This window comes from Phocoena phocoena, chromosome 3, assembly GCF_963924675.1.
Source record: "Phocoena phocoena chromosome 3, mPhoPho1.1, whole genome shotgun sequence".
NCBI classification, from domain to species: Eukaryota; Metazoa; Chordata; class Mammalia; order Artiodactyla; family Phocoenidae; genus Phocoena; species Phocoena phocoena.
The window spans coordinates 140,659,275-140,731,363 of record NC_089221.1 but is presented as its reverse complement, the minus strand read 5'-3'; the positions used below and the strand labels follow the sequence as shown (position 1 = coordinate 140,731,363).

Here is a 72,089-nt window from a genome sequence, read left to right as displayed (position 1 = left end):
ACCAGGCCAAGCACCAAGACCCTGTCAGCCACACGGCTCAGAAGAAAAGGGGAAAAAAAGAAAGAAAAAATAAACAAAATAAAATATTAAACTAAAAAGATTGAGTAATTTAAAAAAACAGAGAGCAGCCAAACTAATAAACAAATCCAACAATAACAAATGCTAAAAATATACTAAGATAAACATAAAAATCAGAAGCAAGTCAGTTGCGGACATCAAACCCCTCGTCTCAAAGTCCACCACCTCAATTTTGAGTTGATGCATTGTCTATTCAGGTATTCCACAGATGCAGGGTGCCTCAAGTTGATTGTGGGGATTTAATTCGCTGCTCCTGAGGCTGCTGGGAGAAATCTCCCTTTGTCTTCTTTGTTCGCACAGCTCCTGGGGTTCAGCTTTGGATTGGCTGCACCTCTGCTTGTAGGGTGCCCTCAGGCTTCTGTTCCAACCCAGAGAGGAGAGGGTTAAAGCAGCGGCTCATTACGGAGCTCTGGCTCACTCAGGCGGTGGGGGTTACAGTAGTCATAATTGGAATGCGGGAAAAGCCTGTGGCGGCAGAGGCCAGTGTGACGTTGCAACAGCCTGAGGCGCGCTGTGTGTTCTCCCAGGGAAATTTTCCTGGGATCACGGGATCCTGGCAGTGGCGGGCTGCACAGGCTCCCAGGAGGGGAGGTATGGGAGTGACCTGTGCTTGCACACAGGATTCTTGGTGGCTGCAGCAGCAGCGTTAGCATTTCACACCCAATTCTGCTGTCCAAGCTGATAGCCGTGGCTCGCACCTGTCTCTGGAGCTCGTTTAGGTGGTGCTCTTGCTTGCAGGCCCTTTTTTTTTTTTTTTTGGCTCTTATATATTTGGACCAAGGATAATCAAGCTCAGGGGTAGAAATGAAATCCACAGCTTCTAATCTCCCACTCCACTATGTTCACACATCAGACCTAGACTTTTTTTCTCTCTTGTTGTACATTTATTTGTTTTGTTTGAATTGGGGGTAGGCATGTGTTTATTTAATAGAGGAAAGTCTCTCAGGAAGAAGGAAGAAATACTACAGTACTTGCTCGTGTAGGAAATAAACCCAGATGTGAGAATTTGCTATCATTCCCCCCATTTTTATTAGAAAAAAAGAGTCTCTCTCTTGCCTTTCTCAGTATGGACAATGAGGCATTCAGGCCAGCCCATGGGTTCCCCCATCCTCTGTGCACACCAACCAGGCAAGGCTACTGTCCAACTGCCCTTCTGATACTTCTCTCGCTGTCTGCATGAAAGAAAAGCTTGAAATAAAATTTACTCTTTGCTCTCAGCAAGAACTAATACTCATCAAATGCCCTGGTCAAACACAATAAAATCATACTGTGTAAGGAAATTGCTTTTGTAATTGATTTACTAGTTTTCATACAGGAAAAAGCATTTCAGTAGCATTTTCATTAAATTGCTTGTCTACAACAACCAAAAAATATCTAGTTTTCAGTTTTTAAAGACCCAGTCCCTCTGTCATTTGGATTTTTTAAGTAATAGAATAAGGAAAAATACTAAACCTCACGGTGTGCTGTACGGTGAATAAAAGATCTAGACATGTCCTTCATGGTAGCAAAGTTTAGAATTAGAGATTATTTCTAGGGAAGACAGTGCTTTTGTTTTTGTTGTCTTAGGTTGGAAGATAGAAAAAAAAAGTGACAAAGGAGTAGTCTGGCTTTGTTTATTTTTTTAAAATGCCATAACCCAGTCCCCAGAGGAGGGTCCAGTAGTCAAAAACCGAATTCAACTGCTCAGATTCTGCTCCACAAGACTCTGTATGTCACCCAAGGCACCATGATGAGCCCATAAGCACCAATAAAAAGCTTTTAAAATACACTTGATTCAATAGAGATCAAGGTAATGAACTGAATCCAAGTTTCCTATTGGTGAAATTACTTGACATAAAACCAAACCACAGAGCCTTTGGCTAAAAATCTGTATATAGTCATTTCCATATTAAATTGTAAGCACCCTAAGGACAAGGTCTGTATGTATGTGCAGCTGTGTCTCCAGGGCCAAGCACAGAATGTGATTCGCAATTAATATACACCTTTTGAGTAAATAAACAAATTTTCATTTCCCATTGAATCAAATAAAAAGTGTCTTTGAATGGATGTCAAAACAATGCCTTTCAGGCTTCCCTGGTGGTGCAGTGGTTGAGAGTCCGCCTGCCGATGCAGGGGATATGGGTTCGTGCCCCGGTCCGGGAAGATCCCACATGCTGCGGAGCGGCTGGGCCCGTGAGCCATGGCCGCTGAGCCTGCGTGTCCGGAGCCTGTGTTCCGCAATGGGAAAGGCCACAACAGTGAGAGGCCCGCGTACCACAAAAAAAAACGAACAACAACAATGCCTTTCACCATTAACCTTTCAGGGGGAAATCTTCCCAAGATTCCACTTGAATCTACCATTTTAGGGTGCATCAAAGGAAAGGAAAGAGATTTGGGAGCCAGGGCAGAAAAATAAAATAGCAATAGTAGAAAGAAAAGCTATAGGAAATGGAAAGATGTCACTTGGCATGATCGGATCAAAAGCTTGAGCTCCACATCCCAAATGGCAATCTTACCTTACCTTTAAATATAAATACTGTGGGTGACTACATTTGGTAGGCACTACAAGAAACCAGGCAAAGTAAAAAATGTTTCCTTTGGACAAACTAGAGTATTGCAGGAAACGCACTTGACATGTTGACACAACTTGAGAGCATTCATTTACCCAACAAATATTTAGAGACCTGCTTTTTGCTAAGTACTGTGCTAAGTGCTGTGGATTGAACAGTGAACACACAGTGTGCATCTAAGATTTTTTTTAAGGTCCTAAATTAATTTAAGAATCTGATATACAGACCCTCTCCCTGGGGAAAAGAAACAGAACAAAATCATACATGTACATGTTTTACATACAGTTTCAAGGAAGTTGTAGAACAACCAAAGCCAATTCACATACCCAGAGTATATACAGGTATAGCAACCTACTGATTCCACTGCCCTCTGCCCTACCAATGATCTAACATGCTGCTGTATTTTGTCTTTGTGCATTTAAATTAAATTCAGGTTATGTACTGGACAGAAGCCTCTTGATTAGAACAGAGGCTCAAAAAGGCAGGGCAACATGGCAGGTGATCTCAGCCCCTTCCCAATCTTAGAAAGCTTCCTGAAGTTGTAGCTTGTAGAAATTAAGTACATCATTTAAATATATTTTTTAGAAACCTCCCCTAACTTGATTTATCAACTTAGAGCACTTTCTATTTGAAAGGTCTTACTCATTTAAAACACTTGCATTTTCAATATGTGGATAACAAGCCAGATATGATACAGAGAAAAATCAAGCCGAGGTGTCCCATTCCACATAGAAAGAGAATGTCAGGTGGACATTTAAAATACTTATTTGCAGAAACGAATCTTTGGCTTTTTTAAAATTAATTATCCTGGTCTCTTTCTTTATGTATTTTAATTCATGGATTACAGGAATTAAAAACTGAATAATATGTAGATGTCACCTAGAGGTGCTAAACCAATTCTCCTCCTTAGAATTGCCTGTCTAAATAAGAATGACACTAACTTTAAAAGCATTTTCTCTCTGATTAGAGACACTATAGATCTGCAGTCTGCTCCACGCAATATAAATCAATAAAGAATAATTTTCCAGGCAGTAAGTCAATTGTCAGTTCACAGACCCTAATACCCCTGTGCAGGATTTATTGAAAAAATGAATGGCAGTCTTGTTACGAGATGTACAGCATGCTTTATAGGGACATAATAGTGTAAGCCCCAGACTATTACATTCACTACCGTGAGGAATCCAACAGACCTAACCCTTTCCTTTCCATGGAACACACACTTAAATGGATTTTCTAATGACAATATGAAAAAACTTAAAAGACAATTAAAAGAAAACACATCTCTGGAGTGGGAAGGTACGTCAATCTTGGGGACACCATAACACCTTGGCTGGGACTTCCTGCACTTTGGGTGTGGTAGACCGGAAAAGTTAATATTCCAAATCTCTGCCATCCAACAGATTATTCACTAGCCACATGGGGGTTTGGAGTTCTTATGATATGGCTAGTCCAAGCTGAGATGTGCTTTAAGTAGAAAACAAACATTAGATTTCAAGGACTTAGTACAAAACAAAAAACATTAAATATCTCATTAATCATTTTTATACTGATACGTTGAAATGGTAAATATTTGGTTATATTAGGTTAAATAAAATACATCATTAAATTAATTCAACTGTGTATCTTTTTTATGGGGCAACAAGAAAACGTAAAAGTAAATATGTGAGTCACATACTATTTCTATCTCACAACACTCTTCCACACAGTAACTGATTGAAAAATTGTAGCACTATAGGTCAACGATGAACTAGCAAATCCTCAGAGGATCAAATAGTTAAGTAAGGGAATGACAAAATGAGACTCCACTTTGAGGAGGAGAACAATACATGGGTTTTCTGAAGAGGTGGGGAGAAGACAATAGCCAGAAGTTCACGGGTGGGAGGGGGGAGGTCCCCACAGGTCATTTGGTAACTAACATTATTATTTAAAGTGCTTGGCCAATGAAACTAGAGAACATGAAAGAAGAGAAATGTCAGACCTACCAATGGCTACAAAACCAGATTTCAGCTAATGAGAAGTACAGGAAAGAGTTAAGCCAGGAAAAGTTTGATTAATGCCCTATTAAGATATTTTAAGTCTGTTTGTACCAAAAGTTATCTTTGGTTCAACAGTGACAAGCACCCTCATTCATTACTAGATGCCCAGAACCTTGCACAGGGCCTTACTCTAGAAAACACTCAACAAATACTTGGCAAATGAATGAATGAAATGATTAAATAGAAAAAAAAAAAAGACCCAATGAACCTAAAGCATCATTCAAGTGCAAGAAAAAAAAGTATATTAATTTGTCTACTGCACTAAACTAGAAACGTGGAGCAGAGTGGAGAGACTGGAACGCTAGACAATGACAAAGAATTACTGAAAAAATGGTGGATAAAGATGGAAAGATTTTTAGACCTAAGAGTAAGGAGAAATTAAAATGTATACTAGCATTAGTAATCATAAAACAGGGGAAGGTAAACAAGGATTAGAAGATGTAAAGAGTTATAGGATCTAAGACAATTTCTACCATTCTGTGGCTGGGTGAGGCAAGTCATAGCTGTTTGAGTCTTGAATTTTGAATGTATATAATGAAGCTTCAGAATTAATTCTAAAATTCTGGTAGTCTGTAATATGAACGATATGGGGAAAAATCAAAGAATGCAACTAACCATTCCCAAACCCTCAGGAAGTTCTTTGACAGGTTTAACGTCAAGGAGAAAAATGCATGTAAACGTCAGTGCTTCTCAACTAGGGATGATCTTGCTCCCCAGGGATGTTTGGCAATGTCTGGAGATGTTTTGGGTTGTCACTACTTAGGGAGTACTACTGGCATCTAGCGGGTAAAACCAGAAATGCTGCTAAATATCCTATAATACACAAGACAGCACCCCCAAACAAACAATTACCTGGTGCAAATCATCAATAGTGCAATGTATTGAAACCCCAATCTACAGTAATACAGAAATAGTATTTACAGAGCCAATGAAGTGAGCCAAGAAAATACCAGAAATTTCAAAGCACTGCAGTGATAGGACAAAAGAGCTGTGTAAGTCTTAGGCTTAAAAACATGGAATAACACCTAAGTTCATCATTCACCCTTGCTTCTCCTCTCTCAACATCACTTCAGAAGTTCTGCTAGAATTTCTCTTAAGAAATCATCATCTCTAAAACAAATACCATATGCTAACACATATATATGGAATCTAAAAAAAAAAAAATGGTTCTGATGAACCTAGGGGCAGGACAGCAATAAAGATGCTGATGTAGAGAAAGGACTTGAGGACCCGGGGAGGGGGAAGGGTAAGCTGGGACCAAGTGAGAGAGCGGCATGGACATGTATACACTACCAAATGTAAAATAGATAGCTAGTGGGAAGCAATCGCATAGCACAGGGAGATCAGCTAGGTGCTTTGTGACCACCTAGAGGGGTGGGATAGGGAGGGTGGGAGGGAGACGCAAGAGGGAGGAGGTATGGGGATATATGTATACGTATAGCTGATTCACTTTGTTATACAGCAGACACTAACACAACATTGTAAAGCAATTATACTTCCATAAAGATGCTAACAAAAAAAAAAGCAATCATATCTCTAAGAAAATGAGAAAAATAATTCAAATTTGTAGGGGAGATGTATGTGCATTTTATGTAGAGGAAGTAAAAATTATGCTTTATTCTATTATGAATAAAAAGACGTCATAAATTTAGACTTGGTTTATTTCTTTATGCTTAATAAAGCCTTCATGTGAGTACCTGAACAGAAAGGAGACAGAAAGTGTAACCATTAAAATATTTACCCTTCCAAGTAACCTAAAGCAGTAAGCAATACAGGCCTAATTATCTTCTCAGATTTTCAGCTATCACATGAATTTGTAGTCCTACTACACTTGAAAAATAAAGAACGCGTTCAATACCAAATTTAAATCTACTGCTTTAAAAATACCTTCCTTTGGGCTGCAAACTATAATCAAGTATTCTGTATCACCATGAGTTTTAGTACATTAATATGATATAAAGTATGCTTTAAGATATAGTCATGATTTTTAATAATTGCAACTCTCAGAAACTAAAAGCCAGAAGCATTTGACTTTTACCTTCAAATATCCTCACTCAAATCAGTTAAAATACTGTCTGAACCAGCATAAGGGGGTCTACAGTAAGATATCAGAAACAATCATCATTTTTTAAAAGAATTCTGCTATTAAGGTTTGATATGTTACTCTTCCCAGGTAAGATATTTTTATTTTGATAGGAATTTATTAATAATATACTTAAAAAGAACTCTAGTGATGTTATATTTCCAGGGACCCAGGGACCCAGAGCTGGAAAGCACATATGTTTATGTGTGCGTGGGAGTGGGCATTGAGGGACAGGAAGACTTTTTGGAGTATATTACCATTTTCATTTCCTGAGGCTGCTATAACCAACTGCCACAAATTTTGTGGCTTAAAACAACAGAAATTTGTTATTTGCAGTTATGGAGTCTAGAAGTCTGAAATCAAGATGACAGCAGGGTTGGTTCCTGCCAGGCGCTCTAAGGAACAGTCTGCCCCAGGCCGCTATCCCAGATTCTGGTGGTTGCTGGCATTCCTCGGTACTCCTTGGTTTGTAGCATCATTTAACCCTAGTATCTGCCTCCACCATGGCTTTCTTCTCTATGTCTCTGCTTCCTCTGTGCCTGAGTGTCTCTCTACGTGTCCTCTGCTCTTATAAGGGCAACAGTCACTGGGTTTCCGTCCACTCTAACTGCAAGATGATTTCACCTCTAGATCCTTAACTAATTATAACTGCAAAGACCCTATTTCCAAACCCATTCTGAGGTCCTGAGTGGACATCAACTTAGGGAGGACACTATTCAACCCATTACACTCACCATACCTTACCTACGGTCAACTATTTTATTTAAATAGTTAAATAAATGCTTCTGTCTGTGTCACCCTCTCTCATTTTCCTTAGGGTGCCAAGCCTGAAATTATATACAGATAACCCTTCCCAAGTACCTACTGTGTCATCATCTAAAAAACAGCACAGCCATCAACAGATGTCAATGAAAGAATCCAAACTGACTTGGAATAAAATGGACCATGTACCAGTTTGGGCTTTTTCAGAAAATACCTGGGAATGTGAGAGAAGCAGTTTAACTTCTTAAGGTCTGTGTCATCAGGAAGACAAAATGAATTAACCACGATACCATGATTCTAGTTCTTCCACTGAATAGCTATTTGAGCACAGCCAAATTACCCAGTCTCAGGTCCTGTATTTGTAAAATCAGAATAATGCAGTGTTGAATTTAATGATAAAATAAAACTCCTGTCTATGAATAAGCCTATCACAGTAAATGCAGTAGGTTAGTTAGATCTTTTGTTTGGCCAGCACAGTGGACTTTATTTTTTATTTGAATTTAAGTGACTTTAAGCAGAGAAGGCATTCTCCAATTTGCCCCAGACACCACACTCCACGGCCTTAACCTGGGTTTACCTGTCCTAGGAAGCCTTTGAGTTTATTACTACAATGTAGACACATAGCAAATATTCAATAAATGAGACTGATATCAGAAGCTACCTGTCCCAATACTGACCATCCAATTTAGCGACAGGGAATTCACTACCTAGAGAGAGAGCTAATTCCATTTTTTTAAAATAACTCAATTTTCTGGTAAATTCTTCCATCTATTATTTCTGTAAGTTTTATTTACTGACCTTTGTTTTCACTCCTAAAACAATATTAAATAAATCTAATCAACTGTCTTTCATTTATGAACACGTCTAGTGTGACTCCCCAATACATGAGATCATTTCTATGACAGCATTCAAAGGCATAATTGTAAATTACAATTAGTATACACCATTGAACCATTCATCTCACTGCTGTCAAATATTGCCCAAGGAAATTTTCACGCCACGAGATGATTACACTTCAAGCTAATAAATAATCAGCCCTCCTTTAGTTTTTTGACTTTGTAAGATATTATGGGAAAACCCCAATTAATTATTCCCAATGTTTATATGCAAAAGGACAGAAATATACCCTTGTGTGTATTTAACAAAGGCTCTCCTTCTTCTAATTTTCTTGGGCCCAAGGATCATAGAATAAGATTAATGGGCAATTTTCCTTCTTACAAAAATAATATTTAAAGCAAACTTAACCTTCAAATTTAGCAGTTGGTTGTGGTAAGCTTCCCCCAACCCCTCCCCTCCAGGCCACCTTTCCAGCTCCAGAAGCCCTACAGAAAAGCTTGATGTTTGGAAGTACACTGAAAATGCTAGCTTGAAACTACTGACAAATGGTCATATATCAGGAGTCTGGAGAATTTGACAGGGACTTTGCATCAGCCCTGGTATTGCTGGTATTTAGAATGCATGAGAAAGAAATCACCTTGGACAGCAACTTCTCATGCAAAGGCTATAATTGCCAAGTGACCAGATGTCAATACAGTCAGCTCTCTGCAATGGCTATGGGAATTCTATGACATCTGGAATGCTGAGATTTACTTATCTTGCTGATGGTAAAATAAACTACTGTCACCAAGCCCTTGATATTTAGGCCCTGTAGGAGCTAATTCTCATTAAAGATATGGCAATCTGAAGTGCCCAAAACATTAACTATTGGTAATGGGAGAGACAAGAATGCCATTGCCGGTAATTTCCAAAGTATGTCACGTTTACATTTCTTTTCTATTCCTCTACTCTAACCCAATGCTAAACTTACCCAAATAATTCTCTGATTAAGGAAATGGTTGCATTTAAAAGCTTTTAAAACACAAGTCTTTGAAGTTAGTTGGAGTATATTAATCTATCAATCATAAATCAAGAAAATATTTTCTGTATGCAAAAGGGTTTTTTTTTTAGAAACCTACACATAAACTACACATACATTGTATATAAATTCAGCAAAGCGGCAGAAAAAAAGAATTTGAAAAATCACTCATAATCAATCTTGACCATCAGAGATTTAAGAGGTGATAAAATTTTGGATTTTGCATAGTACCTTTCAGACAACCAAAGACTTACAGTGATGGAAAATAAGATGGTTATCAACCTCATATGGCATGGGTACAGTTCTATTCAAGGCAGCATTTTCAACAATCATTCTATCCAACTGGACACTCTGCCATCAGGTCAGCTTTAAGAATTTCTCCTACACTGGTGAAATGAATATACTCTCAAAACTTCCTGAATCTTGTTTTCATGTAATTCCTCATTTATTTAGAATGGTTAATAAAATTAGCCTACACCGTGACCACATTTTATTACATGGCAATAATTAAACCCATATAACTCATATTTTAAACTCCTCATGTTTAAAAAATCCAGTTCAATAATGTGAGTTTGCTCCAACTTAACATTTGATACTCAAAACACTTACTTAGTTTTTTAGAACAAGAGACCCTTATTAGGCAAATATAGGTGAATATAATCAAATATATTTTATGAGATTTTAAAGACATTAAAACAATAAATGCATTGTCATAGTAGCATTTCTCAAAGAAGAAAAAGAGAAAGATATATTTAACCAAAATTATTCCTCACTTCCAGTGTGCTGATGAGCTGTGAAAATGCCAAAGGGTGAAATTAAAGGATTAAAACAAGTGACTAAAAGAAAGTTGGTAATTGTAGTTAAGAAGTTATAGGCTTTCAGAAAATTATATATCTTACAGTTCAAAACTTCCAGTCAGTAAGTCAAAGAGAAGATGAATCAACCCTAAAATGGTATTAAATAGTATTTAATAAATATCAACATTGGATAAGAGATAGAATAATCAAGGGCCCCAGCAGCAAGAATAGCAGGCTAGGACTGGAAAAGGAGGATCAAAGGTGAAACATGGGGTATCTCCTATAATGCGTACAGTCTCTGAATATGAAGAATATCATACTCAAAGGAGTCAAAAACTTATGTCCACACAAAAAACTGCATACAAATATTTAGAGCAGCTTTATTCAAAATTGGAAAGCAACCAATATGTCTTTCAGTAGATGAACAGATGAACTATGGTACATCCAGACAACAGAATATTATTCTGCTAAAAAGAAGTGAGCCATCAAGCAATGGAAAGACATGGAGGACCTTCCATGCATATTACTAGGTGAAAGAAGCAGTCTATAAAAGCTACATACTGTACGATTCCAATATATGACGTAGGGAAAAGGCAAAGCTATGGAGACTGTAAAAAAAACTGGTTTTGGTGGTTGCCAGGGATTGGGGGAGGGAAGGATGAATAGGCAAGAGACACAGAAGGTTTTTCCTAAAAAAAAACTGAAACTTTTGCTTTCCGGATCAAGTACGAGATTGGAGAGGTTGTCCTCCGTGGTTCTGTGTGCCACGGTCGAGGGAGGAACCAGGCCCGGAGGGGCTGGGGACGTGGCCCAAACCCACCAGCCAACCTAGCGCCTGAGCGCCCAGATCCAGCCTCCGCCTGAGCCCCATCTTGGTCCTCAGCCTTCGACACGTTTCTGTTTCCCCCTCCCCCCAGTTCCATCAGGAAGTCGGAACCTCCAGATCTGCTTCTCTGTACAGGGCTGTCGGTGATCCGGCTGGAGACCCTGAGGTAAACCAGCATCAGTCTAGGGGCCTTGGTGCCCTGACTCGGATCCCTGGATTCAAGGAACCTGAAGACACACATCCCAGCTATTCCCGTGAACCTGCCCAAGATCTCAAATACCTCTTCAAGAAGGTGATCCCCAAGCCAAGTGACAACTGCATTAATAAGTAATTCATCTTGTTGCTCCTGCCAGAAGCCTGGAACTAAAATCTGCAATGCACCGGCTGTTGGCATCACCGCCATTACCCCGAATTCTAACTGCGAAGACGAAATAGGCAATGCCACCTATTGGTGCCCCCAAGATCAGCCGGCCAGTGGGATGTGTGTCTCCTGGACAGGCCTGGAGCCAAGCATCTGACACACATCTTCCCCGCGTGTAATACATGTTTTTTGCCTCTCAAAAGCCTTCAAAAAGACTCATACACCCTTATTCAATGGTGGGATCCTGTCCTCCAACTGCACCAGAACCCCCTTGGGCAGACCCTCTACTGAAGTGGTTTAATTCCACAACAGTATGTCAGGCATGTGCCCCTCCCGGACATCTACTTCTTTGTGGTCCAGATATAAACTGAATGTCCTCTTCAAAAAACCCCAATCCCTCTTCCCCTTTCCTGGGATTAGCTGTGGCCTTTCCCTGTATAGACAATGCTCTGTGTAAAGGACAATGTAACGCTAGGCCAACTGAGTAACCAAACACACACAGGTATTACCATCTATAACATCACCCACCGCTGGGGCAAAAGGGCAACTGGCCTCCTTTCAGCAGGAAATGGAGCTGCTGTTGGTTGGTTTGGTGGCCCCTTGGGGAGGCTTTGTTTATCAGGAAGCGTTGTTCCACAATCTTTCAGATGCCCTGTCTGTCCTGAGTGAATCCACAGGGAACGCACTCATCAGACTCTCATTGTCTCTAAGTTCCTTGGCTAATAAAGTGATGGCTAATAGACTGGCCTTCGACTTCCTCCTAGCCAAACAAGGAGTATGTGCAGTTATCAATAAGACACGTTGCACCTACATCAATAACACTGGGGTAGTAGAAAAGGACATCAAGAACATGTGACCACGCCAAATGGCTTCATTCCTTCGAACAGGGTAACCCAAGCACTGACTATCTAGACTGCAATTAAGGAGATGTTACCAAGTGTGACCTGGTTCTTACCCCCTGCTTGAGCCTCTAGTTGCCATAATCCTTTTACTGAACTTTGGTCCCTGCCTTTTTAATTTGCTTGTTAATTTTGTTTCTTCCCAGCTGCAACAATTCCACATCAAGATGATGGTGATGCAGGGATTCCAGCCACTCCCTGACATAGATCCTACCAGAATAACAGCAGAAGTCACCCTGGGGCCCCTGGATAAGACAGGGCAAGAGTTCCGTGGCCCCAATTAGGTAGGGTCCACGAGCCCAGTGCCAGACTGAAGAAGCTGAAGACAGACCTCCACTTCTCATCCTCCCAATAAAGAGTTCTTGGGGTCCACATTGCTCAGGGGAGATTTGAGGTAAGAGATAGGTGGGCCCCAGGCTGAGCACCTGCAACCATTCTCCTGCTGACACTTCAAGATAAGGTATAGCAGGAGCTTTGGGCCCTGACTGGGTGGAAGACAAAGCGACCACAATTTTCTCATTCTTGTGGTCAAGGGAATTTTTCCAGCCCAACACATCTGTTTCACAGTCTTGGGCTCTTCTGGATTCTTGGTGTTGCTGGATTCTTTCCTCCAAGAAGACATCTCTAAGTCTGTCTGAAGTGCTTATTAGCAATAAAGCAAAGGTGGTGAGTTGAAAAAAAAAAACCCTGAAACTTTCATAATACTGCAATGGTGGATATATGCCATTATACATTTAAACGTATAGAATTTGCAATACCAAGAATGATGTCTAGGGCTTCCCTGGTAACGCAGTGGTTGAAAGTCCGCCTGCCGATGCAGGGGACACGGGTTCGTGCCCTGGTCCGGGAAGATCCCACATGCCGCGGAGCGGCTGCACCCGTGAGCCATGGCCACTGAGCCTGCGCATCTGGAGCCTGTGCTCCGCAACGGGAGAGGCCACAACAGTGAGAGGCCCGCGTACCGAAAAAAAAAAAAAAAATTGTAGTATGATGTTTATAATATACTTAAAAGTATGACAAAAATATCACAAAGGCAGGGAGTCAAAAATGAAAGTATACTATTGTAAGGTTCCTACATGACATGTGAAGTGGCATAATATTACTTGAAGGTAGACTGTGATGAGTCAAATATGGATGCGACAAATTCTAAAGCAACCATTAGAAGAACATGCAAAGAATCATAGCTAGTAACAAAGGAGACAAGAGGGAATCATAAACACTACCCAATTATTACCAAAGAAGGCAGGGGAAAAAAGAGAAAAGGCAAGAAAGCACAGGTAGGAAAATAGCAATATGGCAGATATAACTTTTATTGATCATCACAGAAAATATAAATGTTCTAAACACTTAAAAGACAAATATTGTAAGATTGGATACAAAGCAAAATCCAATTATGTGCTTCTTTTGGAAATGCACTTCAAATCTAAAGCACTAATGGGTTAAAAGCAGTGATAAAATAGACACATACCATGGTAACAGTAATCAAAAATAAGGTGGAAGGGGTGACATGAGCATCACTGCATCATAAGACACTTTGCTCCCTTTCTCTGTCCCCTTCAATATATACCCAGTAAAACATCCATAACATCATAAACGTTCTTCTGCCCAACATACACTGGAGAAGTCCACACATGTGCACATCTAAAGATGGGTGGAATGGAACACACAGAGGAAGCAGAAGGCGGGAACAACAGAGGCGATGCTGAGGATCCCATCCCCCCGCCCCCAGCACAACACGTGACCCTGTGGCCCTTGAGAACCCAGGAGTAGCAGGGGAGGCCGTGCATACAACTCTAGTCCCCTGACTGCAGCAGCACACTCCACTGCTGAGAACAGGGCAAGAGAGGCAGCATGGCCTCTCACTCCATCCCTCTAGCTGCAAAGGCACCTGCGACTCCAGCCCCTACACCCAAGAGGCGGTGCCCATGAACCTAACAAACCTGGATATGGTAGAGGCAGAGTCCATGACCCACGCTACCCCTGAGGCAGTGCAGGCGCCCACCATCTGGGCACCCCAGGAAGCTGCACCAGCAACAGCAGCAACACTGGCTACAGCAAGGCAGAAGCCAGCCCGAAGGCACAAGAAGCAACAGTAAGGGCACAGGGCAAGAACTCTGGCAGAGGCAGTGGAGGGTGGAAAGACCTGATTATCGAAGAGCGATACAACCAGAGGCAGCTCAGGTAGGAGAAACCAAAAACTTGTGCTATAGCGCCACCTACTGAAAAACAAAAGAAGGGCCTCTAAATACTAACCTTGAATTTTTACAATCAAGTAAAAAAAGCTTTATCTAAAGAAGCGAAGTGTTTGCTACTTCAAATGCAACAGCAGAGGAACAACTCATGAAGTGCCACGAAAATCCACAGTAACACTAAATCACAAAAAGAAAATGACAATTCAAAAGCCAAAGTCATGGAATAGAGTGATCTAACAGAGAATTCAAAATAGCTGTCATGAAGAAATGCACAAGCTACAAAAAACTCAGAAAGGCAGTTGGAGGAGCTCAGGGATGAAATTAGTAAACAGAAGGAAAACTTTACCAAAGAGATTTAAATCTAAAAGAGAACCAACAGAAATTCTGAGGCTGAAGATGCAATAAATGAGATAACACATTAGAGAGCACTGGAAATAGAGTAGACCATATGGAAGAGAGAATTAGCAAGCCTGAAGATACAAATCTAGAAATGATCCTGGTAGAAAAGGAGAGAGAATTAAGATCTAAAAGAAATGAGGATCTCCTAAGAGATCTATCCAGCACTTTTAGGAAGGGCAACGTAAGGCTAATGGGTATCCTAGAAGGAGGAAAGAGGGAGAAGGACGTAGAGAGTTTATTTAAAGAAATAATAGCTGAGAACTTCCCATACCTGGGGAAGGAACTGCATCTCCAGGTCAATGAAGTTAAGAGAAAACCTATTAAGAAACCTTAATGCAAAAAGACCTTTTCCAAGACACATTATATGAAAACTGCCAAAAGTCAACAACAAAGAAAAAATTTTAAAGGCAGCCACAGAAAAAAAGGATGGTAACCTACAAAGTAACCCCCATTACGCTATCAGCAAATTTCTCAACAGAAATTCTATAAGTCACGAGGGAGTGTAATAACATTCTCAAAATACTGAAAGATAAAACTGTCCACAAAAAACATATACTCTTTCCAGCACAGTTATCATTCAGATATGAAGGAGAAATAAAGGCTTTCCCAAACAAACAAGAGCTGAGGGAGTTCATCAATACTAGACTTGCCTTACGGCTCTTCTACCTGAAACAAAAAAGGCGAAAGTACACAAAATGTTGAGTAAGATGATAAATAGACAGACAGAATCAGAAAACTGAAACTCTAAATCAGACTAGGTTTTTTAAAGAAATAAAAATAACTATACTTCAATTTGGTAACAAACAACATAAAAAGGGATAATTTGAAAAAACATAAAATGAGAAGGGAAAAGGATAGAATTCATAGAGGCAACTGAAGATCAGATGCTATAGACAGGAAAAGGGATATTTTATCTATGAGATATTTTATACAAACCCGATGGTAACTACAAAACATAAATCTAGAGCAGAGACATTAAAAAAAAGGGAAACTGAGGAAAACATCATAGAAAACCACCAAACCAAACTGGCAGACAGAAACAAGGAAAAAGAAACATGGAGATATAAACAGAAAAGAAAAAATAAAATGGCAATACTAAGTCTTCATTTATCAATAATCATTTACATTTAGTAAATGAATAGAATTCTCCAATCAAAAGACAGAGTAGCTGGATTGATTAATAAATAACAACCAACTATACACTGCCTCAGAAGACTCATCTGAGTTCTTAAGACAAACATAGGCTCAAAGTGGATAGAAGACAATACTCTTAAGCTAACAGCAACCAAAAGAAAGCAGGTGTAGCCATATTCATATCAGAGAAAATACACTTCAAGCCAAAACAGGTAACAAGAGTCAAAGATGGATAGTGTACAATAATAAAAGAGATAATTCATCAAGAAGACATAACAGTGATTAAAATATGCACCTAACATATATAAAACAATTATTAACAGACAAAAAGGGAAACATTTACAGCAACAAAATAATAGTAAGGCACTTTAACACCACACTTACATAAAGGGATGGCTCATCTAGAAAGAAAGTCAACAAGGAAACAGCAGCCTTAAATGAAACATTAGACCACAGAGGTTTGATAGAATGTACAGAACATTCCATCCAAATGCTGCAGAATACACTTTCTCAAGTGCACGTGGAACTCTGTCAAGGATAGACCATATGCTGGGATTCAAGTCTCATTAAATTTAAGAAGATTTAAATTGGGCTTCCCTGGTGGCACAGTGGTTGAGAGTCCATCTGCCGATGCAGGGGACGCGGGTTCGTGCCCCGGTCTGGGAAGATCCCACATGCCGCGGAGCGGCTGGGCCCATGAGCCATGGCAGCTGAGCCTGCGCGTCTGGAGCCTGTGCTCTGCAACGGGAGAGGCCACAACAGTGAGAGGCCCACGTACCACAGAAAAAAAAAAGGAGATTTAAACGTATCAAGTGTCTTTTTCAACCACAATGGTATGAAACTGGAAATCTACTACAGGAAGAAAGCTAGAAAAATCACAAATATGTGGAGACTGAACAACATTCTACTGAACAACTATTGGGTCACCAAAGAAGTTAAAGGAGAAAGAGAAAAAAATACCTGAAGACAAATGAAAATGGAAAATACAAAATATACGGGATAAAGTAAAAAGGGTACTAAGAGGTAAGTTTATAGCAATATAGGTCTATCTCATTTGAGACTTGTTCATTTGAGACAAGAAAAAGCTCAAATAAACAATCTATCCTTACATCTAAAGGAACTAGAAAAAGAAGAACAAATGAAGCAAAAAGTTAGAAGAAAGGAAATAATACAATCAGAGCAGAAATAAATAAAAGAGAGACTGTAAAGATAAAAGATCAATAAAAATAAGAGCAGGTTCTTTGAAAAGATAAAATTGACACACCATTAGCTAGACTCACTAAGAAAAATACAGAGAAAGCTCAGATAAATAAAATCAAAAATGAAAGAAATGAAATTAAAATGGATACCACAGAAATACAAATGATTATATGAGAATACTAAGAATACCTATACATCAACAAATTGGACAATGTAGAAGAAATGGATAAGATTTTAGAATCATACAACTTTCCAAGACTGAATAATGAAGAAAGAGAAAAAGTGAATACACTGATCACTAATAAGAAGACTGAAAAAGTAATCAAAAACCTCTGAAAAAAAAAAGTCCAGGACCAGACAGCTTCATAGGTGAATTCTAGCAAACACTGAAAGAAGATATAATACCTACCTTCAAATGCTTCCAAAAAACTGAAAAGAAGGAAACAGTTTCTAACTCATTTTACAAGGCCAACATTACCCTGATACTAAAACCACACAAAGACAACACAAAAAATGAAAACTACAGCCCAATATCTCTGATAAATGTAGATGGAAAAATCCTGAACAAAATACTAACAAACCAAATACAACAATACATTAGAAGAAACATACATGATCAACTAAGATTTATTACAGGGATGCAGGGATGGTTCAACATTCACAAATCAATCAACATGATATACCACATTAACGGTGTGAAGGATAAAAGTCATATGAATATCTCAATAGATGCAGAAAAAGCATTTGATAAGATTCAACACCGATTTATGATAAAAACTCTCAATAAAGTACATATAAAATACCTTAACATAATAAAGGCTGTATGTGACAAACCCACACCTAACATCACACTCAAGAGTAAAAAACTGAAAGCTATCCCTAAAAAGATCAGGAAAAAGACAAGGATGCCACTCTCACCACTCTTATTCGATACAGTATTGGAAGTTTCAGTCAGAGCAAAAGGAAGGAAGAAAGAAATAAAACTTTTACTATTGAAATTTGTGGATGACATGATTTTTTATATATATTAAAAACCCTAAAGACTCTACCAAAATACTATTAGAAATAATAAATGAATACAATATAGTTGCAAGGTACAAAATTGATACACAAAAATTTGTTGCATTTTTATATGCTAACAATAAGCTAGCAGAAAGAGAAATTAAGAAAACAGTCCCATTTACAATTGCAACAAAAAGAATAAAATACCTAGGAATAAATTTAAGCAAGGAGGCGAAAGAACTATATACTGAAAACTATAAGACATTGTTGAAATAAACTGAAGAAGACACAAAGAAAAGGTACGAGAGTCCACGCTCATGGACTGGAAGAATTAACATTGTTAAAATGTCTATATTACCTAAAGTAAAATACACATTCAATCCCTATCAAAATTCCAATGAAATTTTTCATGGAAATAGAATTAAAAATCCTAAAATTTATACAGAAATAAAAAAGACCCAGTAGCCAAAGCAATCCTGAAAAAAATGTACAAAGCTGGAGTTACCACAATCCCTGATTTCAAACTGTACTACAAAGCTATCAAAACTACACTAAAAAAATAGACTACAAAATAATCAAACGACATGGTATTGTCAGAAAAATAGACACAGATCAATGGAACAGAATTGAGAACCCAGAAATAAATCCACACATATACAAACAATTAATTTATAGCAAAGGAGCAGAGAACATAAATGGGAAAATGACAGACTTCAATAAATGGTGCTGGGAAATCTGAACCGCCTCATCAAAAGAATAAAACTAGACCACTACCTTATACCATACACAAAAATCAACTCAAGATGTATTAAGGACTTAAATGTATGACCAGAAACCATATAACTTCTAGAGGAAAACAGAGGCAGTATGCTCTTTGACATTGGTCTTAGCAGTCTTTCTGAATATGTCTCCTGAGGCAAGGGAAACAAAATCAAAAATAAACAAATAGGACTACATTGAACTAAAAAGCTTCTGCACAGCAAACAACACAATGAAAAGACAACCTATCAAATAAAAAACTGTATTTGCAAATTATATATTCAGTAAGGAATTAAAATCCAAAATATATAAAGAACTCATACAACTCAACAACAACAAAATAACCTGATTAAAAATGAGAAGAAAATCTTAACAGACATTTATCCAAAGAAGACATACAAATACCCAAAAGGCACATGAAAAGACATTCGACATCACTAATTATTAGGGAAATGCAAATCACAACCATGATGAACTATCACCTCATATCTGTTAGAATGGCTATTATCAAAAAAGCAAGAAATGACACATGTTAAGAGAGGGTGTAGAGGAAACGGAACCCTCTTACATTGTTAGTGGGAATGTAAATTAGTGCAGCCACTATGGGGAAAAAAAAGTATGGAGATTCCTCAAAAAATTAAGAATACAGCTACCATATGATCCAGTTATTCCATTTCAGGCTACCTATTCAAATAATAGGAAAACACTAAGGTGAAAAGATATCCACACCCCTATATTCATCACAGCACTATTTACAGTAACCAAGACATGGAAACCACTTAGGTGTTCATCAGTGGATGAATGGAGAAAGAAGATGTGGCATATACATACAATGGAATACTACTCAGCCATAAAAATAGATGAAATCTTGTCATTTGTGACAACATGGATGGACCATGATGGTATTACGCTAAGTGAAATAAGTCAGAAATGACAAATACCATATGATTTCACTCATGAGTGGAATATTCAACCACACAAAATAAATGAACACACCAAACCAAAGAAAAACAAACACATAGATACAGACAACAGAGTAGTGGTTACCAAAGGCAAAAGGGAGTTTAGGTGAAATGGGTAAAGGGGGGATCAACTGTATAGAGATGAATGAAAACTAAACTTTTGGTGGTGAACGCACTGTAGTATATACAGAAGTCAAAATATAATGTTGGTCACATGAAACTTATATAGTGTTATAAACAAATGTTACCACAATTTTTAAAAAAAGGAAAGCAGCAGTGACTCTGTAATATTGGATAAAACTGAGACCAGAACAAAGGCTACTACCTAGGATAAAGAAGTTTACCTCAAAAAATAAAGAGATGGATTCATCAGGAAGACCTGATGTGCTAAATAATTTTGCACTTAAGAAGAAAGTATTATAACACATTTTTTTAAAAAGTAAGTTGCAAGGAGAAATAGATAAATCCACAATTATAGTTGGAGATTTAATACTCTTTTAAACAATTGATAGAACAAATACACAGCAAATCAGTTAGAATATAAAAATTACCACAATCAACTTGACTTCACTGACATTAATAAAACACTCCACCCAACTACAGAAGAATACACATTCTTTTCAAGCGCACACAAAAGACTTACCACATTCTGCATCATAAAATGTTATAAATTTTTAATTACTCAAGTCATATAAAATATGTTCTATGACCATAATATTAATAGATATCAATAAGAGAAAGATCTCTAGAAAATCTCCAAATATTCAGAAACTAAATAACATACTTCTAAATATCCCATGAGTCAAAGCACAAATCTAAATTGAAATCTGCAAGTATTTTGCAGTGAATAACACAGCATATAAAAATTTCCAGGCTATCTCTAAAGCAGTACTTTTGGAAAATCTAAAGCACTAAAGAGTATCTCAAATCAAAGACCCCAGATTTCACCTTAAAACATATGAAAAAGACCAGCATATAAAACCCAAAGTAAGAATCATAAAGGAAATAATAAAAATTAGTGCAGATACCAAAAAAGTAGAAAACAAACTATTTTTTAAATCTAATAAAATTAAAACTTGGCTTTTTGAGATCTTGATAAATACATCTACCAAGGTATTGATATAAGATACTGATAAATATCAGGCAGATGATATAAAAAAGAAAGAAGACACAAATTAACAGTATCAGGAATGATGGAATAAATGATAAATAGCTTGGGTATTGGGGAGAAAACAGTATAATGAATGATGGGAGATACTACTATAGACACTACAGAATTAAAAGAATAATAAAGTCACCAAAGGAAAATATTTAATTGGATTACCTCAAATTTAAACATTTTTACAACAGATAATACCATGCAAAGAATGAAGACAACCCACAGAATGGGAGAAAACATTTGAAAAAATCATGTATCTGACAAGGAACTTACATCTAGCCTATGTTACTTAATGTTGAAAAACCAAATGGTGCTCCTCAGATGAGGATTAAGACAGGATGTCCACGCTCACTATTTCTATTCAACATTGTACTAGAGGTTCTAGGCAGTGCAAACAGGGAAGGAAAAGCAAAGCATAAAGATTAGAAAGGAACATGTAAAAATCTTTATTCACAGCAAAACATGATTGTCTATATAGGAAATCCAACGAATGCTACAAAAAGCTACTAGAATAAATGAGTTTACTAAGGTGCAGGATGAAAGATCAGTACATAAAAACCAATTGTATTTCTCTAGTCTATCAACAATCAGAATTTCAAATTTTTTTAAAATACCATTTACAATGGCATCAAAAGTATGAAATATTATATTTAAGGATAAATCTGACCAAAGATGTAAAAGATCTATACATTAAACACTAAACAATTCAACATAGCACTGGAAGTCCTAGCCAGAGCAATTAGGTAGGAAAAGGAAAAACAAGGAAACTAAATCGGAAAGAAAGGAATAAAATTTTCTCTACTTGCAGTGGACATGATATTATACATAGAAAACCCTAAAGATTCCACACAAAAAAACCTGTTAGAACTAGTAAACAAATTCAGTAAAGCTGTAGGTACACAATCAATACACAAAAATCAGTTGTGTTTCTACTCAGCAAATACAAAGTAGTGAACTCCTGTTAAACTATAACATGGATGAATCTTAAAACAATTATCCTATGAGAAAAGAAACCAGACAGGAAAGATCAAATGCTGTATGATTTCATTTACATCAAATTCTTTAAAAATGCAAAACTACATGGACAGAAAACAGATTAATGGGTGCCTTTGGTAGGGGAGATGGAGAAAGTCCAGAGGAATTACAAAGGGGAATGAGGAAACTTTTGAGAGTGATGAATATTTTCATTAACCTGATTGTGCTGATGGCTTCACTGATATATACATATGTCCAAATGTCTCAAATTTTACACTTTAAATATGTGTAGTCTATGTCAATTACAACTCAATAAAGAGGTTTTTAAGAATTAAACTAAAAGAGAAAAAAGTTCCTATGAAAACTTAATTTAACAGGAAATATTATAATCAACATCTGGGAATAAGCCAGGATTAGATTAAAATGCAATAATAAATTATTTAATTGATGAGAATGCTGAAAAGTTTTGGTCATTTACATTTACTTTTAAAGATCACTCTATCAGAAAAATCTGCTTTATCCAGTTAGGGCTTCATAAGTCCAACTATATTAATAAAAGACTTATTTTTTAAAAATCAACTTCTGATTTTACAATCTAACAACTGTAATATTTTACTCTTGGCTTCTGATTTTTAGCATAAATTTCACAGTAGTTTGGAAATTCAATTCTAATTGATGTTCTTCATTTTTAAGATTTATGTGTATTTTGTATCAGGGAATTCTGAAACATAACATTTTGTAATACATAATATACTTTAAATAGCATAAGTAATTCAATTTGCATGTTTAAATCCATCATTCAATGTAGAATGAGTATAAACAAATCTCACCTTCTCCGTTATTACATTTCTGTATTTTATGTTGACCGAGAAATAATTATGTAGTGCATAGGAAAGATTCCCAAAGGTAAAATATAGCCCTCTTACAAACTGCCAGGTATTTGTGATTTTTATATGAAACATTGTGGGCTAGAGGCCATACGGTATATTCAGTGGTATACAAAGTATTTTCTGCCCTCAAATCGTTTGCAATCCAATAGAGAAAATGAAGTTAACACATAATAGAAAAATCGGTAGGTGAACAGATAAAAGTAAGTAATGTAATTAAGTGGCCAATGAGTAATCTCCGTAAGTTCAGAGAAGCCAAAGTGGTTTGGGATGGTTTCCATGTGATGATGATACAGAAGTTTATCACATGGTACCATAACTGAATATTTACTTGTCAGATTCCCTGTTATAATGTAAACTCCGGGAAAGCAGCGATTCTGTCTTCTTATGAGCTGAGCACTAAAGATAGAGATGCCTAGTTCAATGCCAGTACACAGCATACACTCAATAAACAGTTGGTGAATAATGTATAAATAAACCTTGAAAGTTTTAGGCATATAGGATTTGAATACACTAATAAGACAATTTAATTTTTGGCAGAGCCAACAGCATTAAGCAAAAGCACGTGGTTGGAAAAGCAAGAGTTATTCAATGAGACCGGGCATGCCAATGTATCCAGAGGGCAAGACGCATGCACAACAGTCAGAAGAGATAGAACTGGAGTGGTTAGTACAACCCCAACTGAGATTGAAGGTAATAACACCAATTAGGGGGCTGAAAATAATGCACATATGAGCCAAGGAAAACCTAAGCCAGGATATGGACAGTGGAAAAGGAAACTTGTTATAACCCAACATCCACTAAGAAAGGAGGAACTCTGCTGGCTTCAGCAGTACATACTCAAATTAGAGTGATACAGAGAAAATTAGCATGGCCTCTCAGCAAGAATGACATGCAAATTCAGGAAGCATTCCGTATTTCATAAAAGCAGCATGTGTTGACTGAATTGAGAGGGACCATAAAAATACATAAAAAGTCAAGTATGACCAAGCCCTTCAACTCTGGTTAACAAGACATAGAGTGGTGCCTTTTCAACATAGGACGGGGGATTCATTTTGATAGGAAAAATATGAGTTATGTTTTAATATTAAACTTAGATTTTTGCACATCAAACAAGAAATTTCAAGGAGAAAGTGTAAGAGTTTAAAACAGACCAGTGAAGAGATCAGAATTACATAGATTTTCTCACTGAAGACATAAATCAGAGCTTTTGGCTGAATCTAAAAAAGCATATCTGAGTTGTAGTAAACATCCATAATATTGAAGGAAACTGGAAAGAAAAGAAAATGACCAACGGGAGAAGAAGGAAGACACTCAGGATGTTGCAGCACTAAGGAGACTAAAGAGCAGTCTTAAGGCAGGGGCTGATGATAGTGGAAATACTATGAGAAGATTAAGGAGAAGGCTGTGACCACCATGGAAGACATCAGCTACCTCTGAGAACGTAAATCAGGAGTGAACATCCAGTTCTTAATTTTAAAGGAGAACCAATGGTGAAGAATTTGATGAAGCATAATATGTACATAGTACTGCCTCAGGAAGTACTCAGGAAGTGGATATAAAAGAAAATTTTAGTGCTGAGCTATAACAGCAGAGTAAAATAGGGTATTGTGTGTATATGTGTAAGACCAGGAAGGGGAAGGAGGTGTCAGGAGAGTGGGAACTGGTGCACATTTTAAACACAAGAGAATATATTAATAATCAGAATCCAAAAATAAAATAATTTAATTGGCAGACTGCATAACCAGATGGTGACTTTTTTTAAAGTATTTCTTCCACATCTCTTTAGACCTGCTCTGTCCAAAATGGTAGCCACCAACTACATATGGCTATTTAAGTTAAAAGTTAAAAATTAAGTTCCTCATTCACACCAGCTACATTTCAAGTGCTCCACAGTGACACACAGCTAGTGGCTACCATATTGGACAACACATATTCAGAATACTCTCCAAATCTCAGAAATTCCTATTAGAAAGATCATGGTCTTTCGAAAGCATGTAAATTAACTATGGATGTCCCTGAAATGTTTTAGTATTATAATGGAATAATGTATTCATCCTCTTTGGTTCTTCTCCAAAGTAAGCCCAAGCTCGTGCATGCACACACACATACAGCATTTTACTATGAAAGACATAAATTATAAACAGAATCCAACTCACACAGAACCATAAGCTTGATTACAAATCCCAAGAAGTACTACATAGCTGGTGAATGTTTTCTTTTTTAGCTCTTTTTCCTGACACATCAATACATCAAGAATTTTCAGTAAACACACTTCACAGATGGGTTTCACAGATGGGCAGACTGAGGCCTCAAGTGAGGAACACGTATTAGGAACAGTTATGAGAATGTCAGTTGCTCCAGTGTGTTTCTCTCTCTGAGGATTCTCTTCTCAGCAGCCGGAGCTCAGTCTGCTCCCACCCCATGTACTTCTAGAGGGAGCATTTCCTTTGCTCTCTGACAGTTGTCAAAAACCTCACCCACGGGCTATGTCAGATGCTAGATGAGAAATCAACAATAGGTACTTCCTAGTAGCTGTGTACTCTGTATGCAGGTCGATATTTCATCTGACACAATCATCCACCGCACTATTATGGCATACAAATGCACTTCCATGTCCAGGTTTATATTGCTTTTCTGCCAAGGAGCCAAACAAAAACTCTTCAAAAAAAGCATCTTCTTCAGTTTCTCCTTTCTATTCACTACAAATGCCATTACTCATATTTATTTACATGTGTTTATTTTTTTAATAAATTTATTTATTTTTGGCTGCGCTGGGTCTTCATGGCTGTGCGTGGGCTTTCTCTAGTTGCGGTGAGCAGGGGCTACTCTTCGTTGTGGTGGGGGGGCTTCTCATTGCAGTGTCTTCTCTTGTTGCGGAGCATGGGCTCTAGGCTTGCAGGCTTCAGCAGTTGTGGTGCACAGGCTCAGTAGTTGTGGCTCACGGGCTCTAGAGCACAGGCTCAGTAGTTGTGGTGCGCGGGCTTCGTTGCTCCGCAGCATGTGGGATCTTCCCGGACCAGGGCTCAAACCCATGTCCCCTGCATTGAGAGGAGGATTCTTAACCACTGCACCACCAGGGAAGTCCCTGCATGTGTTTAATAAAGTTACATTCATAAATGCATCCAGAGTGTGCTCCAGCAAATCATAAAAATAGACCAGAATAATAAAAGGACATATATTTTGAAGGGATGGGAAGGATGATAAACATGGACAAAAAACCCAATTAAGAATAACTCCACTTTCCCAACTTTCCACAGTGGAAGACTGGATTTTTCTGGCCTATGACTCCCAATCAAGTTCTCTTTGTCACTTTACGAACTTGTGAGGATAGAGACAATAGTACTAGACAAATTTGAATTATAATTCTTGATGATTTTTTTAGACTTTCTTCTCTTTGTCCATTGTGTTGACATCACTGTACCCACCCAAGTAAACAATATGGGCAGCTACTAACAAAAGGGAACAGTCTCCATGATTCACTAGAATTATTATCTGATTGATCAAGACTGTTCTCACCAACCCCTGTCCAATAACTCACATGATTATCCTCCTCACATTCTTAAGTACTTCCCAGGTCTCCCTTCCTTCATTCAAGAGACTCATCCCCTAAGAAGTCTTTGTTTCAGACAGCAGGTTTAGCAAATAATTTTTTTCACCCCATCCCCCACTTCCTGTCACTTCCACTCAGATCACAGCTCAAATATCATCTTCACAATGAGGTTGTGCTTGGCCAGCCCCTCTGCAACGAACTATCACTAACTCACTGTCACATCACCATACTTAATTTTCATCACAGCACTTACCATTAGGGGAAGTTATCTTTATACAGGTCCATAATATGTTTGTTTAGTGTATGTCTTCCCTGGTTATAATTTGAGCTTCATAAAAGCAAGAATGCATCTGTTTTGCTTACCATACTGTGACTGCCACATTCTGGGCAGTCATATATCTACTTAAAATGCAGTTGAGTCTCCAGACCCAAACCCTAGTGCACAGTGAACTCAAGGGATAGAGATACACACATTAAATGACACCAGAAGGAAATAATCAAGCATATCAAAATGTGGGAGATTATACATAGGTAACTAGCTTGAACTCTCCAATACATCGGTGTCATGGTGAAAACAAAGTGGAGGGATTATCTGAGGAAGATTTAGATGTTCAATGATTTATGGAATTGTTATTTTCTTAGAAATGACAATGACATTGTGATAATTTAGCCAAATGTCCTTATTTTTAAGAGATCCATGCTGAATTATTAATGGCTGAAATTTTTAAATATCTGCAACTTAAATTTTCAAATGGAATGTTGAAACTCAGTGTGTGTGTGTGTGTAGACAGAGAGAGAGAGAGAGAGAGAATGAGGAAATGTAGATAGTAAATCTTAAAGGATATTATATAGGTCTTTATTGTACTTGTCTTTTGACTTATTTCTTATGAAAATTTTCAAAGTTGGGAAAAACAGCATTTGAGTAAATGACTAGCTAGATAAAAGGTAGCAAGTTCCTATTGATTCTAGCCTACCTAACATCAAGTACTCAGGATGCACTATTGCTCCAATTTTTCATGATAAGAACGGTTATTTACACTTATTTAATAGTCTAAGCCATCGGTCTCTTGACTTTTAACAAGTTGTATGTCCTTTATACCACTTGGTTCAATGATAATCCTTACAGAATAAGAGCTCAGATGTCAGGAATTATGCCAATCAATTCATTTCCAATGCCCATACTAGAGTGTCAAACACAGAATGATGATTTATAAATTACTGGAGGAACAAAAATATATGCAGATCAACTGCCCATTTAGGTAAGTCAAGGATCTTGAGCATCTAGATAGAGATCTTGGAACTAGTCCCAAGAGAGCTGTCCATGAAAGGGAAAGTAACACTGTAAAATGAAGTAAGTGCCAAATTCAGTTCCCAAATGTTTACACTGCAACTTATGCCAAGCCTACTTCAATCACCATGGTCACGGAAAAGGGCATCTTGCAGTGCCCAACATGGCATAAAGCAAACTAATGAATTCCCATTTCCTTTGACTTTCCCAGATTACTCACTAGAATACAAAATACAAGACAGCAAGAGTTTGACTATTTGTTCACAAGGCTGCACTGTCAGTGCCTAAAAAGAGTGCCTAGAATGTGTTAGATACCCAAAAAATATTTGTCGAATGAATTAATGAATCAAATTCCAGTAAAACAAGGGTTCTCCAAGGTATGCATACATCAAAATCACCTGAAACATTTGCTAAAACACAGATTGCTGGACCTGACCCCAGAGTTTTTGATTCAGTACTTCTGGGGTGTGGCCCAAGAGTGTGCATTTCTAACAAACTACTACGTGATGCTAATGCTACTGCCCTGGGGACCACGTTTTGAGAAGCACTGCCATAGGAAATATCTCTTTTAAATTTCCCCTTGCTTCAGAAAGCTGCTGCTGCTTCAGAAACAAACACAGTACTATGCAGTCCTTTTATGTAAGATACTTAAGATACCTCACTGTTTATTTGACCAATAATCTTCTTATGGTATTATAGAAACATTTGAGTTTAGATTAGTCAAAATGCAGACACTTTCCCATCAATCAAGCCAAATATTTACCATAGGTATTTTTATCCCCGCCAGGAAAGCTAGAATTCTATATTAGCAGCTCAGCATACTACTCCTCCAGCTCACATTTGTGTATTTGGAAGAAGTCTGGGAAAATATACACTATCTTTTTGCAGCACGATTGCTCTGTGAAGCATGTCTGCCCCCAGAGAAATCAGGTGCCTCGTGCACAGCAGAAATTTAGGTTAAAAAAAGTCTGTTTATGAGAAGCGAATGTGTAGCCCAAATTTATCTCCCAGTGACAACTTCAGAATCTGAAAATTTCCAACTTCTCCCCTTGTGAGTTGCTTGAAATTGCTGTTTTTCAAGTCAGGAACACCTGTTTAGTGTTTTTCTCCTCGCCCTCCCTGGTAAATGAAGCCGCTAGGAAAACAGCATCTGAAGGTTTTAATGAATAAGACACACAAAGTATTGACAGATTTCAGCACATTATACAACCCTTACCCTGTCCTCCTAATGAGGTAAGATCAAAAAGGAAGAAAACAGTTGTGATATTGGGCTCCGGAGTTTGTTTTTAAACAGCTGCAAATGAGCTCAGATCGAGCACCATTCTACTGGGTACAGCCATAAGCAATTTGCACATTGCTGTGAAGTAACATACACAAACATGACTTTGGTAAGTGAACAACTACATGTTTGGTGTTCAGCATCAGGCACCCTTCCAAACAACTTTCCATCTCAACGATACGACACTCTAGCAATCAAAATTCCACTTGTGCTTTTACCACTGGGGCAGATGCCACTACAAAGCAAAGAAAATCACAAAAACAACCAACCAAAAAGCCTGAACCTCTTATTGAATCTTATTCTACTTGAATAGTTATTGTGTACCTACTCTGCACAAAGTACAAATTTTGAGAACATAAAAGGAAAATATTAGTTATGGCTAGGTGGGATGAGGAATCAGTGAAGGCTTCAGGTGATATAACCTTTATTCATTCCCCAGTATACTGCTATAAAGCACCTACTTTGTGCTAGTTACAGACCTAGGTGCAAATATTTATTTGATGGTCACAGTCCCCATATGTCTTTGTGCAGCTTGGTCTCGTCATAGCAACAAACAAACAGGTCAACAAATAAATAGATATGTAACTACGAGTTAAGAAAAGTACACTAAAAGAAATGAACAGAAGGCCTTTCATTCAACCACCATCTGCTGTACGAGTTCAGTAAGTCAGGTCCTGTGGCTTGAAGGGTGGATGGAATTTTGAGAACAAGATAAGGAAAAATTGAGGAAAGAAGGTTAGTATGGTAGTCTATGTAGATTGAAAAACATGAGGAAATATATAAGATAGAAAATTACAAGTGAGTCTTCAAATAGAAGTGAGATCTTAGAAGGCTTTGAACTCCATACAAGGGAGTATGGATTTTATTCTCTAGTACAGAGGCCTATATATTGGTGTTTACAAAATAATTAAACCATTGAGGGGAGGAAGAACAAATTAGAATATCTATTTACATTTCTTATCTAAAAACTGTAAGACAAAGGTCACTATAGCTTCCTTACTTGACCCATATGTTGGACAGACATGAAATTTTGAAAGGCATCCTGACAGAGCAAGTCATTTCCTTCAATCTTGCCTTCATTTGCAGTGCTTGTATAACTGCCCTAAGATGTTAAATAATGTGAATACGTTTAACTAGTAGAGTTCTTGTAATACTTTATAATAAGATTTTATAATAAGATAAGGACTCATCAAAAACATCTTATATATCACTCAGATGTTTGTTGGTTACCTTAATGAAGAGTATTTAAAAGAGTTGTAGAGTTATCAAATTAAAGATGAATTATATATTTTTTAGAGAAATAAATTCCAATTTTTCAGGCCTCTTCGATGACAATAGATTTAAAATATCATACATGCCTTAACTGTCCCTTGAAGGTAAATGTTAATATTTTAATAACTAAGAAAGTAACTTATTTGGGGAGAGAAAAAAAGCTACGGAAAAAACTTAGAATATTAATGTTTGGGAATTTTCCCATTTAAAAATTTTTGTTACCTAAGTAACTGAATTATGTCACATAGTTAAATACATATCAATACATTTAAATTTGGGAATGGAATTTTCTAGCTTGAACACAAATCTTCTAAATGAGTTTCAGACTGTTTACAGCCATTTGTTAATATAAAAATGTTTGACTGATTACTTTGCAAGATTAATTAATCTGCAAGCAAAACTGACTAATGTTAAAGAAGGTAGAAATTTACATGTCAAATTTCAGTGAAAAAAAATCCTTTCATATAACTGGCAAAGCAGATTGAAAATGAGTATCATGATAGTATAGTAAACAATATATTCTCTCGTATGTATATTATGAGGCAACGTTTTTTAGTTAATAACATCTATAACAAGTATCAAAATAATCTGGATGTAGTCCAAGATATTCAATATATTAAAGTGTTAAGCCAATAGTTCCATAAAATCATGGTGCATAACTTCATCACATTTCTCTTACTGATAATATTAATAATTTTACTAATGGGAATTTTGTACTACACACAAAATTTTTAAGTACCTCAAAAGCTTGTTTATTTCATGTTTTGCACGTATTTTTGAAATTTTTACATATGTGGATAAGTTTATAAAACACTAGTACAATAGCATATGAACAAAAATTATAATTAAATAAAAACATTAATGTGTACATAAATTTGTATAGATAGGCTGCATAATCAAAAGAGCTTGGGGAATACTGCCTTACTGAAAATCCTGCCAATGAAGCTTTTTGAGGACAGAATACTCTACACTAGACTTTACGGAGATGAGTCTGCCAATGGAGATTAGGATTGTCTGGAGAGATGAGAAACTAATGGCAGAGAAGAAAGTCAAAGGCTCTTGCAACGATCCTAATAAATGGGCCTGAAATAAAAGATTCACTTGGTAATCATGAAAGAAGGAATGTATATGATAGTTATTGTGACAGGCAGAATAATGGCTCCTCAAATATATCAATATCCTGATTCCTAGAACCTGTGAATATATTATTTTAAACGGCCAGAGAGAATTAGCATTGCAGATGGAATTAAGGTTGCTAATCAGAAAACCCTAAAATAAAAAGCTTAACATGCACTATCTTGGTGGGCCCAGTGTAGTCACAAGGTCCTTAAATGTGGAAGAGGGAGGCAGAAAAGTCTTTGGCAGTGTGATGCAACATGAGAAAGACTCAATCATATGTCTCTAGCTTTGAAGATGGAAGGGGCCAACCGTCAAAGAATGCAGGCAGACTCCAGGAGATGGAAAAGGGCATGAAAACGAATCTCCCTTAGAGCCGCAAGAAAGAACACAGCATAGCCAACATCTTGATTTTACTCCAGTGAGACCAATTTTGGACTACTGACCTCCAAAACTATAAAATAATAAATTTGTGTTGTTTTAAACCAGCAAGTCCATGGCAATTTGTTACAGAAAATTGGAAAACTAATATAGGTACTATGAAAGAAACGTGATGCATAGTAGCTGGAGGAAAGACTAAGAAGTTAAAGATGACTTGGATGTTTAAAGCTCTGACGACTCCAAGGGTAAGGTTAACTATTACAGAATCAAAGCAGAAAGGAGCCAAAACAGAGATGGGGAGCATGTTAAAAATAATATTGTAAAACCATCTAGAGTTCTAGTTCTATATTATGCTCTTAAAAAATATTCATCAGTTATAATAAAGAAACGGTTCACCACTTCAGTAAAATTTTTAATAACCAATGTCACATTAAACTTTTACAATAAAATATTTAATTGTTAAAATTTTGGAGACAATGCAAAAGAAAGCAGGCATCTGCTTGACCAGTGATCAAATGCTATCATATATGGAAACCTATCCCAAACATAATCTCAGTATCAAGAAAAAGGGTGCAATACTCGCACTAATACTAATCATTGTTTTTAATGTTTGACTCCTTTTTTCTCCTGCCTTTAATGTGTTCTATTCCTATAAATAACAAGGTGCTTTAGTACCTAAATTTAATGCACTAATAACTTGATATTGCTTTGGAATAGAAACAAGAAATTATTAAAGGGGTTGAAATGGATTACTCTAGTAAATGTACAACAGATGCCTCTTTTCTGTTTTTCGTGTCATGTCCTCTGAGCTACTCACTGAACTGCCTGGTTAGAGGACCAGTGAAAACTGGATGCTCTTGGAACCAAACAAGTAAGTGCAACTCTGGATTAGATAATGGGGCAACACACAGGGTTTTTAGATGCTGACAGAACACTTGCTGTTGAATGAACATAGACTTAAGGAGAGCACTAAAATGAACAGTCACTGTGTTGTAGATCTCTCCATTTTACTTCTTGGCTAGAAAATCTGGGTGGTGTTCAACTCAAAAATTCTCCATATGCTAGTAGTTGGCAAGATGCTACAAGAGCATTTAAACGTATATACTCTCTGACCCTGTAATCATACTTCTAGTACTCTATACTGAAGAACTAATCAGGTATAGGAGAGAGAGAGTGTGTGTGTGTGTGTGTGTGGGTGTGGGTGTATGTGTGTGTGTGAGAATAATTTCTACAAATGTTCATTCAGTTTTGTCTTTCTATATTTCCTTCACCCTCCTCCAGTTTTAAGCAATGGCCAGGCTATTTTTGCTTCCTCGACTCAGGTATTTTTCAGGGCAAAAAGCAAGAGAAGCCCAAGTCTAGAGTTCTTACTATAGGTGGAGATTCATAGAAGAAATAATGCTAGGTGTGGGAAGGGAGGGAGGGAACAAAATTAAAAGTCAAAGAAATAAGAGAAGTTTCCCCAGACCAGAGTAAGGAGTGAGTACTGTGAGTATTTATTCATATATACACATCTCAGTTTTTACCCACCCAAGGAACTCAGATTTTCAACTCCAGCTCTGCCACTGACAGGGTGGGTAACCCTAGGTAAACCCTGTCCCACACTCTGAGGTTATATCAGTGAACAAGACAGACAAGCCCTATCTTTATGGAACTTACCTCCTCTTAAAAGACAAAATAAAATAAATAACGCATTCTGCCCTGGCAATGATGTAACCCAAAACCTGGAAAAGAATCAGTTTAAAAAAAACCCTCAGTAGTGACACAGATGATGGAACTAGTTGACACGTACATTAAGTCAGCTAATATAACTATGTTCAGTATTTAAGGGTAACTGGAATATAATGAGGAGAAAAACAGATGATATAAGATCTCAATGGAACTCTGAGACATGAAAAATACATTATCTGAAATGAAAACTTCACTGGTGAGTCTCAATAGCAAATTGCACTCTGCGAATGAAAAAATCAGGAAAACTGAAAATATAGCAATAAAATGTATCAAAATAAAGCACAGAGGTAAAAAAGAGCAAAAAAATAAAACAAAACAAAGAAAAACAGAACCATAGTAAACTGTAGGAAAAAATCAAGCAGAATGGCAGCAAGAACAGAAAAATCATTTGAAGAAATAATGGACATAATTTTTCCAAATTTGATGAAAATTTTCAACACACAGATTCAAAAAGATCAACAAAACTCAAGCACGATAAACACAAAGAACACCATATCGATACACATAATAATCAAACTACTTAAAAATAAAAAGCAATAAAGAGAAAATCTTAAAAGCAATCAGTGAAAAATACACAAACTATGTAGAGAGAAGAAAAAAAGAAAGAAACATAAATGACTTCTCATCAGAGAGTATGTAAACATAAAGACAACAGAATGACATCTTTAAAGAAAATAAAGAATATCAGTATTTGGCAAATCCCTAATAATAAACCTAGCCAATGGTTATCAAGGCTACGAACATTCCAAAAAGACAAACAACTTATCTCTTGTTGGAAGTACACAAACCACATATGTTTGTATTTTTGCCAAAAAATAAGAACCTGAATCACTTCAAACTTCTAAATGCAAAATACATGGTACATGAGAACGTATTAAATTAAGTTTAATGGTTGCAATCAGCAAAATCCAGAATGAGAGAAATACTACAGAATAAGCAACACATTTCCTCAGACAAATAAATCTCAAGAAAATAAAGAGACTTAAGAGACATATCAACCAAATTCAATGTACAGATTTTAGTTACATTCTGATTTTAACAGATTAACTAATAAAAAAGTTTGTGCTAACTGGGTATTTAAGGATATTAAGGAATCAGATATCCACACTAAAATATTTATGGTATTTGCAAATTTGTTTGGGAGGAAGTGAAGAAAACATACTGGTATAAATCAAACTACAGTGGCCATTAGTTGATATTTACTGTAGCTGGGTGACAGGAACATAGGGGTTCGCTGCTCTCTGCTTTTATTTATAAATTTTACATAATAAAAAAATTTTAAGAACATGAAGCGAAAGAAATGCAATGTTTTTCATATATCTAAGTTTAAGGAATAAAAGTTATAGTCTCACAACACTGTAAAGCAACTACACTCCAATAAAAATTAATTAAAAAAAAAATGTTTCGGGTCAGCCCCCAGCGGAAAAAAAAGTCATATTCTCTATATGTATAGACATATTATCTGTAGTGTTATAGAATGGAAATGGGGTAAGAATATAAAAAGGTATACAATAAAATCTCAATTTTTAAATATACAGGACTATTTACATATGCCTGGACAAGAGAGGAGAAAAAAAAAGTAAGAAAGAATGCCAAAATATTAGCTGTAATTATTTCCAAGCAGAATTATGAAAGATTTATTTCATTAAAAACTTTTTTCCAAGGCTTTCCTGGTGGCGCAGTGGTTGAGAGTCCACCTGCCGATGCAGGGGACATGGGTTCGTGCCCCGGTCCGGGAAGATCCCACATGCCGCCGAGCGGCTGGGCCCGTGAGCCATGGCTGCTGAGCCTGAGCATCCGAAGCCTGTGCTCCGCAACGGGAGAGGCCACAGCAGTGAGAGACCCGCGTACCGCAAAAAAAAAAAAACTTTTTTCCATACTTTCTATGTGACTTATTACTATAATTTAAAAAGTACGAAGTAGTTGAAATAGAGACCAAAACAAGCATATCCAAAATCAAACTCATAGTAAGAGTTTGAGAAAATTAAGTCTACCCTTTACTTTGGAGTTGATGAATAAAGGGATAATCCAGAAATACTGTCATGATACCAGTGCATCTACTATGTCATGATATCAGTGCATCATGATACCAGTGAAAGAAAGCACATGTAACACTTTCTTCCACTGTTTTCTAAAAGCACATTGTACATGTCTTTTTTTTATTGCTTCCTTATCGCATTATATTAACATTTTAAAATGCCTTTCTTTCTTCTTTTGCTTAAATGCAAGCAAGACCTTGGTATCACAGCACTGACACATAGAAGTTCCCTAAATATATGTTAGAGGAATGAATGAGTTACTAATGTGCTTTAAAAAAAAATAATAACAGCATGAAATTAACAGAAACTAGAGGAAACAGGAATAAAACAGGGACTCTCCTTATACCACAAGATCTTTTCATGAGATCTATGAATGAATTGTTTAGGCTTTTAAATAAATATTTATTAAGCTTCAATCTTGTGCTAGGTAGTTGAAGGAATTTTTTAAAAATCAGATTATCTGAGCTCAGGAATGAAGAGGAGGAACCAAGATGGCGGAGTAGAAGGATGTGCTCTCACTCCCTCTTGCAAGAAACCAGAATCACAACTAGCAGCTGGATAAACATTGACAGGAAGACACTGGAACTCACCAAAAAAGATACCCCACATCCAAAGACAAAGGAGAAGCCACGATGAGATGGTAGGAGGGGCGCAATCACAGTAAAATCAAATCCCATATCTGGTGGGTTCGGGACTCATAGACTGGCGAACACTTAAACCACAGAAGTCCACCCACTGGACTGAAGGTTCTGAGCCCCACGTCAGGCTTCCCAACCTTGGGGTCTGGCAACGAGATGAAGAATTCCTAGAGAATCAGAGTTTGAAGCCTAGTGGGAATTGATCGCAGGACTTTGACAGGACTGGAGGAAACAGACTCCACTCTTGGAAGGCACACACAAAGTAGTGTGCGCATCGGGACCCAAGGGAAGGAACAGTGACCCCGGGGGAGGCTGAACCAGACCTACCTGCTAGTGTTGGAGGGTCTCCTGCAGAGGCAGGGAGTGGCTCTGCTTCACCATGGGGACAAGGACACTGGCAGCAGAAGTACTGAGAGGTACTCCTTGGCGTGAGACCTCCCAGAGTTTGTCATTGGCCGCACCAAACAGCCCAGGTGGGCTCCAGTGTTGGTTGCCTCAGGCCAAAAAACCAACAGGGAGGGAACCCAGCCCCACCCATCAAAGTCAAGTGGATTAAAGTTTTACTGAGCTCTGCCCACCAGAGCAACAGTCAGCTCTACCCACCACCAATCCTGCCCATCAAGTCTCTTAGATAGCCTCATCCACCAGAGGGCAGACAGCAGAAGCAAGAAGAACTAAAATCCTGCAGCCTATGGAACAAAAACCACATTCACAGAAAGATCGACAAGATGAAAAGGCAGAGGGCTATGTACCAGATGAAGGAACAAGATAAAACCCCAGAAAAACAACTAAATGAAGTGGACATAGGCAACCTTCCAGAAAAAGAATTCAGAATAATGATAGTGAAGATGATTCAGGACCTCAGAAAACGAATGGAGGTAAAGATTGAGAAGATGCAAGAAATGTTTAACAAAGACTTAGAAGAATTAAAGAACAAACAAACAGAGATGAACAATACAATAACTGAAATGAAAACTACACTAGAAGGAATCAATAGCAGAATAACTGAGGCAGAAGAACGGATAACTGACCTGGAAGACAGAATGGTGGAATTCACTGTTGTGGAACAGAATAAAGAAAAAAGAATGAAAAGAAATGAAGACAGCCTAAGAGACCTCTGGGACAACATTAAACGCAACAACAATCGCATTATAGGGGTCCCAGAAGGAGAAAAACGAGAGAAAGAACCAGAGAAAATATTTGAAGAGATTATAGTCCAAAACTTCCCTAACACGGGAAAGGAAATAGCCACCCAAGTCCAGGATGTGCGGAGAGTCCCGCACAGAATAAACCCAAGGAGAAACACGCCAAGACACACAGTAATCAAATTGGCAAAAACTAAAGACAAACTATTGAAAGCAGCAAGGGAAAATGACAGATAACATACAAGGGAACTCCCATAAGGTTAACAGCTGATTTCTCAGCAGAAACTCTACAAGCCAGAAGGGGGTGGCATGATATACTTAAAGTGATGAAAGGGAAGAACCTACAACCAAGATTACTCTACCCAGCAAAGATCTCATTCAGATTCCACGGAGAAATCAAAAGCTTTACAGACATGCAAAAGCTAAGAGAGTTCAGCACCACCAAGCCAGCTCTACAACAAATGCTAAAGGAACTTCTCTACATGGGAAACACAAGAGAAGAAAAGGACCTACAAAACAAACCCAAAACAATTAAGAAAATGGTCATAGGAACATTCATATCAATAATTACCTTAAACGTGAATGGATTAAATACTCCAATTAAAAGACACAGGCTTGCTCAATGGATACAAAAACAAGACCCATATATATGCTGTCTATAAGAGACCCACTTCTGACCTAGGGACACATACAGGCTGAAAGTGAGGGGATGGAAAAAGATACTCCATGCAAATGGAAATCAAAAGAAAGCTGGAGTAGCAATACTCATATCAGATAAAATAGACTTTAAAATAAAGAATGTTACAAGAGACAAGGAAGGACACTATGTAATGATCAAGGGATCAATCCAAGAAGAAGATATAACAATTATAAATATTTATGCACCCAACATAGGAGCACCTCAATACATAAGGCAAATGCTAACAGCTATAAAAGAGGAAATCAACAGTAACACAATAATAGTGGGGGACTTTAACACCTCACATACACCAAAGACATATCATCCAAAATGAAAATAAATAAGGTAACAGAAGCTTTAAATGACACACAGACCAGATAGATTTAATTGATATTTATAGGACATTGCATCCAAAACCAGCAGATTACACTTTCTTCTCAAGTGCATAAGGAACATTCTCCAGGATACATCACATCTTGGGTCACAAATCAAGCCTCAGTAAATTTAAGAAAATTGCAATCATATCAAGCATCTTTTTGACCACAACGCTATGAGATTAGAAATGAATTACAGGAGAAAAAATGTAAAAAACACAAACACATGGAGGCTAAACAATACGTTACTAAATAACCAAGAGGTCAATGAACAAATCAAAGAGGAAATCAAAGAATACCTAGAGACAAATGAAAATGAAAACATGACAACCCAAAACCTATGGGATGCAGCAAAAGCAGTTCTAAGAGGGAAGTTTATAGCTATACAAGCCTACCTCAAGAAACAAGAAAAATCTCAAGTAAACAATCTAACCTTACACCTAAAGGAACTAGAGAAAGAAGAACAAAGAAAACCCAAAGTTAGCAGAAGGAAAGAAATCATAAATATCAGAGCAGAAATAAATGAAATAGAAACAAAGAAAACAATAGCAAAGATCAATAAAACTAAAAGCTTGTTCTTTGAGAAGATAAACAAAACTGATACACCATTAGCCAGACTCATCAAGAAAAAGAGGAAGAGGACTCAAATCAATAAAATTAGATATGAAAAAGGAGATGTTACACAAGACACTGCAGAAATACAAAGCATCCTAAGAGCCTACTACAACCAACTCTATGCCAATAAAGTGGACAACTTGGAAGAAATGGACAAATTCTTAGAAAGGTATAACCTTCTAAGACTGAACCAGTAAGAAACAGAAAATATGAACAGACCAATCACAAGTAATGAAATTGAAACTGTGACTAAAAATTTTCCAACGAACAAAAGTCCAGGACCAGATGGCTTCACAGGTGAATTCTGTCAAACATTTAGAGAAGAGCTAACACCATCCTTCTCAAACTCTTCCAAAAAACTTGCAGAGGAAGGAACACTCCCAAACTCATTCTATGAGGCCACCCTCACTCTGATACCAAAACCAGACAAAGATACTACAAAAAAAGAAAATTACAGACCAATATCAGTCATGAATAAAGATGCAAAAATCCTCAACAAAATACTAGCAAACATAATCCAACAACACATTAAAAGGATCATACACCATGATCAAGTGGGACTTATCCCAGAGATGCAAGGATTCTTCAATATACGCAAATCAATCAATGTGATACACCATATTAACAAACCGAAGAATATAAACCATATGATCATCTCAACAGATGCAGAAAAAGATTTTGACAAAATTCAACACCCATTTATGATAAAAACTCTCCAGAAAGTGGGCATAGAGGGAACCTACCTCAACATAATAAAGGCCATATATGACAAACCCACGGCAAACATCATTCTCAATGGTGAAAAACTGAAAATATTTCCTCTAAGATCAGGAACGAGACAAGGATGTCCACTCTCACCAACGTATTATTCAACGTAGCTTTGGAAGTCCTAGCCATGGCAATCAGAGAAGAAAAAGAAATAAAAGGAATATAAATTGGAAAAGAAGAAGTAAAACTGTCACTGTTTGCAGATGACATGATACTATACATAGAGAATCCTAAAGATGCTACCAGAAAACTACTAGAGCTAAACAATGAATTTGTTAAAGTTGCAGGATACAAAATTAATGTACAGAAATCTCTTGCATTCCTATACACTAATGATGAAAAATGTGAAAGAGAAATTTAGGAAACACTCCTATCTACCACTGCACCAAAAAGAGTAGAATACCTAGGAATAAACCTACCTAGGGAGACAAAAGACCTTTATGCAGAAAACTGTAAGACACTGATGAAAGAAATTAAAGATGATACCAACAGGTGGAGAGATATACCATGTTCTTTGATTGGAAGAATCAATATCGTGAAAATGACTATACTACCCAAAGCAATCTACAGATTCAATGCAATCCCTATCAAATTACCAATGGCATTTTTTACAGAAGTAGAACAAATCATCTTAAAATTTGTACAGAGACACAAAAGACCCCGAATAGCCAAAGCAGTCTTGAGAGAAAAAAACGGAGCTGGAGGAATCAGACTCCCTGACTTCAGACTATACTAAAAAGCTACAGTAATCAAGACAATATGGTACTGGCACAAAAACAGAAACATAGATCAATGGAACAAGATAAAAAGCCCAGAGATAAACCCACGCACCTATGGTCAACTAATCTATCAAAAAGGAGGCAGAGATATACAATAGAGAAAAGACATCCTCTTCAATAAGTGGTGCTGAGAAAACTGGACAGGTACATGTAAAAGTATGAGATTAGATCGCTCTCTAACACCATACACAAAAATAAGCTCAAAATGGATTAAAGTCCTAAATGTAAGGCCAGAAACTATCAAACTCTTAGAGGAAAACATAGGCAGAACACTCTATGACATAAACCACAGCAAGATCCTTTTTGACCCACCTCCTACAGAAATGGAAATAAAAACAAAAATAAACAAATGGGACCTAATGAAACTTCAAAGCTTTTGCACAGCAAAGGAAACCATAAACAAGACGAAAGACAACCCTCAGAAATGGGAGAAAATATTTGTAAATGAATCAACAAAGGATTAATCTCCAAAATATATAAAGAGCTCATGCAGCTCATATTAAAAAAACAAACAACCCAATCCAAAAATGGGCAGAAGACCTAAATAGACATTTCTCCAAAGAAGATATACAGATTGCCAACAAACACGTGAAAGCATGCTCAAAATCACTAATCATTAGAGAAATGTAAATCAAAACTACAATGAGGTATCACCTCACACCAGTCAGAATGGCCATCATCAGAAAATCTATAAACAACAAATGCTGGAGAAGGTGTGGAGAAAAGGGAACCCTCTTGCACTGTGTTGGTGGGAATGTAAATTGATACAGCCACTATGGAGAACAGTATGGAGGTTCCTTAAAAAACTAAAAATAGAATTACCATATGATCCAGCAATCCCACTACTGGGCATATACCCAGAGAAAAACATAGTTCAAAAAGACACATGCACCCCAATGTTCACTGCAGCACTATTTACAATAGCCAGGTCATGGAGGCAACCTAAATGACTATCGAGAGATGAATGGATAAAGAAGATGTGGTATATATATACAAAGGAATATTACTCAGCCATAAAAAGGAACGAAATTGAGTCATTTGTTGAGATGTGGACGGATCTAGAGACTGTCAAACAGAGTGAAGTAAGTCAGAAAGAGGAAAACAAATATCGTATATTAACGTATGTACGTGGAACCTAGTAGAATGGTACAGATGAACCGGTTTGCAGGGCAGAAATTGAGACACAGATGTAGAGAACAGACGTATGGACACCAAGGGGGGAAATCCGCGGTGGGGTGGGGATCTTGGTGTGCTGAATTGGAAAATTGGGATTGACATGTATACACTGATGTGTATAAAACTGATGACTAATAAGAACCTGCAGTATAAAAAAATGAAACAACTAATACTAAACTTTCTTTGGGATATTTGTACGGAAATATGTTAATATAAATGTTTTAGACATTACATGAAATTTCTAAAAATCTTATATGTTCTGGTATAATATTATAAGTCATAATTCTAATTATTACTTTAAAATGTATATCTCAGAAATAACTAAATTTCCTTGTCAATTGCATTATTAAGAACTTTCATCAAATCTTTGTGGTCATTTTTAAGTCTTTTGTTATTTACAGACAGTTCTGGCTGTACTCTGATGCTTTTGCAAATATGTTCCTATAAAAGGGTTTCATCTTCAAGGAATTCATGAAAAAGACTCTGACAAGTACAGGTTTCTGGTAACTGACTACACTGCTGAACTGAATGAATAAGCATTTTCAGAACTCTAATGGAAAACTGATGAACTCATACAAGTGCTAACAAAAGATCAAGATGAAAAAACAAATTAATTACATGGGACTGAGTGAACTGATGAGGATGATTATAATTTTTGTGACTTTCGTTTTAATGGAAAAATAAATCAGATTATCTTCCCTCAAGGAGATTAGAATCATACAAGGGAAAAGAGAGAATTATAAATAACTGCACTAACAAGATCATAGGAGGAAAGAGGCATGGATGGTACCAAGAGTCCGTATCATGGAATAGTACAGAATATTTACATCCTAAAGAGATTAGAAGGGAAATCTCTGTGGAGAAGAAAGTACTGGCATTGGCTTGGAAAAAATATGTGGTAAAGAATAACATGAGTTAAAGATGTACACATATGCATTCTTTGACACCATCAGTAAAAATGAAAAAGGCAGAAAGTGACTAGATGGACCTTTAATTGAACAATTAAAAGCCAACAACTAGCCAGATATTCATTAATTCTTCCAGCAAATATTTACTGAAAGATCCTGGGTATCAGGCACCATGTCTACCACCCTTTCTGGTCTGACCTCTACTCGCGTGTCCACTTCAAATGTTTCTTTTCCCCACCACACATGCCATATCTTAACCCTCCACTTCTCCTCCTCCCTTTCATCCCTATGCAACTCATCCAATAAAACTCCCCTTCCAAGTCACTTTTTTCAGGTAAATTAATACACCCCGCCGCCTCAGATGCTCTGGGGGGGTGCTCCCCACTGCTACTGCCACTATATATCACAATTAGAGACTAACCAAGAACATCAATACCGTTTGATATCAGTGAATGATGTTTGTATCCACAGTACATCAACTAGAAGTCAATAATAATTTGACAGTCAAGAGAACATTGTTATTAATGGCAGGTGGGTTTGTTAAGGAAGTTTGGTAGATGGAACCCCAGATGGTTTAAACTACAAAAACACTTTTCAGCTCAGCTTGCTGTGGTGAAGACTGGGCAAAGAATGCAGAGGCAGAAAAACATAATACTGTGTGAGGTTTCTTTAGTTCCTCCTTTCTTCCTATTTGTAAAAATGGGTGCGGGAGGGGAGGCATCTGAAAGTATCCCATCACACTCAAGTTTTTCTTTCAGAACTCTCACCCACAACAAATCTCGGCAGACACGGGGACAATTTTCTCCAGGTGAATCAGGTCATTGTTACTGAGCTTCTCTTTACAGCAAGGTATGCTAATGGCATTTTGTTCTTTCCTTCACAAAGGGAGCCAGAATATCTGCCTCATTTTCTCTAAACTATTCACATCTCAGCTAATGTCAGATTCTTTCTTGTTCTCATGCTTGGCTACCTCCATGTTGTTGACCTAATAAATCAAATTTACCCAAATGTCCCCAAATGTGGCCAGGAAAGAGAATCTGATTTTTTTTTTTTTTTTTAAATAAGCACATACTCGCCAATCATTTAGACTCCTTTGCACTTCTAGCGCTAAGGAGACAGTCCCATTATCTCACAATGTCCCCTGTTAGTTCTCTCTGGTTTTATTAAAACCTTTCTCTTTCATTAAAATAAAAAGCCCCTGAAAAACTACAGTTACAGATTTTCTGCAACCCACAATTTATGGCTGCTACTTGCAACCTTCAAAAGCTTTTAAAAATAGCATCAGCTCTATTATTCTGTATTATGGTAATTGTAGTAAAGATTTAAGAGGCACTTTAAGACTTTTTAGCTCTACAGTATATTTCTGTTCCAATTTCTTGCTTAGGCATTTGGGAAAGAAGCCTTATTTAAAAGCTTTACCCTCTGCCCTCTGATACACAATTTCCCTCTTAACTAGAGTAACTAGATCTCACCACACAATTAGGGAAGCCAGGTCTCCAATTAGAGCTCAGCAAAACGTGGGGCAAAGCACATCCTTCCAGAAGCCCATTCCATTTATATGCACCTGACAATAATCAAAATTTTTCTCACGTGCTAGGAACCTTTGACCCCTTTGTTATGCTTCACATCCCCTTGTTAACTCCCTACCCCTCCTTTGCTCCCACAGGAAATCAGCGAAGATAATCACAAGATTAAATAACTCCAATGCCACTAGTGCTAAAACGTTCAAAGCCATTAATATGACAAACGCCCAAGTGGCCACAGGGATTTATGTAGTACTGAAATTAAACTGACCTCACCCTATCTTCGACATAGATCTGTTCTTCCTAGTTAACCTGTGTTCTTCTCTTGTTGCCTAGTCTAGGATGGTTGCAATGCAGAACAACCAAGGAGGGGCTTCCCTGGTGGTGCAGTGGTTGGGAGTCCTCCTGCCGATGCGGGGGACACGGGTTAGTGCCCCGGTCCGGGAAGGTCCCACATGCCGCGGAGCGGCTGGGCCTGTGAGCCATGGCCACTGAGCCTGCGTGTCCGGAGCCTGTGCTCCGCGGCGGGAGAGCCGCGGCAGTGAGAGGCCCGCATACACCCCCCAAAAAAAAAACAGAAAAAAAACAACCAAAGAAACAGCTAATGGAATTTCCACAACTGAGATGAGCATTTTAAACACAATTCCCTCCACATACTACCTTGCTAAGGCATTTGTCTTGGGCACACACCATATGGAAAAACCACGTGTTCCCTGCTCTTTCCCTTCCCTCCTTTAGGATTTCAGTAGCATCTGGACAGCACAAATCTGTAATGGTCCCCAACTCTGCAAAGGACAGAGCCACATCCCAGACTTCCCTTGTTCTGACTCAAGCCTTCCCACTGCAGAGCCACAGTTTTTTTATTATGTCAACAGTTATCAGCTGGGGAGCTTTTCACACGAACTTCCTCACTGAGTGCATTTTCCCCTAACTGCCAGCTTTCTCCCAAAGCAAAAGGATAGCTCTATTCCACACCCATAGTAAATAATCTTAAGTGTTCCCCCCTTGTTTCGCCTTGCTCCAAGTTTCCATGTAAATTTCAGAATCGTGAAACACACAGTGATTCCTGCCCACTGGTATTTTATGATTTTAATTTGCTCAAAAGCTCTGAATTTCATTATATTTTCCCACTTGGTGCATGGGATTTTTACAGTTAACAGATGTTCACTTAATAGAGCCTCCTAGTGAGCAAATCAGTTTTCTCCCTCTGGTATTCATGTAACTTTCTAGTCCTGCAGTAGCTGTTTCTGGCACCTGCCAAGTTATCTGGCAGTGGAAGCTCAAATTGCAAAGTGCAACAGCTTTTTGGAAATGCTCGTTCCTTTAGTCCCACTCATCCCAACCTGACTCCTTCCTCCTAAACACCATGTGAGAAAGCCCCCAGGGGAAAACGCCAGCCTTAGACCATAGACAGGTTTCACTCACAGATGCAAAGATGTTCTGCACCCAATAAATATTTTCTCAGCCTACGGCCACTGCAAATGCCAAAAATTATAATGTACCCAAAATACTAAAGGAAGAGTTTCCCAAACAGCTGTCCCAGGCCAATCTCCAACTCATGAGTTGTTTGGAGTTTTTTTCCTCAAATATATCTCAGGACATGAAAATAAGTCACAGCACTGAAGAAGAGTCTGCATCCCAGGAATACTGACATGTCTGCTTATAGTTTCTTACTTAAATAGGAGAGGTTCTAAGGGTGTCTGCAGAGGCTGTTATTACAGGTCTCCCTCAGTTTACAAACATGACCTAAAAATTTGAATATCCAATGTCCCACCAACCTCTTATTTGATTCAGGATATAAAGAATAATCTTTTTTTTAATTGAAGTATTGTTTTTTTGTTTGTTTTTTGCCACACTGCACGACACGTGGGATCTTAGTTCCCCAACCAGGGGTCGAACCAGAGCCCCCTGCATTGGAAGGCAGAGTCTTAACCACTGGACCACCAGGGAAGCCACAAATTGAAGTATAGTTGATTTACAATGTTGTGTTAATTTCTGCTGTACAGCAAAGTGATTGAGTTATACACATTCTTTTTCATGTTCTTTTCCATTATGGTTTATTACAGAATATTGAATATAGTTCCCTGTGCTATACAGTAGGACCTTGTTGTTTATCCATCCTACATATAATAGTTTACATCTGCAAATCCCAAACTCCCAATCCATCCCTTTCCCATTCCCCCTCCCCTTTGGCAACCACAAGTCTGTTCTCTATGTCTGCGAGTCTGTTTCTGTTTCATAGGTAAGTTCATTGGTGTCACAGATTCCATAAGTAAGTGGTATCATGTGGTACCTGTCTTTCTCTTTCTGACTTACTTCACTCAGTATGATAATCTCTAGGCCCATGGAATGATCTCTCTTGAGAGTCTATTTGAAACCCCAAATCATCCACTGAGTAGCAGAACTAGAGGACAAATATCTTTACAAAGAAATCAAAGCTCTCAACTTGCCAGAAGTCCTCTTGGTTATTTCTTGGTATGACTCCTAAGATTAGGGCTTGTAACAAGTGAAGGATAAAGAAAAGAGATGGGAGGAATTTGGGAATGTCATCCAACCTATTCCTTCTCTGCTAATTGAAGATTCCAAAACATCTGCAATGGACTTGCTCCTGTTTGGCTCCTAACAAGAGCTGTCTGGCTATCTAATGTGGTCTTTTCTAATGACCTTATCTAGAACGTTTATACCCTCACCAGCTTTCCAGTCTGCCAGTAACATTAATAGTCTCTGGGGTAGTCATCCTTCAGGACTCAGGCCAATTTTCCCTCCTTCATGAAGTTCTCCCGGATCCCCACCATTTATCCCCAACCGAATTAATATCTACCTTTTTGCATCTGAGAAATACATTATTTTTTACATGTCTTACTGAACAGGTAGGTAAAGTGAGGTCCTTAGCACTTAAGGTATTAACCTAATTTCTCATAGATGGCTTAACCCAGAGGCAGAAATTAAACCCAAGTGTCCAGTGTCTGACTGGAAGCACTTTCTACTATCTCACTTACAACCCACTTTATCATCTTTTAATTTTTACTTTCCTTCTATCCCTGATCCCTAATCACTTTGAGGCTTCTTGAACATCTCTTATATAGTAGGGGCTTTAAATGCATTCTTTACTTAATCCTGAAAGATTAAGTCACAGTCTAGTTAGGAAAACAGAAAACACTCTAGGTGTTCCAAACCAAGAGCATTTCAAGTAGGAAATCGGTCACGAAGGTGACAGGAGAGTTGAGAAGCCTAACAGGGATAGTAAGGCTACTCAGAATTGAGCCAAAACAGGAAGCTGCTACCTCAGGGCTGGAGAGATAAGCGACAGGGCATGTCATCAGAGCCGACGGGTCAACCTCAGTGATGAAAGCTGAAGCCATAACCAACTTGTCTGCTGGGAGCTGGAGCCCTGGGAGAGACGCAGCTGCTGCCAGAGAGGCTGCAGGAAGCAGACAGAGGGAGAAATACTCTAACTTCTAATGTTCCTCCAGCCCTCCACTCTCCCACCAGTGGATCCCATTGGCCAAATCCCGAACAAGTCAGGTGACAAGGGAGTTTGCGGCATCAGTGTCCGCTTGGATTTGGAGTAGAACAGAAGAGTGAAGAACGGCTCTGAGAACAAATAGGGAGCACAATAATTACCATCAACTCTACTTACCAGTTCAGGAGCCTTAGGCTGAAAGTGAAGATACCTACCCAAAGGTAGATAACTGATAAGCGATGGACTCTACATTCCAGATTCCAATGCCCGTAATCTTACATCGCCCCCTAATCAATCCAAAGCCCAGAATCTCTCACTGTCCTGCCTTCACCCTCACACATGAACTCACAGTGGGTGCTTAACGGGCGACCAATGAATTAGACGTAACGCCAAACAAGCAGCCTGGTTCTGTTCACGTGCGAAGGCCTCCCTATGTGAGTTTCCAGAGGTTGCTGATTCTGATTAGGCTTAGAAAAATTCTACTCATTTCCCACTTGTTGAAAAGAGAGATGCCACAATGGACTCCTCCAAATCATAAACTTCCACGGAAGATGGTTTTAGAGCCAGTCATAAGTGGTTCACATCTTAAATAATATGGGATACAGTTGTGTTTAACGAGCAAGGGTTTTGAAATTAGACTGAGCTGGACACAAATCTTTGCTTTGCTATTCACAAGCTGTGTAGCCCCGGACAAGTGAACTTCCCTGAGTATCAGTTTTTCCCATGAGTCAAATGAAAATAACAACACCTACCATACAGGGTTGTTAGGTGGACTGTTAGGTCAGTTACATAAAAGAAATAATATGGTACCTAACACACTTCAAGTGCTCAATAAATATTAGAAAAGATAATAATGATAAATTTTCAGAAAAACATTCCCTGGGGGGAACACAGCTTTACACGGATAGACCAAAGAGTAAGGCTTCTCCCGAGTACTCCCACAATAACTTGTGCTTCTGTGGTGATTAAAACATAAGTTGGCAATAACAAGCTAGCATCCCAGGGTCCCCAGGGTCCATACTATTACTGTGGGGGGCATTTAAATGTTTTTTTAGCTCTTAATCGGCAACAAGTTAGTAACCCAAGACTTATAAAGAACTGCATTTATCTGCATCCACCTGATCAATATTCACTCAGCATGCTTCAGCTCCTAGCATCTCAGAGGAATAAAATAAATTGTCAGTCAGTAGCACAATTTTGTTGTGATGCTGGTAGTAGTAATTTTTTTTTTGCTAAATTATTCACCTTCTCGAAAAGCAATTTGATAAATGTTTATTTCTTCATAATACATTCTAACAACCACTGATTTGTGACCCTCGCTGTGGACTGAATTTAAATTGGAGAGGAGGTAAGGATTCCACGAAAATGCCAAGACAGGGCCACAGACTAGCTCTAGGGCTCCTTCTTTCTTGCTCTCAGAGAGCACACTGGCATCCCATGGCAAGAGGGTACTAATTGAAGTTAAGAGAGTAATAAGTGAGAAGCGAACACAAACACGACCTGCAGTGAGAACGCCAACACCACGGGCTTGGCAGGAGATTCGATGGGACAGCACAGGGGAGCAGACCCACAGCCAAGCCAGAGACCAAGACTTGGAGATGTGTTGACAAGTGTCCTGGGAGACAAGGGGACAGGTAAGGGACAGGGAAGGTGGAATTCTATGTGCTTCTGGTTTCAGAAAGCATCCTGACCAGGAAACACAACTAAAACATATATGAGGTTATTTTCTTCCTGCTGCCTCTTCTGAATAATCTCTCTCCGCTGCCCCCTGCACTGCCATTTAGAGGTTCCCCAGGTTGAGAAAAAGTAAATGCTTCTTGCAGGCAGCAGGGTAGGAAGGTGGTTCGCCCAAGGGATCCCTTCTGCACTTAGTGCTTCCCTATCATCTTGATATCCTTGATGGCAAATGACTGAGAAATTCCACCGTCTTTCCTCCGGACATTTAAGAGGATTTAAATTAAGAACTGCACCTCAGTGTGCCAGGAGCAGCAGGCCAGAGCGTTATTTTCCTTCACACAGGAAAAGTACAGAAGTGAACACATGCTGCCTGGAATGTGGCCCTGCTATGGAGTCACGCCACGGAAATTCCCTCACAGTGAAGGGCCATCACGAACATCCTGACTTTTGTCCTACCCGCACCATGAGGCAGACTGCTCGGGTTTAGCTTGGGTGGGACTACAAACTTCTAATCCATCATTTCCCATTTTCAAATTCTCTAACATAGAAAGTTCTGGGAAAAGACCATACCAAATTCTTTCATGTATCTGCTTCTGAGCATTAAGACTGTTGCTTTTTTCCCATCAACCACCATGTGTTACACATACAACTTTTAAAATAGCACAGGAGAATTTATTCCTAAGTGAGGCAGGTTCCCAGCCTTTTGTACTCATGGTTGCCATAGTTTTAATGCCAGCCTCTGAGCACTTGGTGGCTTACCCTTTAGATTAGGGACATAAGCTCAAATACCTACACAGGTCAGGAAAAATAAATAAATGAGTGAAGCCAGCTAGGTCATGGAGTACAAGGCAATGGTATAGACTGTGGAAAACTTAGCACAGGGGCTCCATTCACTGAGGCAACTATCACTGAGCTCCCAGAAAACTGCCTTCCTGGGGAAATGAAGTCTCAGTATTGCCAGTTCTTCTATTATTGCCAAAGAACTGCCAAGTTCTTCTAATTCTTCAAAAACAGCTGGAGATCTAAATTTTATATAGAATTAATTGGCAACAAATTCAATAAAAAAATAAAACAAATACAGCATGGGCCAACAGGTGCAGCTGCAGTTGTGATGTCTAACCAGTATTTCCCCTTCCAAAATCCACGGTACTTTGAGTTAGGCTGATTAGGTTGCAGTAAGAAATTCAACCAAATACCTAGTGGCTCTCAATACAACAAAAGATTATTTCATGCTCACGTAACAGTCCACAGTAGGTCCAAATCTGTTGGGGTTAGTGGAAATGGAGGATGCTGGGATAGGCAAGTGAGGCCCTGCCCCATATAGTCATTTAGGAAACCAGGTTAAGTGACTCTGCCATCTTTAGTACATAAATTCCAAGGGCACCCTGGGAGTTACTCTATCCAAGTCAAATATTAGCTCCTCTCTCTCGTTCCTTTGCACAGAGGCAAAGGGGGACAGAGAGGGAAGATGGGAGGAAAAGATAAAACCTGACTTTCTCCTCATATGACATTTTCTATTAAGGGTATGGGGGGTTTTTAGTCTAGGCAAATCTGGAGAAAAGCTGGTGTCTTATATCAGGGTTCTTTCTGATTTTTAAAAGCCAACAGATCAAAGATTTCACGGTATTTGAAAGTCTGTCAAGGTATACATACATCATTCTCCACTGTCAGATGGAAAAAAGAGATAAAGTTAATAGCGATTGCCAGTAATGGGCATTATTTCATGAATATCATAGAATTAGAGCTGGAAGTTCACCTAATAAATTGATCCCAGCCTCAACTGAAAGACAAGTGTATATCAATGGTCACACAACTCATGCGAGGCAGACGGACAATTAGAAAAATCCCAAACCACTGTTTTCTCCCTTATTTTGTTTTCTCCACACTGTCCAAGCTACAATGTAAATCACTTTTCCAGATAGTTTAAAGGAATATTATTGTAAGATGGTCCATTTTTTTTTATAGATTTCGAAAGCCAGTAGTAAAATAAAAGGGCAGAGGGAATGTGGTGAACATTTGTCATTTTTCATTTTTTTGCCTTCCCAATACCCTCTCTCTCTTCTTCTTGCAATAGCACCCTGCTTTTCTGTTAAGGAAACACCTCTCCCCAGTTTTTGAATGTTGTTTGACCCCATCTTCTTCCTCAGCTCCTGGGATAGGCAGGTGCACCCGACCTGATCAACCAGAGTACTCCTACCAATTCAGAAACAAACACATGTTCCAAGAAAGTCAAGATTCACAGTTCAGGGATGTTTGTTAGATTGCTTGGGAAAAGAAAAACACGATTTCTGCTGAATCTGAAGATTACAAAGAGGGTATAAAGCCAGGAGCTATGGGCCTAGAGAGTAGAAAAATCCTGCTTAATCATGAAGTTAAGACAGGAAAACAGGTACCCGGCAGAAAGGCCTCCATCCTCCAACATCATATGAACCTCTGACTCCAGCTGTATATAACACCAACCCTTTTTTTTTCTTTCTTTCTTTTTTTTGGCTTAAGTCAATTTGAGCTGACTGATTAAAAAAAAGTCCTGCTAACAGAAAAAAAGTATTGCAAAGAAATCAGATACCATACCCAATGGGAAAAAAGTCAAAATTGACAACTTATTTACTGTTTGTAAGGAAAGCTCCTTTTAGGAGGAAGACACAAAATGATAAGTAACCATCACAGCAGTAAGTACTCAATAAATGTGATTTCTGCCAGGTGCTGCCCCCAAAATTTTACATCTATTAACTTATTTTAATTTCACAAGCCTGTGCAATAGGTATTATCAAGACCCCCATTTAACAGACAAAGAACTTAAAGTTTACAGGTAACTTGCCCAAAGTCCTAAAATTAGGAAGTGGTAGAGCTTCCTAATGGTAGGAATCCAATCTTCATTTTATAAAATTCAAAGATATATTCCTCATTCCTGCCGTTGTAATATCTTGGGAGATATTTCCTCACAGAGAACATTGGTTCAAGAAAATGGTAAGATTTCCTGCAAAATGTTGAACAGAACACAAGTGCTTGTTCTACTTACCTGAAAGATAATAATCTTCCTCGATGAGGATTTTACCTAGTCTGAAAATAAGAAAACTAAAGTCAGGGCCCCTGCTAGCCTATATGAACCTCTGGATAAATGCAGCCTCATTTCAGGGCTGATCATCACAATCACCCTCTCAGCCTAGTGCTTGCGTGCAGTGCACCAACTGCAGATCGAGACCCAGCAGCCCTGAGTAAAGTCCAAGTTAGTTAAATGAATTGCTCAACATTAGAAACCTGGAAAGAAACAAAGATAGAACCACAACCAAGGTCTCCAAATGTCCATGGCAGAATAAGGGACAATTCAACCTTCTCCTGGGTCCTTCTCCTCATCCCAGTATTGCTCATGCACTCTCAGTGCTATAAATATCTGCAACATGTTTTTACCCCAGCCAGCTGCAAAGAATACAGGAAGCAAGTAGCAATGGACAGACCAAGGGCTTTGCTGAGGCCAGCTGTTTGTTTTGCTATTTGTGTGGCTTTGGTTAAATTTCTAAGCATCAGTCTGCTCATCTGTCAAGTGGGAATAGATATCTAATCCACCGGTTGCTGGCACAGTGATTAGTACATAGCAAGTAGCAAACAAATGACAGGTTTTCCTCTCCCACTTCTGCCGACACCTGCAAGTAGCAAACGAATGACAGGTCTTCCTCTCCCACTTCTGCTGACACCTCAGGATCTCTGCTTAGCTAGACTTTCTGAACAAGGCCCATACTTTTGGAGAATCCAGCAATTGTGTCCCATGACTCCCTGTTTTTGATTAATGAGGAGCATGCAAAGCTCAGTGGAGCTATAGCTGGGGTGTTTTGATATACCAGTGGCATTCCTCCCTTTCCTCATTTATATTTTAGAAGAGCCAGACCTGACACTCTACATTCAGTTTGCTCCCACAGGACAGAATTGACCTGTAAAGTGAGAATATCAGTGATAACTTTGCCAGAGATGATAGCAATGACTAGCGAGAGAAGGTAAAAAGCACTTAGCTGACCACAGAGGGCAACTGTAAAAGAAAACTGAATAACCAAAAATACTTTTTAAACATCCGGATAAAGTAATAGAGAAGTTCAAGAATCTAGTTAAATGCTATTAGTTTGTATTTAAGTAGAGAGAAATACCCCAGTGTGGCAAATAGCAATTATTGCTTCTTGAAAAAAAGAATGAAAGAATAAAAGAAGAAAGAATGGGGGGGATGGGGGGAGGGAAAGAAAGAAGGAAGGAAGGAAGGAAAGAGAGAGAGAAGGGAGGGAGGGAGGGAGGGAGGAAGGAAGGAAGGAAAGAGAGAGAGAAGGGAGGGAGGGAGGAAGGAAGGAAGGAAGGAAGAAAAAAAGAGAAAGGAAGGAAGGAAGGAAGGAAGGGAGAAAAGGGAGAAAGAAAGGGAAAAAAATAAAGGGAGGGAGGGAAAGAAAAAAGAGAAGGAAAGAAAGAGTGAGAGAGAGGGAGGGAGGGAGGAAGAAAGGGAGAAAGAAAGGAAGGAAAAAGCCAGTGTGATTCTTTGTTCAGAAAAAAAAATTAACTTTCTTTTTAGCGTCCTCTATGTGCTTTTTCTGTGGTACTATATAAAGTAAAAACTCATCCCTCCCCCTTATGAGTCTTATGCTTAGAAAAGAGATAAACAAGAAGGGAAAATAAACAAATATATGAGATAAATATTTTTAGTTATCAGACAGCTGATGCATTCAAAGGCTACCAAAGTTTATAGGGTAGAAAATTCAATCAGATCTCCACTCCTCCCTTCCCTTCATATCCACATCCAATCAAACACCAAAACCAATTTTTTCCCCCTTCTCCACCTCTCTCCAACACATTCTTTCCATCACCACTGCCACTCCTATGAGTCAGGGCACCACCATCTCTAGCCTTGACGACATTTCTGCAGCCTGACAGCCTCCAGGCTTGCCCCTCTCCATACTTAACATGAATTAGGGTTTTTTTAATGCAAACCACCTCGATAATGCTGAATAGGTTTCAGAATAAAATCAAAATAACTTTAAATGATATGAGAGTCCTTTGTACTCTGCCTACCTCTTCAGTCTTATCTCCTGAAAACCTTTCCTTTGCAAATTCAAGGCCAAACTGAATGCTGAGGTCTCCTGTCTGATCTTTGACACACTCTCTTCTCTCTGCCCAGAACAACCTCACCGTCATCCATTTTCTTATTTCTGGATTATTCCGTATTCTTATATCTGGTTCATCCTTTTGGATTCAACTTTGAATGCCATGGTCTCCTCCATGAAACCCTCTCTGACCCTTCGCACAGGCAGACAGGAAGAGAGTTGGTATCCCACCAGGGAGACTCCCCAGAATATTGTATTTACCCTAATCATAATGTTAAGGGAACCACTGACCGAAACCACCCACCCTGGCCAGGCACAATAGTAAGCACTTGCATGAGTTATCTTACAGCCGGAGGTCAAACAAGCTACCACCAACCAGAATAATTCGGGAAAGGTCAAAAGGAGAGAGGAGACACCAGTCCCTAAGTCCTACCAACCTCCTAGAATCCTTCTCGCTGGAATCCATCTTGGCTGAGTGATGTGCGCACCACCAGGAAGGATCCTGAGTCAGAATGATTGGCCAGAGGCAACTCAGAAAATAACTCCATTACAATAAAACCGAAGACCACGAGCCATGTGGCAGAGCAGTCCTCCTGGGTTCCCTTACCCAGCTGCTCTCCGCCCAGGTGCTCCTTCCCAATAAAGTCTCTTGCTTTGTCAGCACGTGTGTCTCCTGGGACACTTCATTTCCAAGTGCTAGATAAGAGCACTTATATCTCAATGAACCGATAACACCAAGGATGACTTATAATTACAATGGCCATAATGGAGTTTTTTTGAAGTCCCCAAACTTGTTTTCCTGCACAATAAACTTAAAAATCGTAGAACTAAACAAACTGAATGGAATGCTTGCTTTAATTTGGTATTTAGAAGCCTCTACATGAGTCTATGAATCCAAAATCACTTCCCTCCAATACATAAATTCTAAACTCTCTGAAAAGATTTCTCAGTTACATAAGACTCATAACACTTCTCTGTCACCTCCTTCTGCTATTCAAGGCTGTACTCTACCCTCCACCTCTCTTCCTTCTCTTTACCCTTCTTCTGCTGAATTTCCTTTGTATCCTCAAGACCCTGAAGGCCCCCTCAATCCTCCAGCCCCAACCTTTTCCACTCAACTGGTTTAAATTCATCCCTTTGAATTAAGACCTAATATTGAATAATAAAAGGCACCCCTTTAAATATAGCTTATACACCTTGGACTAAGGCAGAATTACAAATTATAGCCAAGGAATTTCCCAAGATTACTCACTCTCTGGCAGAGGAATTTAACATTGTCATTTAAACCTATGAACCTGGGTTTTCCTATTTCTGTCAACTAATTTACATGCTCATGGGATAAGGTCAGGCCACCATCGGATGGAAATCTTCAATAAACCATGTCAAATGATAAATCTAAACAACCAAGAAGAGCAAAAGCCTTACATGAAGCCATCCCTCTGTCCCTCCCAAAACCTGTGGATGGGAATAAAATCCAAGAATGCACTCAAAGGACTGGTGAACCAGTGCATGACCATTTTTAACAGACTTGAAATTGCTTTTAAGGGAAACTTTGGATGCCCTTTAGACACAGAATCTACTAGAGCAGTGGTCCCCACCCTTTTGGCACCAGGAACGGTTTTGTGGAAGACAATTTTTCCATGGGGGGTGGCGGGGAGGGAAGATGGTTCAGGCGGTAATGGGAGCGATGGGGAGTGGCAGACGAAGCTTCGCTCGGTCACCCGCTGCCCACCTCCTGCTGTGCGGCCCAGTTCCTAACAGGCCATGGACTCGCAGTCCGCAGCCCGGGGGTTGGAGACCCCTATACTAGAGGTCTTTTAACTCTATGTTCATAAATGGCCTAGATGAAGATCTTGCACTTCTAGTAAAGTGAGCTCAACTTAATTGGGAAACTATGGCAACTCCTGATTTGGTTAAACTGGCCAAACAATTGGTGCAAACCATACAAAAATCAAATAAATGAAAGGCCACTAAAATCATGAATTTCCAGCTTCAACAGCCATCAGCCTCCTCCCAAACTCCTTGGCAAACTAAATCAAAGCCTCCAAACTCTAAAAACGTTTGCCATTATTTACAAAAAAATTGGTCATTGGAAAAAGGATTGTCTTAACCTAAAACACTTTTAAACAATCCTCCAATGTTAAGCCTTTAGCTCCTCCATGGATTAAAGCTCCTTCAAAGACAATTAAGGAGTTTTTCTGATCTTTCCCTTACTCAGCTGGGTAAAACTTCCCTTATGATCAGAAAAAAGGTCATTACTGTCTTAATCAATATAGAGCCACACTTTCCATGCTCAACCTCACCAAACTCAAACAACCCCTTCCTCAGAGTACTGAAAACATTCAAATAGTGGAAGTATCTATCTTCAGGACAACCATTCCTTCCTATTGATCAATTTTATTCCTGTCAACTAACTAGGATGAGACTTTTTAGAAAAATACCATGATGCCATCTTTTTTTTTCTCAAAAGGGAGAAATAATTCTGGAACTCAACTTAGGCTCCATTTCACCTGGCACTACCGAAGACCTTTCAATGTACTTAACAGTTTTGAACCTTAAACCAACTAAGGAAAATAATGAGAGCTTAACCCTCTTAGAGCAAGTTCCTGAAAAGCTTTGGTCAAAAATCCACCACAGATATCTGGTGAGTTCACTCAGCACTCCTGATAATAATTCAAATAAATCCAAGTAAACTTCTCCCCAACATCAGATGCTTTTGACCATCTGACCCTTGCAGGAATTAAACTAATTATAAAAGAATATAAGGCCCAAGGTCTTATAATCCCTTGCACTAGCCCTTGTAACACATCCATCTTCCTTGTTTAAAAAAAAACACAAAACAAAAAAACCTTGGATGAGAATGGAGATTTACCCAGGACTTCAGAGCCATTAATAACATGGTCATTTCTCAATATCCAGTTGGCCCTAACCCCCACACTCTCCTAACTTCCTTTCGTATGGAAAGCAAATTCTTTACTGTAATTGATCTTTGCAGTACCTTCTTCAGTCTTCCTGTAGATCCTGAAAGTCAATTTTTGTTTTCCTTTACTTGGAAAGGACAACACTTTACTTGGACTGTCAAGTCACAAAGCTATACAGAGTCCATCCTACTTTTCACAGACTTTAAAAGTCAGACTTGGCAGATGTTACTTTCCCATATGAATCAACCCTTGGCAGTATGTTGATGAGCTCCTCCTCTGCTCTCCTTCCAAGCAAGGAAGCATGTGAATGGGACAGTATTCACCTCTTCGAGCTACTAGCAGCCAAAGGCCATAACGTCTCCATGGAGACACTTCAATTTGTCCGAACTCAAGTTAAATATGTGGGACATTTAATTTCAGATCAGGGATTCCTTCTGGACCCTGAGAGATTCCAAAGCATTTTAAACTTCCCACAACCACAAACTAAAAGACAACTGAGAGGATTTTTAGGGCTGGTAGGATATCATAGAAATTGGATACCTAATTTTTCCTTAGTAGTTCAACCCCTCTACGCCTTGCTAAACTCTGATAAATCTAACCCTATAGAATGGGAAAAGAATGTTCATGCACCTCCTGCCAATTAAAAGAAAGGTTCAGCCTATCTACATTATTCAGACACCGTAATTATCAACTTCCGTTCTTCCTTTTCATATGTGAAAAGGAAGGAAACGCCTTGGGGTCCTTACCTAGAAATATCGAGATCAGCACTGACTCTGTGTCTATTACAGCCAACAACTAGACCCAGTAGTCAAAGAACTTCCTCCTTGCATGAGAGCCAGTTCAGCCACAGCAGCCCTTGCCAAATCAACAGAAGAGATGGGCTTCTCCTCACCATTTATGTTGTTCATGCAGTCCAAGCTTCATTAAAATTCCCATCACATTCAACATCTTTCTACAAGCCAACTCACCTATCTCTCATGAAATCCTTTTGCTAACTTCTCCCACATTACACTCCAGCTGTAGCAGTTTTAACCCTCCACCTCTCCTTCCTCCGCCTTCTGACAAGACACCTCATGACTGTTTAACTTTGACCAACTACTGACATTGAAAGATTACTTGCAGGAAACTTCTATTATGAATGCCAAACTTCCATGGTTTACCGATGGTTCCTATTTAAGAAATGATGAAGGAAAATATTGCACTGGGTATGTTATTATAACTCCTTTTGAGGTGGCTAAAGCATCTCTGCTGCTGACAGCCACTTGAGCTCAACAAGCTCAACTATAGGCTTTGACTAGAGCTTGGACTTCAGCAAAAGGTAAAACTGCAAACATTTATACAGACAATTATTATGCCTTTGGGGTCCTTCATGATTTTAGTATGTTCTGGAAACCGGGAAAATTTCTAACCTCTGGAAAATCTCAAATTAAGAATGGATCCTTCATTAATGAATTATTAGATTCAATCTAACTTCCATCTGCCTTGACCACTGTCAAAGTTCCTGGACATTCAAAATTAGACTCAGAAGAAGGTGAAGGCAACAATTTGGCTGATTAACCAGCGAAGCCTGCCTTGAAATCTATCAAAACCAAGGCTCTTATAGCCAACATTAATTACCTCCTGACGGAAGATCTAAAATTCATTATTAAGGATGACCAATCTATGGCACCTCACAAGGAAAATCTTTATTGGGCTGACAACGGTTACAGTTTCAATCCACTGAACAATTTATGGTCTGGCCCAAATAAGAAATCTGCCTTGCCAGAGTCCATAAAATGACCCTCATGGAAATGGCTCATCAGATGACCCACTGGGCAGTTGATAAACTTGTTTCACAAAACAATACACGGGGATATATTTCTAGGGCTGCTCAAGAGGCACGATTGGTTTGTACTGTATGTCTTAAATACAATCCAGGGAAGACTATCCACACAGCTCCTGGACATTCTGACTTACCTAAAGGACCTTCTAAAGTACAGCAAATGGATATTATCCAGCCGCCCTTCTTGGCTGGAACATATTCCTAAATCCATATCTATCAAAGAAATCATAAATAACTATACTCTTGGTGATGTACTATGTACCCCTTCTGGTTACACCTTTGTATGTGATTACAGAGGAGAACCATGGGCTTATGAATGTCTAGACAGTTGGCGCATGGCTGGTCAATGTCTTTTGGGCTACCACAGTATTCCATTTCAAGTGTTAAAGAAAAAACCCAAGTAAATAAAACGTGACAACCCTCTTTTCAAACCCCATCTACTCTGCATCGATTACCGGTGCCAAATAATTTGTTCCTTGGATTGGTGTGATCCATAATGACCTATTGATAAGAAATTTACCCCTAACTGTAGCTGAATTAGCAAACCCCACTGCTGGAGCCTTGGCTCAGCAGCAACAATCCTTGGGTTCCCTAGCAAGGAATAACACTCTATTATCTGCTTGCAGAATAAGACAACATCTATGCCATAACCAATACCTCCTGCTGCACCTGGATCAATACTTCTGGTGAAATTGAATTAGAACTTGAGAAAATTAGAAAAATACCACAAGATCTCTCCATTCCCATGTCTTTTAATGGCACCCTCTGGTTCCCTGTTGATGTTTTTAGCTGGCTTCCTTCAGGTAAAGGCAATTGGTTAAGATCAGGATCTAAAATAGGATCGGTGATAATTTGGGGAATTTTTTCTATATGTACCTGTGTTTAAGCTTCTTATACTACTACTCAGTTCTTCTCCAAAACCTCTACAACCACCAAGATTACAGTCACTCAACAGGTTGAAATGATAAATAAGGCGTATTCATCTAAACTTCCTGGTGGCTTAATGAAGTTCCCAGGCAAGGAAACTACCTAACAACCACTTCCTGACTGCTTTCTTTTTGCTCAAATGTGGCCTAACCCTTAGGACACTGACTCCTTGAAATAACCATTAGAGATTTAAAAATTACCCCCACGTAGGACATGACTTTCAGGAACATGTTCATCCCAGCAACACAGGACTAAGCTAATCTATGCTTGATCAGCAATGCCTTCAGAGAAAGATCCAGATCAAAAAAGCTAGACGTGAAAGATGAAATAAAATTAAGTCACTTATGTCAAGGGGTTTTAAAATAGAGCTAGGAGGCCATTTAGAAGTGGGGCTTTCACGTCCTCACAGGGTGAAACATGAACTTTTGAACTGGGCTAAACCACAAATATTCCAAATATTCCAAGAACTCCGCAAGAATACCTGCAACTTGCTCCAGGTACAGAATTCTGCTTAGTGATAGCCTTAGCAACCAATCATGTTTAGCCAAGACTAGCTTTCTGCCACCAACACCAATCAAAATTCTTTGTAAGCCAAGTACGTAAACAGTCCCGTTTTTGTCTTTAAAAGCCCTGACTTTTGTTCCCAAATCTGTGTACTCTGAATTGCAATTCTCTAACCCCAAATAAATGCTTTCGCTTGATTATTGCCTCTTAATATTTTTAGATTGACATCATTAAGAGGAGAACCCATTTCGTATTGGTCCTTGCAACTTCAAAAACCAGGACACAGTAGTTAATGACTATCTCTGGAATTACTTTATAGAAAGATGATAAGGGTGTTGGGGGAAAAAAGGTAATAGGGATGGCCAGCCCCATGGATCTCTCATGACAGAAGGAAATACACACTTACGTATACCCATATACCCACGCAGACAAACATAATATGACTTAGTTGCAAGTTAAATCCAACTCAAACTAACATTTACAAAAGAGAAATGTGTTGGCCATGCACCTGAATATTGAAGTAGGTTACAGAATTGATGAAAAGCCCACAAAAATCTAGGACCCAGGGAAAAGAATGAGCAACTCCAAGCTGTTGGGACACATTCTCTCTGTGTCCATCTTCCACTCATTCCCACACTGTTTCTCTTTGTATTTATGTATCCTCCAACTAAAATAGGTTAGTCAGAATGGCAGGAACCCTGGGAACAGTAGCCAAACAAGTACCCTTATTGGAAAGCGTGAGCCTCCTTCTCCCAGGGTCTACATACCAATATCATGTAAGGATTCTAGTGGTCTTTGCATGGTTCATGAGCCCATGCTTAGGATCAATTTCTGCTGCCAGGGAGATGGATAATAGAACCAAGCCTGACCACGGTTCCAGCCATTCCAGAGTTCAGGAGCCTAGATGCATTACCCAAAAAAAGAGGAGACAGAAAGCCTTGATAAGCAGACCAGCAAAGAGCTACTACCATTCCCTCTCGTTGATTAAACATGGCCTAACTAAAAGACTGTCTGGACACTCTACTCTTGGTGATACAGGAAGATAACATTTTATTGTTGTTGTGGGAAGAGCAGTGCCTCACTCTGTGTTTTGGCTTCAAGCATCTCTCTCCCACTGTGAAGGAAGAAAGTTTCAAAAAGCAAAGCAAAGGGACATAGAGAATATATACTTAGCTTATTGAAGCTGAGCATGACCTTAAAATGCAAATATCTGAACCCTTTGAAACCCCTGGAAGCTAGGTAACAAGAGAACCACCTGTCTGATAGCTTAACCATGTCAAGTTATGTCTTTATTTCACATGTCTTTTTTTCTGGTAGAAACACAATTTGACCTCCAGACTACCCATAAAATTTGGACAAAAAATAAGCCAAGTTATACACAAGACTGTTACAATCAACATAAATCTAACATTACTTAATGCTTATCTTTTCCACTTTACCAGGAAAAAATTTGGAAGAAGCACTGGGATTTTGCTTTTCTCTACTGCTTACCTAGAATTTTCCAGCCATCAATGGAGCAGAGTTTCATTTTTCTGAGAGATAGAGAAAAATGAAGGATTAAATTGTAATTAGAAAAATTGCTTCAATTAGAATTGCACTTCAAGATGCTTGAATGGATGGGCTAAATAAGTTCAGGCATCCATTAGTTTCCAAATTGAATTAAAATATATTGAGTGCTAATTCAAAAGTCTAAAGGCAGCCAGCTGGAATAGAATGGGAATCATCTGGGTCTAAAAGGGTAGCGCAGACAACACAAAGCAAGGAAAGATGATGGCATTTTTGCTGACCTGAAAGAACAAAACAGAAATCTTAAAAACTGCTAGTAATTTATTACAGCTCATTATACTAATATTATTGCTGTTTACTCCAAGCCTGCATTATGGGGGGTTCCCTTTTGATTCTGCACAGCACAACAGCCCAGTCCTAACCCTCCTTTCTGCTCCTTCACACAGCCTTTTTTCTCTGCCATTTGCTGTATGCAGCAGAGATGACCTGTGGTAATTGCTGAAGACATTTTCACCCACATTTTTTAGCAAATGTAATTTCCTTTTGATGCAGCCACATCCTCTCCCCACCCTGCTGTGACAACGAACTCCAATAATCAGGCGACTAACGTTCAGATAGAGATCAAGTAACGCAGCCAGCTGTATCACAACTTTTGACTTTCAACTTTGTACTTACTTGGGTGCACATATTACCACATTTGAGGAAATGAAAAACATTTTTTCCTCTAATGAAAATAGCTTTTGGCCTGGGGTGAGGCTGGTGGAATTGTCCTGAGTTTAATTTTTTTCTTCATATAATTTGGCTGTTAACAAAAGTCCTTTAAAAAAAAAAGTGAATCCTTTTCTGTAACACATTTTCAAAGCACCTCACGGTTAAAATACTCATTATTTATAGACTTGAAGAAATAGTCCTTACTTTTAAGTGTCCACCAAATACTGTGAATCTTTAAACTTTTTTTTTTTTGAAGGAAGGGAAGGAGATAGAGAAAAGAAGGAGGGAGAAAGGGTTGCATATCATCAAGGAATATATAACAAATTACTCCAAAATTTAAGAGGCATAACCATTTGTTATGCTCATGGATTCTGTGGGTCAAAAATTCAGACAGGGTTTGGAACTAGCAGATGCAAACTATTATATATGGAATGGATAAACAAGATCCTACTGTACAGCACAGGGAACTACATTCAATATCCTGTAATAAACCATAATGGAAAAGAATATGAAAAGGAATGTATATATATGTATAACTGAATCACTGTGCTGTACAGTGGAAATTAACACATTGTAAACCAACTATACTTCAATAAAATAAATTTTTTAAAAATTCAGATAGGACACAACAGGGATGGCTTGTCTCGGCTCCCAGTCAGATGAAGCCTCTTCTTGAAGACTTGGAAGCTGATGTCTGGAAGCATCTGAAGGCTCACTGACTCAGTGGTCTGGCAGTCAATGGTGGCTATCAAGTGGAGAACCTAGATGTGGCTAGTGTCAGTTGGAATACATTCCCGTGGCCTTTCTGCTTGGCCTGGGCTTCCTCACATAATGGCAGTATGAAACCAATATGATGTCTCCCAAAAGACCAAAACATTCTATGCCTTTGGATCACTTGCCCAGACACCCAGTAAACTGATGGACTAACATCGCCTTGGAGACCAGCCAAGAAACAGAGTATAACACTTGAACCAAGGTCACTCCCCACATGATGTAATCTTGGGAAGGAAGAAGAAAGGCTGCATAAGAAGAAAAATAGACTTGATAAGTTCCTGAACTTTGAACTGACTGAATATTTACCCAAAGAAGATTGTTTTATATCTAAAGAGTTTGAGTTCATTTTAAACATGAAGCTTAAATATTTTCTGTTGTCAGCAGAAATGGGAGTCCAAGAACAAGATGAGATCAGTTATAAAAATCATAAAGAAAGCCACTTTTATTTTGATATCTGGGTTGAAATACAGCCATTCCTCCTAAACTAGGAATTTGTTTAAGTTTTCAATATGTTAAGAAGTTAGCTCGGGACTTCCCTGTTGGCACACTGGTTAAGAATCCACCTGCCAAGGCAGAGGACATGAGTTCGATCCCTGGTCCAGAAAGATCCCACATGCCATGGAGCAGCTAAGCCCGTGTGCCACAACTACTGAGTCTGCGCTCTAGAGCCCATGTGCCACAACTACTGAAGCCCGCACACCTAGAGCCTATGCTCTGCAACAAGAAAAGCCACTGCAATGAGAAGCCCGTGTGCACTGCAATGAAGAGTAGCCCCCGCTCACGGCAACTAGAGAAAACCCATGTGCAGCAACGAAGACCCAACGCAGCCAAACAAATAAATACATGAAGTTTCTTTAAAAAAAAAAAAAGAAGTTAGCTCTTCCTTACACCATAAGCTACTTGAGCTGATGAACTGTGGTTCCTTTCATCTATTTAATCAATTTTCAATGAATATCTACCATGAGCAAGGCGTTCTAGTAGGCACTCAAAATATAGAAATGAAGGGCACAGTCCCTTCCCTCAAGAAGCTCAGAGTCTATAATATAGAAAGAAAACAAACAATTCTTTTAATAGGAGAGCTCCATTGGTCCATTCACACCAAAAGAAGATCCCGTACGTGGTTTTAAAACTTCAGGAGAGAATGAAAGAATCATCAAAGTTGTTTGCGAATTAGGGAAATTTGTGCTAAATACACAAATGGTTTATTATTATCTGCTTAGCTCAGTCAGTTAGTGCAGACTAGCAATAAAGTCAGGATAGTGATAGATAGCTCTGCACATGACAAACTATGCCCAAAAGCCATAAGCTACATTTCTGTTTCCAATCAGGCATCATCTTGAAAATGCACGATTAGGACTGACTGCCAAGGGTATATGGTTGAAAGGCACTCATTCTCTAAGAAAATATCTCAGTACTTAAGAGCTTCTGACTGTTGCTCTGTTCCATCAAGCTAGGGAGATGGGAGAGATGTCAATTATGAACCATTTTGGAAAACTGGACGTACCATATTTTACCAGATCTAAGACATCAATTATAAGATGCTCCACTATTTTATTTACCACCAGGAAATACAAATGGTATCAAATAAATGATGACACTAAGACGAGACATTCTCACATCCCCAATTCAGAGATGTAAAATATGAAAAAACTCTCAGCTTATAATCAATAAAATATCATATCATGAGAAGCCCTGACAGATCTCCAGGGAGAAATAATGAGGCAAGTTCTTCAGACAACTTCACAACAGAAAGTCTTAAATAAGTAGAAATGATTTTCACTAGCTTTAGGATCCACACTCCTTGTCATGACCTACAGTACAGTCTGGTTTGCAGTTTCTACTCTGGCTCTGGCCACCCTACCCTTCACCTATTCTGCTCAAGCTTCCCTGGAAGAATGAGGTCTTCATGGCTCATTCTGGGCTTCTGCTGTACTTTGTTCCCTCCACCTAAAACTCTCTTTACCCAGGGCTTCACAAAGAGGTATGCTTCATCTCATTCAGGTTTGAGATCAATTACCACATCCTTTGATCATCCCATCTAAATATCCCTCTCTCCTATAAAAGTTCTTATTTTATAGTCAGCTTTACCTTTCTACATGACACTCTACATCTGGTGCTTATCCTTCCTAAAATAATTATACATTTATTTGTTTTCTTGTTTATTTTCTATTTCCTCCCATGGATACAAGAACTTCATTAGGGCAGGGAAATTGTCTTTTCTCAATGTTAAAAGAATGCCTTGGGGCTTCCCTGGTGGCGCAGGGGTTGAGAGTCCGCCTGCCGATGCTGGGGACACGGGTTCGTGCCCCGGTCCGGGAAGATCCCACATGCTGCGGAGCGCCTGGGCCCGTGAGCCATGGCCGCTGAGCCTGCGCGTCCGGAGCCTGTGCTCTGCAACGGGAGAGGCCACAACAGTGAGAGGCCCGCATACCGCAAAAAAAAAAAAAAATTAATACTATATAGAAAAATGAGGATTACACATCAAAAAATAAAGATTAGGTTTGTGGGGGGAAATGGGGAGTTATTATTACAGGCACCTTTTATTTTCCACATTATGTATCTTTCTAATGTTTGACTTCTTGACATTGAGCATATATTACTTTTATATTTGGGGAAAACAAGGTGGTTTGAATTTTTTAATCACTGCAAGAAAATGAAAGATCACGAAAAAACATTTACAATGCAAGAGTCATTTAAAGAAAAGTAAAAGATTTTGAAAGTTTAAAAACAGAAGGGAAGACATTCGAGCCAAGGAAAAAGAACTGGTGTTTTAATTAACAGTCCTCGCCTCTTTCATTTTCAGAAAAATAGATAAGGTACAGTGAGAAGGGAGGAAAGAAGCCACTTTCTTATTACTTGGAGGAAGAGGACTCAAAAAGAACAAAGCAGCTCACTGACAGGTCTAACCACAGACATAAGAAGGGGGAGAAAAAAAGGAGAATTTGGAATCATAAGCATTTGTTTTATCTGTCACATTTCCTTCTTCATGGAGGCACAATGAATTTGCAAGCCAGCTACTAAAAAAGAGTGGCCAAGTAAAATAGAGAGAGGGAATGGGAACCATCTATTCCCCCTAGGAATGCAGTCAATTAAATGCAGCCTGGAAGGGATCTAATCTAATATCAAAGAGGCTGTCAGGGGATCAGTTCCCCAGAGTGTAGGGTTAATGATGTAGAGCAGGGCAGCCTGGCCAGGAGCAGAGGAAAAGAAACCTCACCAAGATCAGGTGTAACTAGAAAAGACCAAAATAAAATAAAATAAGCATTTCCAAGAGTAATGGAGGACCTTGGGCAAAACCTTCTGCAGACATGTCACAATATCCTCTGCTTGCAGCAATCCTCAAGGGGTGGGGTTCTCCAAGATTTAGCATGTTTCACTGTAAATCGAAGTTTTTTGCCTCAAATCATAATCAGCATTGAAGAATGACCTCCCTTGATATCATTCACAAGTCCTGGAGTATTAATCTAGTAGACCCCAAAGTAAGTCCCTCTTCTACCCAGGGTTCAACTGGAAGCATCGTATTAATCCTTAAGTTTTTATAAAAAAGAGCTCTGAAATGAAGGTTACTGGTAAAATTGTACCTAGAAATCTGAGCGTAAGTTAATTACCTACCAGCCTACTGTCCACTTTGGTGAAAATCACTGACCAACACAAATGGAGACAAGGTGAACTACTAAATGCTAGGCCTTCGCTAGCTGTGGTCAACTGAGCCCTCTTTCTAAAGGGCTGTGAATCTGTGAAAAGATTCTCCCACTATTTTCCGAGGCCAAGTGTGAGAGATGAAGTAAGAAAGAGACACAACCTATTCAAATAAACAGGCAGATAGATTGCAGCCCATGTTCAGTATTTAATCTTTTATAGTTACTAAAATTCATAAGCAACTTGTCTTTTTGGTTTCATAAATTTCATTTCCAACAACATGGTGGACCAGATATCTTGAAAGTTCATTGCACCTGAAAAACAATTCTATTCCCTTTCTCGCCTCATCCTTCCTAATCACAATCCAGGAGTTATCTTGATAATTAGTATTTCTTCTAGCTGTGTACACTGAGGAAAAAAAAAAAGCCCCACGATGTGCTTTAAGCCTTTGACAGATGCTATGCTTCTCATTTTACTCAATTCTTTTATTTAACTATTTTATTAAACTATTTGGTGATTTAAGTTTTCATAATCAGTAAATGTTAAGTCAGATAACAGAAAGGCAATATGAGAGACAGAGAGAGGCCTTTGTTAACCTTTGCTGGAATTACTCTCTTTGATGGAAATCAAAGAACAAACAACTCGATAGAGCTGTAATAGGTCTTTTGGAGAGAGAATAAAGAACAGTGTACTCCTCAAAGCAGTCATGGAAGCCTCACCATTATTTAGAATTTAATGGCTCTGAAAATAGTAGTGAGAAAGGAATCAACTACTTTTCCCTTTTGGAAAGAAGTGTTAACTCTTCCAGGATGCCATTTAGAGACCCAAGCGAGCCAGTTTACCCAATGGTGCATAAGTGGCCTCTAAAAATTAATGGACCTTTCAAAAGTTGCTACTTATTACCTGATGCTGAGGTCTAAGGCTAGGCATTGTTGAGGAGGAAAAAGAAAAAAAAAGGTGGGAACACACAGATGCTCAAGCTTTGCAATAGCCTGCTATCTAATCCTGAGAGTACAAATGGCTTTTGTGGATGACATTTATTTAGCACTTAATAAATGCCACACATCAGGTTCATCCCCTTACACACATTAGCATACTTAACCTTCACAACAACACTGTGAAGAAGGTATTGCTATTATCTGTGCTTTACAAAAGGAAACTGAGCCTTACAAAGATTTTTAAAAAGTGATCCAACAAATCCCCACACAGGAAAATTTATGGGCACAAAAAAAGAAAAATTACTTAACGAGAACGCTAAGCATTTCTGTTTCTGGACAACTGTTCAGAGGCCAAAAAGCCACTATGCCTCTCAAAATAGTAAATGGCAAGTCAAAAATGCATATTAGCACACCGTCTCAGGAACACCGTGAATTCCAACCACAGAATTCAGAATAAACCACAAAGAGCAATGGAGAATTTAACACCAAGGGAAAACCACAAGCAATTAACATTAATAACCTCACATGGACATTATAAAACCATATTTATGAGTCTCAGACTCACAGACCCTCTGGATCCTGACCCTAGAAGTTTTTGTGATGGCAACAGAGCAGGATCTGATGAATGCGAAACTAAACTGTCATATCCATGCCCTTTTATTTGACAATCCATCATGTAAATGCAACTAAAACACAGAAATTTGTCAGTGTTCATGGTGTTTGGCTTGGAACTTCTCCACAGACCCAACACTCACAAGATCTGTTTGAAGTTTCTAATCACTATCAAGCTCCCAGATTCTTAACGAAGTTAGTATAAGAGTAGGGTAGTCATTATACCTGATCCATTACATTTTCACATTCATCTACAAGGAAAGTTTCCTTGAACCAGTCATGGACTATCTTTGCCTAGGCTATAGTGCCTACACAAGAGAGATTATTTTTCAGCAACTGACTTAAAAATAACGGAATGAAATATACACATACACACACATATGCATGTATATATGCATACATATCTACTTGCAAGTGCATACATATATATAAACATATACATGTATACTGCTGTAAAAAAAAAAAAAAAAGACAAGTCTTTGCCTAATAACAATTTCAAGTGTTTATATGAGCAATAAGCCAAATTCTACAGGTGCCATCAGCAGTAAACAATCTGACCCTCATCTTACTTCTCCAATATGGAGACCTACTGACCATCTAGACAGATGAAGAGACTGCCACGGGAGCACAAGCTGCAAAACTTGACTTGCTTTGGAAGGCTGTGAAAGGACATTACCAAATTCTTTTAAATGGCCTGTATAAGGTAATAGGTTCATCTAAATTTCAAAATGCTAGAGCAAAAACACTCCTGAAATGTAAATGGGTTAAGTACATGACAAAATCATTACTTCATATAGAATGCAACAATCTTAGAAAAATAGTTACCTTCTCCCCACCCCCCTCCCAAAAAAAAGACCTAAAGAGACATGACAACTAAATGTCATGTGGTATCCTAGATGGGATAGTGGAATAGAAAAACAAAAGGCATTAGGTAAAAAGTAAAAGAATCTGAATAAAGTATGGACTTAGTTAATAGTAATACATCAATAGTGGTTCATTAGTTGTGGCAAATTCACCACACCTGTGTAACATGTTAATAACAGCAGAATCTGGGTGTGAGGTGGAACTCTCCCTGCTCTCTCGGCAACTTTCCTGTAAATCTAAAATTATTCTAAGATTTAAAATTTATTTTTAAAAACCTAGTAGGCATGACATTTTTTGGCAACCACGAACCTATAATCTCTACATCTGTCCAAAGGGGAGGAAAATAAAGCTTATTTCCTTACTTCCCCAGGCTCACCTCAAACAACTTTCTCCTCTCTAGCATGGTGCGCCTCTCTCCGATCTTCAAGGATGACATTTTGTAAGATTCTGCACGTGCTGTTCCACTGCCAGAAAAACTCTCCCTGCTTTTCCCTTTCTTTTCTGACACTTTTTCTGTCTGAAATAATCCAAAAGACCTACTGCAAATGCTTAGCCACACATATACAAAAGCCATGCTGAAAGAGCAATGTGGCATATCCAATCTTTCTTTGACCTTGATAGGAACCGGCAGAAAAAATAGCCCTGATTCATAAGGCAAATAGATTGTGGGAAATTCAACAAGAGATACAGAAGAGGCTCTAGTGTTAGGAAATGTTAACTTTCTATTCCCGTCTCATTTTCACTTTTGATGCCCATCAGGCTTTCCCTGCTACCTGGAGCCCAAAGCTGCCCAGCTCCTTTGTGCCAGCCTTGCAACCAGAAAAGCAATGGAAACAGCCACTAACTAAGAGGGCAGGAGCCATCTGAGGTGGAAGCTTCTGGTCTGCAGAAACTCTGAAACTGATCCCAACAACTACAAGTAAGGATTGCTGTTAGTAGCAAGCACAGCAGATCTGTACACTCTTTTCTTGTTTAAGTGCCTGGAAGGCACACAATACTTTTGATTTCCACAAATCCATAGAGGAAACATAACCCAAACTTCTCCAAAGGGATAAAAACAGGAAAAAATATAAATAAATAAAATTTAAACGGGGACTGTTTACAAAAGCCAAGGTGAGGGGCGGGGTGGGAGGCAGGCAGGCATAATTTTACATGACTTCTCCCCCTTTTAAGATCTAGAATAAGTGTCAGATGGAAGATTTTGTCCATTCCCTGTCTTCGTGGTGGCACTCACTCCACTTGTAATTTTTTTTTTTTTTTTTGCGGTACGCAGGTCTCTCACCGTTGTGGCCTCTCCCGTTGCGGAGCACAGGCTCTGTACGCACAGGCTCAGCGGCCATGGCTCACGGGCCTAGCCGCTCCGCGGCATGTGGGATCTTCCCAGACCGGGGCATGAACCCGCGTCCCCTGCATCGGCAGGCGGACTCTCAACCACTGCGCCACCAGGGAAGCCCACACTTGTAATTATTAATATCTGTGTTCCCTGCTGTCATACTAAGGGATCATTCCATTCTGTTAAATCCTCAGGACCTACCTTAGTGCTGTTACATAGTAAATGCTCAGTAAACAAACCTCCTTATGCCTCTTATCTAGTTTTTTAACTGTTTTAACGCAACTGTGTATTTTTTTTTTATCTCTACTTCCTGGTCTTAATAAAGTACTTAAAATCAATTTGCCTTCAGGGGCTCAGCTATCTTATTAATTGAGTTAAAAAAATGGTTTTAATTATAATTTCTCAACCTATGTTATACCCAAAGACAAAAGATTTTAATCAGAAATGTATTTACAATTAATTTGTCTTTTATTTTAAAAGGCATAGAAAACGTCTGTCAGTCACCTTTGAAAGACGTGGTTAAATGACTCAAACATTCCCGTTAATCCAGCCACAGGGAGTATTAAATATTTAGGAGTGTGGTGGCATCTAGTTTGTCAGAACAGTTCCATTTAAATTAAGCTCCCCTGTTACCAATTGTAGCTGATGATTTAATTAGGTGGATGGAGTGAGTTACAATGATCATTAATAAGCTGTGTTAATGTCATCAAAATTCCTATTCTCCAGAGTTGGGGGAACAGAAAAAAAAAAAAAAAATCCTGCCTAGTGAGGAAGATGGCCTATTTCTCACAAAATTCATTCTGGTTTTTTTCCCCTCCAGTAATTAGCCTTGTTTTGTTTGGTATGTTCACACTAATTACAACAACAGCTTTATTTTGCTGTGTATAAAAGATTGCTCCATTTGATTACATTTGCAGAGAGTCTGCACAGTATAGCTATTATAAAGTGTCCAAAAGGACGCTTTTGTGTTCTTTTCCCAAGGCATTCATAAGAGCTGTTCTTATTATTTAAACTGTGATATAAAGAGTATCAGAAAACTAATATGCAAATAAAACTAAGTTCTTTAAAGCCTATATATCACAATAACCTTTTAAAAACACCTTATTTTAGAGCCCCCCCCCCCAAAAAAACTTTTCCATTGCCT

General features: G+C 38.6%; 1 non-coding gene across 1 annotated transcript; it reads left to right on the top strand.

Annotated features, from left to right (window-relative positions):
• Positions 1-23,734: 23,734 nt before the first annotated feature.
• Positions 23,735-23,837, top strand: LOC136121744 (U6 spliceosomal RNA). Its single transcript, XR_010655763.1, has one exon. It is a non-coding gene; the product is annotated as a U6 spliceosomal RNA (small nuclear RNA).
• The last annotated feature ends 48,252 nt before the right edge of the window (positions 23,838-72,089 follow it).